Below are 70,282 nucleotides of genomic sequence, written 5' to 3' on the forward strand. Positions count from 1 at the left end.
TTTAATATTTGAACGGTTTAAATAGCTTAATATATGAAGGAGGAGAAGAGATTCAAAATATGCACGGAAGAAATAGAATAATAAGTTGATTAAAGAAGAGGATAACAATAGTTGGACTGCTGAAGCATTCCAACTAATAAAGAAGACGATAACAATTGTTGGACTGCTGAAGCATTCCAACTAATAAAGATTTGAAGAACAATAGTTGGAATGCTGAAGCATTCCAACTAATGCGAACAGAACGAAGGACGCGGCACGAATTCGTGCGAGTTGAAATATCCCAACTCTGCCAAAAAAATCGCGTGACTCATAGTTGCGTCAGCCAATCAGCGTTGAGAAGGTCCGCCCGTCACCACCGCCGTCTTGCCGTTGCTGAATCAAAATGTTGCTGCTCCGCCTGAAGTAGCGCTGGTAGCGGCCGTCATTCAGACGCTGTTGTGGGACTACGGATAATATTCTGAACCCAGACACGATGGAGTTTGATGTTCCGACGTATGTGGAATTTACACAACAAGTATAAAGCAGAACTAGTGGTTATTTCCATGGTGGAAGGCGGAAGCGGTTTCCGTTTTACGGAGATAAGCCAGATGCAGATCCTGGAGGAGTCGGTGCAATTCACCGAGCTGTGTGCGGCTACGGATGGTGTTATGAACCCAAACGCAAGGGCGTTTGATGTTCCGACATGTTTGGGACTTCCACAACAAGTATAACGCAGAAATAATGGTTATTTATTCCATAGTCTATAGCGGAAAAGATAGGTATTTTTCACGCATAGCTCTTTTTCACGGATAGAAGCGATTTCGTGTTTGGTGTGAACACCCTCTTTTCACTCGCGCAAGTAAACTGAAGCGGTAAACGCAGCGCAAAAAATCGTGTCGCGTTTGGTGTGAACACAGCATTAGTCTGTTCTTAGTCTCTGTTTAGTCTGTTCTTAGTCTCTGTTTAGTCTGTTCTTAGTCTCTGTTTAGGCTGTTCTTACTCTCTTTTTAGTCTGTTCTTAGTCTCTTCTTAGTCTCCTTTTAGGCTGTTCTTAGTCTGTTCTTAGTCTCTGTTTAGTCTGTTCTTAGTCTCTTTTTAGGCTGTTCTTAGTCTGTTCTTAGTCTCTTTTTAGTCTGTTCTTAGTCTCTTTTTATTCTGTTCTTAATCTCTTCTTAGTCTCAGGCTTATTCCACTGAACAAAAAGTATTTATAACTTCACTTTCTTGATAATTCTGCATTATTGTTTTTGTGAAAACCTCCATAGGACCCGACGAGGACGTCTGAGCTGCTGAATATCTGGCGTACCTTTTTAAGAACAAAACTTCTGCACATTGTTGAATTGTATATTTAAAAATGATTTTAAATAAAAAAGTACCTTCACAAATCTTTGAGACGGGATGGATCTGCTTCTTCCTCAAGTTCCATGAGCGGTTATCATGTCTTTACTTCTTGCTGGTATACTCACTGGTTTGTGTACTTTGTGGTGAGAGGGTGAGTGGTTTGTGTACTTAATGTATACCTCATGCTGAGAGAAATACAGACTCAACTACCTCCAGTACATACGGTAGTATTCAGACATACTACATCAGTACATACCAGTAGCGGGCCGTCAGGGCCTGCTAATGCTGTGTTCGCACTAAACGCGGCGCAAATTATTCCCGCGAGTAGATTACATGCAAAGTAAATGCACAGACGCAACAGGTTGCGAAGACGCAAAAGGTTGCGAACACAGCGAAGGACGCGCCGCGAATTCGCACAAGTTGAAATACCCCAACTCTGGCGAAAAAATGGCGTGAGTCATAGTTGCGTCACCCAATCAGCGTTGAGAAGCTCCGCCCGTCACCACCGCCATCTTGTCGTTGCTGAATCAAACTGTTGCGGCTTCCCCTGAAGTAGCGCTGGTTAGCGGCTTCATTCAGACACTGTTGTGGGACTACGAATAATATTATGAACCCAGACCCGATTGAGTTAGATGTTCCGACGTATGTGGAATTTACACAATTATAAGGCAGAACTAGTGGTTATTTCAATGGTGGATGGCGGAAGCGGTATCCGTTTTACGGAGATAAGCCAGACGCGGTTCCTGGAGGAGTCAGTGAAATTCACCGAGCTGTGTGTGGCTACGGTTATTTATTCCATGGTCGAAAGCGGAAATGAAAGTGTTTGGTGTGAACACCCTTGTTTCACTCGCGCGAGTAAACTGAAGCGGTAAACGCGGCGCGAAAAATCATGTTGCGTTTGGTGTAAACGCATCATAAGCCTTCTCTGCTGGCCTAAACAGAATCACAAAGTTTACTTTTTTATTTTTATAATTAAAAGTTATAGCTATATTTATAGTTTAATTGTTTTTCACAAATGCACTACAAGTATATTTTTTTCATCTGTGATGGCGTTGTGTTTATGTGTCTATGGTGCTGTTTTTACGTTTGTGTACGGTTGGGCTGGTCAGGTCACCATTTGTATTATTTTTTTTTTTTATCAAAGATATTAAAACTTGAACAGAAGATAAGAAACAATAAAAACTCACTGAAGCTTTGATGAGAAATATAAAAATGTGTTTTACATTATTTATAACTTTCATTGTTTGAATGATGTAAAAGTTGAACTGAACATTTTGTTCAGATTACTTTATTGTTAAAAACTGTACAGGACTTCCGGTTAGAGCATGTAGCGAGCAGACACGTGCGGAGAAGCTTCCGACTACTTTTTATATTTTACCTTTAAGACCTTCTTTGTGTTAGACTTTTTACCATATGGCAAGTTTTCAAACCTGCTCGGAAGACAACTGGATGAAAAAATGACATTGAAACAACAAGGCTCACAAACCCAGGCAACTCGTGCTATTACTTCGCTAGCTGGAAAGTTAGCGCAAGCTAAAATGGCTGCGAGCCCATCCCCAGGTGAGGAAACCCACCCAGCCCCCGAGAGCGTGGGGGAGCCCGTCACGATGCAGCAGCTGTTCTCCCTACTGGAAAACCACCGTACCGGTATGAAAGAAGACATGACGGCGCTGATACAGACTTCATCTCAGTCACTACAGGTCTCCATGGACGCGCTACGAGGGGATGTGGGTCCGTGTACGGTCCGTGTACGTTTTGTTCGTTTGTTTTTTCGTTCATTCGAATATACGGAATTACGGAAATACCATGGTTTCTTCGTTTTCTGTTTCAAACCGAAAACGGTAAAACGGAAAACCACTTCCGTTTTTTCGTTTCTGGCGTCTGAATCCAAAAACGAGAAAACGAGAAAACCAAACTCGGAATACAAGCCGGTTCTTTTCATGTCAAAATTAAAGCATCTACAAAATATTCTTATTTACAGTATTCTATGATGCAAACACGTAGAAAGGTAACGTTAGAAGAACATTAATGTTAGAAGAACATTAATTAATCAATATAAATAAATAAACCTGGACATGTTAGCAACAGTAGTGACTACAGGCAGTTTAATATGCATGTATATATTACGTACACAGCATGAATCAACTTTTTAATTAATCAATGCATTATTTAATGCAACACAGTTCGTTATATAGTTAAATCAAAGTCATTTGTATGTGTAGAGTTGTTGCTGTTAGAATCATATTTAAATTTCCACCTCATTATGCCTTTCTTGATTGAACAGCGCCTCTGAGGAGACCAGAGTGCAGGTTCACCTTTCTACCAACAGGTGGCAGTATACATGTATACATTAAGTTACATTTACTTGTGTCTTTGTTAATTAACTAGGTTATTGATACAGATGTATTTAATGATGTTTATTTCCTCTGATATTTAATGTTCATGGTTACTTTGCAGCATAGTTGTATACATCATGTATTTACTTATATTTGTGTCATTTTAGAACTAAACATTCCTACATGGAACAGCATGTTTTGCTCAAGGCAATAAATGACAATTTAAAAAAAAAAAAATCAGAGGATCGGCGGTTCATTACCCAGCTGAGTGGTCGGAAGACTAGAAGAGAGAAACGCAAGTACAGTACATTTACCATTTATCTGATTTCATGGATTCTTGCTGAGCACGGTTTAATGTTCATGAAGGAACTCAAAGGTGTCGTTTATATTACGGGTTACTCCAGGTCAAGGCAGTAGATTGTGCCATCAACATGAAGCCTGTGGGCACGTCTCTGAGCTTTCAGAACGCCTTTGTGTCCCATCAACAGTCAACAACCTCCATTCATCCAGGGTTTTTCCATGAACCTGAAGACATAGAAAGACATTCACATCTTAACTGACATCTCCAAAATAATACTAGTTTAATGTTTAGAGAGTACTCCAATGAATCGCCACCTTAACGTGGTGGAGGAGTTTGAGTGGCTCAGTGATCCTGGGAGCTATGTTGTCCGGGGCGTCAGCCCCTGTTAGGGTCTCCCAAGGCAAACAGGTCTCGGGGGAGAGCCCAGACTAAGAGCGGTTCAAAAAACCCTGATGAATAGCAGCCCACGGTCTGAAGTTACCTCGCCTGGACAAGGGAAACCGGGGCACCCTCCCGGAGCCAGACCCAGGAGGGGAGCTCGTCGGCGAGCGTCTGGTGGCCGGGCTTTCGCCCATGGGGCCCGGTCGGGCTCAGCCCGAAGAAACAACATGGAGCAGCAGTCACCCCGTGGACCCACCAGCCGCGGGGAGAATTATCGGGGTCGGGTGCTATGCAGACCGGGCGGCGGGCCAGGCAGGAGACCTGGGCGAGCCGATCGCCGGCAGCATAGACTAGCTCTAGGGACCTGGAACGTCACCTCGCTAGCGGGGAAAGAGCCGGAGCTGGTGCAGGAGGTGGAGCGGTACCAGCTAGATTTAGTTGGGCTCACCTCCACGCACAGCATGGAACCAAGCTCCTGGAGAAGGGTTGGACTTTGTCCTTTTCTGGAGTTGCCCAGGGTGAGAGGCGCCAGGCGGGAGTGGGGATACTCACGAGCCCCCGGCTGAGCGCCGCTATGTTGGAGTTTTCCACGGAGAACGAGAGGGTCGCCTCCCTGCGCCTATGGGTTACGGGGAGTAAAGCTCTGACTGTTGTTTGTGCTTATGCACCGAACAGCAGTTCAGAGTATCTGGCCTTCTTGAAGTCGGTGGAAGGGGTCCTGGAAAGGGCGCCGCCTGCCGACTCCATAGTTCTCCTGGGAGACTTCAACGCTCACGTGGGCAATGACAGAGAAACCTGACGGGGCGTGATTGGGAGGAACGGCTTGCCCGATCTGAACCCGAATGGTGTTTTGTTGTTGGACTTCTGTGCTAGCCACAGTTTGTCCAAAACGAACACCATGTTCGAGCATAAGGTGGCTCATAAGTGTACCTGGTACCAGAACACCTTAGGCTGGAGATCAATGATCGACTTTGTAGTCGTATCATCTGATCTGCGGCCGTATGTCTTGGACACTCGGGTGAAGAGAGGAGCAGAGCTGTCAACTGATCACCACCTGGTGGTGAGTTGGATCAGATGGCGGGGGAGTCGGCTAGAAAGACCTGGCAAGCTCAAACGTGTAGTGAGGGTGAACTGGGAACGTCTGGCGGAGGATCCTGTCCAGGAGGTCTTCAACTCCCACCTCTGGAAGAACTTCTCACAAATCCCGAGGGAGGCTGGGGACATGGAACCCGAGTGGACCATGTTCAAAGCCTCTATTGTGGATGCGGCTGCTCGGAGCTGTGGCCGGAAGGTCATCGGTGCCTGTCGTGGCGGCAACCCGAGAACCCGGTGGTGGACACCGGTGGTGAGGGAAGCCGTCAAACTGAAGAAGGAGGCCTTTCGAACCTGGCTGGTCTAGGGGTCTCCTAAAGCAGCTGACGGGTACCGGCAGGCCAGAAGGGCTGCAGCTGCGATGGTCGCGGATGCTAAAACTCGGGCATGGGAGGAGTTCGGGGAGGCCATGGAGAAGGACTTTCGGTTGGCCTCAAGGAAGTTCTGGCAAACCATCCGACGGCTCAGGAAGGGAAAGCAGGGGCTACCCCAGGCTGTTCTCAGCAGGGGGGGGAACTGCTGACCCAGACTGGGAACATCGTCGGGCGGTGGAAAGAGCACTTTGAGGAACTCCTAAACCCGGCCAACATGTCCCCCGGAGAGGGCGCAGCGCCGGGAAGACTTTGGGGTGGTTTCTCCCATATCCCTGGCAGAGGTCGCTAAGGTAGTCAAAAAGCTCCTTGGTGGAAAGGCGCCAGGGGTGGACAAGATCCGCCCTGAGATGCTGAAAGCGCTGGACATTGTTGGGCTGTCTTGGTTGACACGCCTTTTCAGTGTCGCATGGGGGTCGGGAACAGTGCCCATGGACTAGCAGACCGGGGTGGTGGTTCCCATCTTCAAGAAGGGGGACCGGAGAGTGTGCTCAAACTATCGTGGCATCACACTGCTCAGCCTCCCGGGAAAAGCTTATGCCAGGGTGCTGGAAAGGAGGCTCCGACCGCTTGTCGAACCTCAGATTCAAGACGAGCAGTGCGGATTCCGTCCCGGTCGTGGAACAGTGGACCAGCTCTTTACCCTTGCAAGACTACTGGAGGGGTCCTGGGAGTTTGCCCAACCAGTCTACATGTGCTTTGTGGACTTGGAGAAGGCTTTCGACCGGGTCCCTCGGGGGTTTTTGTGGGGGGTGCTGCGGGAGTATGGGGTGCCGGACCCGTTGGCATGGGCTATCCGGTCTCTGTACGCCTGCAGTAGGAGCTGTGTCCGTATCCTCGGTAGTAAGTCAGACACGTTCCCGGTGGGTGTTGGCCTCCGCCAGGGCTGCCCTTTATCACCGGTCCTGTTCGTGACCTTCATGGACAGGATATCTAGGCGCAGCCAGGGGGCGGAGAGGATCCGGTTCGGGAGTCTCGGGATCGCCTCTCTGCTGTTCGCGGATGATGTGGTCCTGTTTGCCTCCTCGGACTGTGACCTCCAGCATTCACTGGGGCGTTTTGCAGCCGAGTGTGAAGCGGCAGGGATGAGAGTTAGCACCTCCAAATCTGAGGCCATGGTGCTCTGCCGGAAACCGGTGGATTGTTCCCTCCAGGTGGGGACAAACTGCCTACCCCAAGCGAAGGAGTTCAAGTATCTCGGGGTCTTGTTCACGAGTGAGGGTAAGGTGGAGCGGGAGATCAACAGACGGATCGGTGCGGCTGCAGCAATAAAACAGGCGCTGTATCGGTCCGTCCTGGTGAAGAGGGAGCTGAGCCGGAAGGCAAAGCTCTCCATTTACTGGTCGGTCTATGTTCCAACCCTCACCTATGGTCACGAACTCTGGGTCGTGACGGAAAGAACGAGATCTCGGATACAAGCGGCCGAAATGAGCTTCCTCCGCAGGGTGGCCGGGCTTACCCTTAGAGATAGGGTAAGGAGCTCGGACATCAGGGGGGAGCTTGGAGTCGAGTTGCTGCTCCTTCGTGTCGAAAGGAGTCAGCTGAGGTGGTTCGGGCATCTAGTCAGGATGCCTCCTGGACGCCTCCCATTAGAGGTTTTCCGGGCACGCCCAACTGGTAGGAGACCCCGCTGAAGACCGAGGACACGCTGGAGGGATTATATCTCCCGGCTGGCCTTGGAACGCCTCGGGATCCCCCAGAATGAGCTGGAAAGTGTTGCGGGTGAGAGGGAAGCCTGGGTCGGCCTGCTGAACCTGCTGCCACCGCGACCCGACCCCGGATAAGCGGCTGATAATGAATGGATGGATGGATGTTTAGAGAGTCCTCGTTCAAAATCCCTAAAACAAAAAAAGGTTAAGGAGACTCTGTTGGAGCCAAAATGGGGTTTATTGTTTGAGGGAATCACTGGGTGGTAGTGGAGACATGTAGTTCCTTTATTTGGACACAGGGTGGCACATTCAGTAAAAAGAGCATATAGGTGAGTGCCAGGTGATGGGAACAGGTGTGTGTGGATGGGAAGCAAAATAGTTTTCGACCATAGTCGAGACAGCTTCTCGTGCCTTTCAGCCAAGATCAAGTGTTGTATCCTGTTTTGTGAACGCTTGTGGTGTGACTAATGTATGATGATGATGACTTTATGCCATGGTGTCACGGATTAAATGTATGGAAAAGAGACAGTGCTGGAATGGACAATGGAATTGTTTGTGGCAGAACACGCGTCAGAACTTGTTCTCCCATTCACCCCCCTAGTGGCTCGAATATTTAAATAGGTTAAGGTTTGAGCCTCTACAGACTCCATTGAAAAGGTATTTTGCAATTATACAAAATCTCTATGAAAATGTGTGGGTTGGGTAATAAAGCTAATGAACACAAAATGTGTTACATTGTCGTGTGGGGCCCACATTAACATTGCTCTGATAACAAGAACTGGACATTGACCCCCATGTTCTCATTTGTTTATTATTTTGATTGATTGTTAATTGTTTTGTTTGTTCGCCTGGCATCTGTTTGTTTATCTGCAAGGGAGGTTTGAATGATTTGAGAGGTTAATGTTGGTTACGAGGATTAAAGTTCAGGCAGGCACTTGGGTCAGCTCAGGGGTCCTTTGGTAAGAAAGCGAGGGAAAAAGCTACGCTCACGCCATTCAGTAGAGAAAAGAATAGTCTGCCGTATGTAGTGTGGAGCTGATCAGAGTGTTTTGTTGATAATCTAAGATGATATGTGTATGTATAAGAAAATGTTTGATTTATTAGTCGACTAAAATAGTCTGCAGTATTCAGTGTGTGACTGATCAGAGTGTGTTTCTGTACTTTCAGTGCTGTCAGTAAAGCAATTCTTAAAATCCATGCACGTCTGGATCTCGTGTGTCTAAGTGCGCAACAGTCGCATTACAACAATGGAGTGGAGTAAATGTGTAAATACAATGTCTTGCATGATCACATATCTGGATTATGTCGGAGGAATCCTCTGAAAGATAGTAGCATGGAGACCAAGCAGGGCAGCTGTTCTTCGGTTCTGGTTCGTATCCTACAAAAACAGACAAGAGAGATGAATGCAATACCAAAGGTATGATGCTAACTTGAGCACAGACAAGGCCTAAACACCACCGATGATGTCCATAATGCTGGATTATTCTTCATGTCTGTTAGAGAAGAATGCACAAAATTTACATTTCCACATCACGTACTGGACATTCTTGATGACATCTGTAAACAGAAAAAAATCAAATGAATTGCAAGATAGGTGAAAATGTGTGTTTCAGAAAAATCTAATAAGTGTTTCAGATAAATCTAATATTTTGATTTTATATAAATATACTCTATGCTTAAATTATCAATCTTTTACATTTCTAAATATTTAAAACAAAAACAGGGATCAAGCAATTTTGAATCAAAAATGCTCTAGTTTACAAATGAAAGTATAAAGCAAGTATTACACATCTAAGTTTCAAATACACTTCCAGTCAGTTTATTGGGTTAGCTCAAACGTAATATTCAATAGTTTACATTACACTTGGACGCTCAGTGTAACTGTGTAAAACATAGCAAAGGGGATTTTAAATTAATGTTTTTAATCTACAACAGGATAAAAATATTTCCCCAAATCCGTGTCATCATCTCTGTGCCCGTTCTGCTGTGTGGGTGCAAACATGCACCGCGTGCGCGCGCACACACACACACACACACACGTGTCAAAAGTATTCACATTCATTACTCAAGTAGAAGTATAGATACTAGGGTTTAAAAATACTTCTGTAAAAGTTGAAGTATCAACTCAAGCTTTTTACTTAAGTAAAAGTACTGGTTTAAAAACTACTTAAAAGTATAAAAGTAAAAGTAATGTAAGGGGAATGTTTTTTTTCCATTAAGAACAAACTCTTAAGCCGCGTCTCAGGGGCCTATAGTGCACTACCCCACCTCCCCCAAAACAATCATTTTTATAAAGGCCATAATTGTAACGGCCCGATAACCCAAGGACCCAAAAGCACAACTCAGGAAGGCAGAGGTACGGAATATGATTCGTTTACTTAACAGGTAACTACAGGTTACACACAGGAAATGCTGGAGAGCTAGGTTCAAAACACAAGACAATCTGGCAGGGGACAAGTGCAAGTGAGGGGACCTAAGTAGTGAAGACTAATGAGGGGATGTGCAACAGGTGAGACAGGGATGGGCCAGGTGCAAGAAATGAGGACTGACGAGGAGGGAGTGACTGATGAAGGGGGCGTGCAGCAGGATCTGAAATGACAGGACAGTTAGAATACAGACAGGCAGACCGGATGAAAATAACTTAACGAAAAGTGTGGCGCTGAACCGTGACAATAATGACTATAATGTTTTAAAATGTTATGTTGAAAAATGTGGGATGCACTAGGCTACCCGTTTCAGCTGCATATATGCCCTTTTTAAAATGATCACATTTTATTACAATGCAAATACATTAAAGTACCATATGTGTACTACTGAGCATTAACATGCGTTTCATGGAACGGAAGACATGATAACTAGTTGCCTATAAGTATTGTAATAGTGCAAAATAGGCGGCGGTGGCGGCGACTCCGACACAAACACTTAAAGCTGTGGTTCTCAAACTTTTTCTGTAAATAACATAAGTGTGATTCATCTGTGCTTTTATACATAAACAGAATAAAGAAAATTGCAATCACTTTCAAGTAAATCAGATTGCCCCATCAGACAATGTTTTGTGTAAGTTCTATCTGTGCAAAAAATAACTCATATTTAGTTACTACTAAATAGCTCATTGTGGAAAACAATAAGCTTTTATTTTTTTTTTGCCAAACAAAACAGAATGAGTGGAGATATGTGAGCTATCACGTTGTATCAGTATTAGTGGCTGCAGTGACCGGCTTTCCTCGACACATATGTTATAAACGGGGTTGTAGATTTGATACGGTCACTCTCAATTCATGCTCAATATTGATCTTAGATCTGTTTTTTTTATTTTGAGAAACGCAACAGCAGGAAAAGTCGAGCTCACGAAGCTCACGCCGTCGTGTCAAATCGCGCATGCGCAAGCGTAACCTGTTAACGGCGTACTGTAACCATTGAAAGTACAGGCATTTGTCCATGTATTTATTAATGACTTCGTTTTGTATCCGTGTACTTTATACTTTTGTAATGTGAAGCCAACAGCTCATTGTTGGTAGAAGACACGAGCACTTTGGCTCGTTTCACCCGGAGTAGGAGAGCTGCTCCGGGTTCAGAGAGCTGCTCCGGTGCGAGGAGAACTCCGGTTGCTCCTCACAGGAGAGCTGCTGTTGCATCTTCACCCTAGTAGCGTTTAAAACACAGATATATCGGTCTACTTTTCATTCGACATATTTTTCGCAGCGCTCTGTCCGCTGGTGTGTGTGCTCAGCGCTCACCTGTGTGCTCGCGCACGTATCTGTGGGCAACGAGGCGTAGAGGTTTTTTTTGTGTGTGTGGGTTTTTGAACGATGACAAGCCGGAGTGAAAACAAACCAAAATGAAATAGTAACGAGGCTATTTTTAAAATGTAGGGAGTAGAAAGTACAGATATTTGCGTGAAAATGTAAGGAGCAGAGGTGTCAAAAGTATTCACATTCATTACTCAAGTAGAAGTATAGATACTAGGGTTTCAAAATACTTCTGTAAAAGTTGAAGTATCAACGCAAGCTTTTTACTTAAGTAAAAGTGTAAAAGTACTGGTTTCAAAACTACTTAAAAGTATAAAAGTAAAAGTATTGTAAGGGGATTTTTTTTCCATTAAGGACAAACTCTTAAGCCGCGTCTCAGGGGCCTATAGTGCACTACCCCACCTCCCCCCAAAACAATCATTTTTCTAAAGGCCATAATGACTATAATGTTTTAAAATGTTGAAAAATGTGGGATGCACTAGGCTACCCGTTTCAGCTGCCCATTGAAAATGATCACATTTTATTATAATGCAAATACATTAAAGTACCATATGTGTACTACTGAGCATTAACATGCGTTTCATGGAGCGGAAGACATGATAACTAGTTGCCTATAAGTATTGTAACAGTGCAAAAAGTCAAACTTCAGTGGAATGTTATCCTCAATACTTTACGTCGATGTTTATTGGAAGAGACCTTGAGACCTTTGGACTCAATCCTGTATGTACAACAACACTACCAATAGGCTTTGTTCAGCCGCAAAAGCAGCAGGTTCTCAAAGTTCTTTGAGCCAATGCATGCTCTTCTTGGCCTGAAGATGAGCCCTGCAACACTAAACAGTCTTTCACAGGCTGCTGAGGCAGGGAGTGCCGTATTAAACTTAAGTGAAAGCTGACACACAGCTGGGAAAGACTTCAGTACATCTACTGTGTCTCCTCCTGGGCACCCCAGGTACGCATCCAACTGCTGGGTTGATTCAAGAGGGCCGGTCTTCTTCAAGGAGGAAAATAAGTCCTCTTCCTCAGATGATTGGGAGCCCTAAATGACGTGATTCTCAGCCTGACAGTCCAAGTGGCTTCTAATATAGTCAAGGCCTGTGGAATTAAAAAAAACATAATCAGGATAATTTCGACCATATGACAGTATTGTGTGTGTGTGTGTGTGTGTGTGTGTGTGTGTGTGTGTGTGTGTGTGTGTGTGTGTGTGTGTGTGTGTGTCATTAAACGTAATTTCACTGTCTCCATAGAAATTACACATACTCAGGGGAAGTTGAGAAGTGAGACACTTACCAAGTTTGAGGATAGTTTTGTCACTTGTCCAGCAGGTCTTAAATTTGGGAACTAGAATGGCTGCGGCTATTAGCTCTGGATCTGCAAGCATCTCTCCGAAGCGTTTTTGAAGGCCTGAAAGAATTGCCGTAATCAAAGGCTCACAGAACTTGGAGGCGACGTGAAGGTGCTGGAGCTTGGTCCTTAGCAGAGTTATGGTTGGGACCAACCATCCCATCTGCACACTGGTTTCTCCCTGAAGGACATCAAGTGCCTTGGCAATTGGGCTCATTGTCTTTGCATATTCTGCAAGAAATGCAAGTTCCACTGGAGTAAACCTGTACAAAGAAGAAAAGAAAAACACAACATGGAACATTTAGCCTACTTGATGTAGCACCTTTAACTGGATAATTAAAAAGGAAACATATTGTCATCTGAGACTTTTAGAAATGTAGTTGTGTTGCTACAAATCACATCCATAGTAAATTTGGGGACTGCATATTGGCATAGTGCATACATGTGTTCTACAGTACTCAAAGTATAAAACTGTAACTTAATCTATTGTTAATCACTTCATTAACTGAAAGGCAGAAAAACAAGCACTTACTTAGGTGTATCTAGTTCACTGCAGACAGCTGCAAGGGCTCCCTCGCCTTGTTCTCTTGTTATTCTCACTATTCTTTCTACGGCGGAGAAGAGTGAATTCCACCTTGTAGCAACAGGCCTTACGAGTTGGAGTTTGCAGTGCTTTTCAATTACTTCAGATGCAGTGGTTGATCTTGAGCTTTTGTTCCACAGGCTAGAGCATTTGGCAAATGTGGACCTTGCCACACGCTTGTAGAATGGGTTGACCTCTGCTTTTGAAGCGTCAACTGTGGACACTAAATTGAGGAGGTGGCAGGCGCAACGATGGTGCTTGGGTAGTTGGTATTCCAAGTAGTCATTTTCGTCCAGCAGGGCTCCGGCATCAACAAATTCAACACCCTCAACGCTTTCCTCATCTTCATCATAATCATCATTTTGGCCACCATCATCCTCTTCTCCATCACCCTCTTCTACAGGTTCAGGATTATTGTTCTCGTCAGTCTGCTCATAAACTCTGAAGGCTTTCAGGAAGTTTGATCCATTGTCAGTTGTAGTGCGAACGATTTTCTCTCTGATATTGAATTCTGTGTGAATATCATTAAGGGCACCAGCCAGGGCAGAAAAGTTATGTGACCCTTTAAGTTGCTTGCATGCCAGGGCAGCACAGGATCTCTGCATGGTCTGGGGGTTAAACCAGTGCGCAGTGACACCAATGAAACCACGACGGTGTGCCGTCCAGCAGTCTGTTGTTGTTGCTACAAACTTAATTTCACTAAGGGCAGCTTTCAGTTTTCTTTTCATTTCAACAGAGGCCTTTGTGACTTGGTTTACAACAGTATTGCGCGTCATGACATTTGTATTTGGCTGAAGATGTTGCACAAGATCAATGAAGCCCTGTTGTTGAACAATGTGTGGTGGGTGCAAGCCTTCAACAACAAATTTGAGGACTACTTTATCCACACTTGCCTGGGACACTCTTCGAGTCTCCCACAGCTTGGTCTGTTTGGAGGGTGGGTCCAAAGAACCTTCAGTGGATGACTTCCTTTTGACGGCTGATGAAGTAAGTTGCGTGTACCTCTCTAGACGAGTGGGGTGTTTCTTCTGTGGAGAAAATTAATGTACAGGTACAGATTGAGATTCATATTACTTCTCTCAAACCACAAACTCAGATTATCTAGGACTTCCGCTGTATTAAATGTCCTGCTTGAAGTTCATGAAAGAAGGTCAGACTACAAGTTAGGGAGCAGTTTCACTAGTCTATGCAATTATGTTGAGCAGACCGGAATATTTACAGCTGTTATAGGACCACAAGCAGCTCCTGGCATGACCAAAAAGTAGCATTATTGATGAGATAGTCCGACTTTAATTCATTTTAAACTGCATTTGGCTGATAGTTGGGCCTATTACCTCTTTACAAGGACCCATGGAGCCTGCCCTATACAGGCCCGCGCACTCTCATACACAGACAGGATCATGCCGATCCTTAGTACATGCTTTATCAACAAGCTGTAGACTACAGCTTTGCACAATTAACCTACAAATATTGCATATAGCAATAATATAAGTTCAGATAACCTTTGGCTAAAGTCGAATTTCAAATGTCACACAGAGCCCAACAAACGAACTTGCAACGTTGAATCACAGCCTTTTACTATCAAGAAAACCATGGCATGTCTTGGCATGTACCTATCTAGCCATAGGAAACATTGCAAATGTACCAGTAGCTAGCACGTTACTTGGTCACTACTACAACATTTAGTCAATAATCGACTATCATAACGAAAACTATAGTTTTGCGCAATTAACATAGAGATGTTACATATATAAATAATATAAGCTCAGATAACAATTGGCTAAAGTCGAATATCAAATCTCACACAGAGCCCAACACGGCGCTACCTAGTGACGTGCTAACGCTACAAAGCTATCGTCAACAAACACACGTTAGTTACGGTCTTACAAACACATAATGGAGGTCCAACACGACTAGTCATACTAAGTTTACTGTAAGAAAGTTAACGGTGATAGGGACAACAATTAATTATGCAGCGTTCAGTCATAGACACGGAAGGAAACATCCAACACGGCACTATGTAGTGATGTGCTAACGCTACGAAGCTTTCGTCAACAAACACACGTTAGTTAGAGCCCACCAAACGAACTAGCAACGTTGAAGCATAGCCTAGCTACTGCTAAGCAAGCAAACCATGGCATGTCTTGGCATGCACCTAGGCATAGCCATAGCAAACATGGCAAATGTACGTTACTAGGTTACTACAATATTTGGTCAATAATTGACTAATAATAGCAAACTTTCAGCTTACCTCAATATGCTTTTTCAAATTCGACGGCGAGTTTTTGAAAGCCATTAGCTCGTGGTACTTGGGTGCGCAGAGCTTGCAGCGCATTCTAAATGAATTGTTTTTGCACCCAACCATCTCGAAAAATTCTTCCAGGTACGGCCAAGGATGTACAAGGGTTGGCTGGTCTTGTTGGCCATCAACCTCCTCGCTGATACTTGGTTGGGAGTTCTCTGATACGGACATCTTTTTAATCGGCTTTTCTGCTGTCCTTGCCGGAGAGTGGCGTGATTTGTAATGGTTGATTTGTGTCGTCTGCAGGTGCATCGCGTAGAGAACCAATAGGGTGTCGGAATGGTATATGTTTATACTTCTCATCCAACCACAATCAAATTCACTCTATCCTGATGGCGCGATTTATCTGGCTAGGTTTTTTGTGTGTGTGTTTTTGAACGATGACAAGCCGGAATGAAAACAAACCAAAATGAAATAGTAACGAGGCTATTTTTAAAATGTAGGGAGTAGAAAGTACAGATATTTGCGTGAAAATGTAAGGAGTAGAAGTAAAAAGTCGTCTGAAAAATAAATACTCCAGTAAAGTATAGATACCCAACATTTCTACGGTAACGAAGTAACTATTTGTACTTCGTTACTTGACACCTCTGCGCACACACACACACACACACACACACACACACACACACACACACACACACACACACACACACACACACACCATGAATCAATAGCTTATAGCTTATACAATAGGTCAACCATTTGTTTTAGAAGAAGTTCATGGGTAAAACTATTAAAGGACATTGTTAAGCAAGCTAAACATTAAAGCCACAAAGTTAGCCGTTCCAGTCCATTGAAAAGCACGACCTAGTTACATAACTGTTACATTACTAACGTTACACATGCTATTAATTAGGACACATACTTAAAGTCATGATTTAAACTCACCTTCATGTGTCGAAGCGAAAAGACTCCTCAGCGCTCTGCTCAGTCCGCTCTACTTGTTGCAGGTGGAAAGTAACGGTGAATTGCTCCGCCTCGATTCACTGGAGGTTGTCAGGTTAATAGAATCCCTCCGCCGGTGGAAATAGTCCTTTATAGTTTTACCACAAAATGCCTATATTTTCATTGGAATTTAAGTTAATGACTTATCTGCAGTGTTTAACCAGTAGATTATGGCCAGGCTTCAACTTGGCCATGGTTTAAAAAAGACAGTTTACCTAAAACACAAACATGACAGCATTTGCTTTTTTAAACCCTCGTTCCCGCCATTTTCTGTCTCTTCTTTTTTTTTTTTACTGATAACTTAAAGAGCCAAGTTCAATTAACACTAACAAATCTAAAAAAGTAATTATTGTAAGTTTAACTTTTAACTTGAACAGTTAAGTTCAAATATAAAACTTGTCAGAGCTCTTTGAGTTAAAGAGAAGAAGTAAGTGGACATAACTAAACATGGCTGTGATGTTTTACAGTTCAGCAACTGATCACTTTTTTTTTTACATTATTTGAAAAGCACAGCTTATTTCAAAAATAAAACCCAGTTTTAACCTCAACTTTTTCACCTGTACATGTGGCTGAAAAGTGAGTCATCAATCAGAACACCCAGATATTTATAAGAGTCAACAACCTCTATTTCACTTCCTTTTCACCACATTTTGGCCCACATTATTTATATAAATAGTAAATAAAAGTGGACTTAATACAGATCCTTGTGGCACACCTTTACAGACGGTAGCAATATCAGAGGATAGGCCCTCATATCTGATGCACTGAGATCTATTCTCAAGGTAGCTCGTGAACCAAGCGACTGCTTGCTCTGAGAGCCCTGAGTTGAGGAGCCTCAGCCTTAAAACATCATGGTCAACTGTGTCAAATGCTTTGGACAGATCAATAAACAGTTACGCACAGTGTTGCTTCTTGTCAAGAGCAACACAAATGTAATTTAACACTTTCAGTGCAGCTGTAATAGTGCTATGTTTTTTCCTAAAGCCTGACTGGTTGGTTGATAAAATGGCATTGCTGTACAAGAACTTCTAGGAGAACAAAGGCAGATTTCCAATTAATTGGTATTTTGTTATTTTTCATTGTCACATTCAAAATATATGGACGTGGCTCTGCAACAAAATCAGCAGCCAATTTAAAAAAGTAAGGGTCTCTATACAATCAGGCCCTGAAGGTTTCCTATGATCTAGGCTAATGTTGGTCAAATGCTGTGGTCCAAATGCCATTGAGATACAAAAAGTTTGACTAAATCGTACAAGAGCACAAACCAGATGAATTGGTTACATTTACTTCTTTGCTACCATGGTGCCTGTCTTGTGACCTCAGAGTGACCTCTGGAGCTGTAGGGGTTTAATAGTGTAGGGGGATGCAGACCGTGTAGGGGGATGCAGACCGTCAGGCTGGACTTGGGTTGGGATCCAATGCAACAGATTACCAGCTCTTTAGCATGTTGGACAAACCAGCATGGCACTGTCTTATAATAATGAAGTTCCCATCCAATAACACTGGTATGCAGAAGCCTGCTTTGGGAGGGGGGCTGTTTAAAACTGTTGAAAACTGTGACTGTAATCTGAGAGGAAAAAAACATGTCCCTGTATAGAGAGACATCATCTTGAAATACAATATTAGTTTCCTAGGTCAAATTAATCAAATTTACAACAAAGGAGGAAACTAATATTGTATTTCAAGATGATGTCTCTCTGTCACTAGAGATAACCCGTCGAAACATTCCTATCTCCCACAAAAAATACATTCCAATGTCACTAAACTGCAATCTCTACTACATTTCAGGGACATGTTTTTTTCCTCTCAGATTACAGTCACAGTTTTCAACAGTTTTAAACAGCCCCCCTCCCAAAGCAGGCTTCTGCATACCAGTGTTATTGGATGGGAACTTCATTATTATAAGACAGTGCCATGCTGGTTTGTCCAACATGCTAAAGAGCTGGTAATCTGTTGCATTGGATCCCAGCCCAAGTCCAGCCTGACGGTCTGCATCCCCCTACAGCTCCAGAGGTCACTCTGAGGTCACAAGACAGGCACCATGGTAGCAAAGAAGTAAATGTAACCAATTCATCTGGTTTGTGCTCTTGTACGATTTAGTCAAACTTTTTGTATCTCAATGGCATTTGGACCACAGCATTTGACCAACATTAGCTTAGATCATAGGAAACCTTCAGGGCCTGATTGTATAGAGACCCTTACTTTTTGAAATTGGCTGCTGATTATGTTGCAGAGCCACGTCCATATATTTTTAATGTGACAATGAAAAATAACGAAATACCAATGAATTGGAAATCTGCCTTTGTTCTCCCAGGAGTTCTTGTAAAGCAATGCCATTTTATCAACCAACCAGTTAGGCTTTAGGAAAAAACATAGCACTATTACAGCTGCACTGAAAGTGGTAAATTACATTTGTGTTGCTCTTGACAAGAAGCAACACTGTGCGTCACTGTTTATTGATCTGTCCAAAGCATTCGACATCAGTTGATCATGATGTTTTAAGGCTGAGGCGCCTCAACTCAGGGCTCTCAGAGCAAGCAGTCACTTGGTTCACGAGCTACCTTGAGAATAAGTCTCAGTGCATCAGATATGAGGGTCTATATTGCTACCGTCTGTAAAGGTGTGCCACAAGGATCCGTATCAGGACCACTTTTATTTACTATTTATGTAAATAATCTGGGCCAAAATGTGCTGGACACTGACTGTCATTTCTATGCTGATGACACTGTGATATATTGCTGTGAGTCAACTCTTGTGCAGGCAATTGATCTCCTGCAAAATGCTTTTAATGTTGTTCAAGATACCCTTTTTCAACTGAAACTTGTTTTAAATACAGATAAGACTAAACTTATGTTGTTTTCAAACAGTCGGAATAGGCCACAGAATATCCCTTCGGTGGTCACTCTTGAAGGAAGTGAAATAGAGGTCGTTGACTCTTATAAATATCTGGGTATTCTGATTGATGACTCCTTCACTTTTCAGCCACATGTACAGGTGAAAAAGTTGAGAATAAAACTGGATTTTTATTTTTGAAATAAGCTGTGCTTTTCAAATAATGTAAAAAAAGAAGTGATTAGTTGCTGAACTGTAAAACATCACAGCCCTGTTTAGTTATGTCCACTTACTTCTTCTCTTTAACTCAAAGAGCTCTGACAAGTTTTAGATTTGAACTTAACTGTTCAAGTTAAAACTTAGTTAAACTTACAATAATTACTTCTTTAGATTTGCTAGTGTTAATTGAACTTGGCTCTTTAAGTCATCAGTAAAAAAAAGGAGAGACAGAAAAAGGCGGGAGTGAGGGTTTAAAAAAGCAAACGCTGTCATGTTTGTGTTTTAGGTAAACTGTCTTTTTTAAACCATGGTCAGGTTGAAGCCTGGCCATAATCTACTGGTTAAATACTGCAGATAAATCATATACTTAAATTCCAATGAAAATACAGGCATTTTGTAGTAAACAAGAAAGGACTATTTCCACCGGCGGAGGGATTCAATTAACCTGACAACCTCCAGTGAATCGAGGCGGAGCAATTCACCGTTTCTGTCCACCTGCAACAAGAAGAGCCAACTGACCAGAGGATTCTTTTCGCTTTGCTTGGGCGCATGAAGGTGAGTTTAAATTATGACTAAGTATTTTTCTTAATTAATAGCATGTGTAACGTTAGTAATGTAACACAGTTTTGTAACTAGGTCGTGCTTTTCAATGGTCTGGAAAGGCTTTAATTTAGCTAGCTTAACAATGTCCTTTAATAGTTTCACCCATAAACTTCTTCTAAAACAAATGGTTGACCTATTGTGTAAGCTATTGGTTCATGGTGTGCGTGTGTGTGTGTGTGTGTGTGTGTGTGTGTGTGTCTGCGCGCGCGCTGCGTGTTTGCGCCCACACAGCAGAACGGGCACAGAGATGATGACACGGATTTGATTTGGGGAAATAGTTTTCTCCTGTTGTAGATTAAAAACATTAATTTAAAATCCCCTTTGCTATGTTTTACACAGTTACACTGAGCGTCCAAGTGTAATGTAAACTATTGAATATTACGTTTGAGCTAACCCAATAAACTGTCTGGAAGTGTATTTGAAACTGAGATGTGTAATACTTGCTTTATACTTTCATTTGTAAACTAGAGGATTTTTGCTTCAAAATTGCTTGATCCCTGTTTTTGTTTTAAATATTTAAAAATGTAAAAGATTGATCATTTAAGCATAGAGTATATTTATATAAAATAAAAATATTAGATTTATCTGAAACACTTATTAGATTTTTGTGAAACACACATTTTCACCTATCTTGCAATTCATTTGATTTTTCTGTTTACAGATGTCATCAAGAATGTCCAGTACGTGATGTGGAAATGTAAATTTTGTGCATTCTCCTCTAACGGACATGCAGAATAATCCAGCATTGTGGACATCATCGGTGGTGTTTAGGCCTTGTCTGTGCTCAAGTTAGCATCATACCTTTTGTATTGCATTCATCTCTCTTGTCTGTTTTTGTAGGATACGAACCAGAACCGAAGAACAGCTGCCCTGCTTGGTCTCCATGCTACTATCTTCCAGAGGATTCCTCCGACATAATCCGGATGTGTGATGATGTAAAACACTGTATTTACACATTTACTCCACTCCATTGTTGTAATGCGACTGTTGCGCACTTAGACACAGGAGATCCAGGCGTGCATGGATTTTAAGAATTGCTTTACTGACAGCACTGAAAGTGCAGAAACACACTCTGATCAGCCACACACTGAATACTGCAGACTATTTTAGTCGACTAATAAATCAAACATTTTCTTATACATACACATATCATCTTAGATTATCACTCTAACAACAAAACACTCTGATCAGCTCCACACTACATACGGCAGACTATTCTAGTCTCTACTGAATGGCGTGAGCGTAGCTTTTTCCCTCGCTTTCTTACCAAAGGACCCCTGAGCTGACCCAAGTGCCTGCCTGAACTTTAATCCTCGTAACCAACATTAACCTCTCAAATCATTCAAACCTCCCGTGCAGATAAACAAACAGATGCCAGGCGAACAAACAAAACAATTAACAATCAATCAAAATAATAAACAAATGAGAACATGGGGGGGGGTCAATGTCCAGTTCTTGTTATCAGAGCAATGTTAATGTGGGCCCCACACGACAATGTAACACATTTTGTGTTCATTAGCTTTATTACCCAACCCACACATTTTCATAGAGATTTTGTATAATTGCAAAATACCTTTTCAATGGAGTCTGTAGAGGCTCAAACCTTAACCTATTTAAATATTCGAGCCACTAGGGGGATGAATAGGAGAACAAGTTCTGACGCATATTCTGCCACAAACAATTCCATTGTCCATTCCAGCACTGTCTCTTTTCCATACATTTAATCTGTGACACCATGGCATAAAGTCATCATCATCATACATTAGTCACACCACAAGCTTCCACAAGACAGGATGCAACACTTGATCTTGGCTGAAAGGCACGAGAAGCTGTCTCAACCATGGTCGAAAACTATTTCGCTTCCCATCCACACACACCTGTTCCCATCACCTGGCACTCACCTATATGCTCTTTTTACTGAATCCCCACTACCACCCAGTGATTCCCTCAAACAATAAACCCCATTTTGGCTCCAACAGAGTCTCCTTAACCTGTTTTTGTTTTAGGGATTTTGAACGAGGACTCTCTAAACATTAAACTAGTACTATTTTGGAGATGTCAGTAAAGATGTGAATGTCTTTCTATGTCTTCAGGTTCATGGAAAAACCCTGGATGAATGTAGGTTGGACTGTTGATGGGACACAAAGGCGTTCTGAAGGCTCAGAGACGTGCCCACAGGCTTCATGTTGATGGCACAATCTACTGCCTTGACCTGGAGTAACCCGTAATATAAACGGCACCTTTGAGTTCCTTCATGAACGTTAAACCAGACCTCAGCAAGAATCCATGGGCTCAGATAAATGGTAAATGTACTGTACTTGTGTTTCTCTCTTCCAGTCTTCCGACCACTCAGCTGGGGATCGAACCGCCGATCCTCTGATTAAAGGACGTCTCTGTTACCGCTGATCCACAGTCGCCCAAGATTATAATAATATAATAATAGATATAGGCAGTAAATCTCAAACACATCTCAAAGTCAACCTTGGTTGAGAAATATAAAAGGGAAAACCGTAGGCAAACTCTTCTAACGTGTAGATTGGTTGTTTTAACACGTAAAACTTTTTGCGAGGCTGTTAGAATTATGTTTAAGAAATGTTATAAAAATGAAATCTTTATTATATGGTTTTATGAAGTTCTCAGTATCCCACATTTTGCCTCTGCATAGCCACACGACCTCATCTCATCTGTCTCTAATTATATTATTCACCTTTTTTTTAAGTATCCAATTCAGTCATGCGTCTCCATTTTTTGGAGCGTTTACAATGTTCTTGTTCATATTGAAAATGTATGAACCTTTGTATTTATCTCTAATTTGTCAGAGTACAACCACACCTCCTGTCTGTCAGATTGCCTCCACTTGTATGTGTGAACAATGTTTAGGAAAACTGTGCACAGATTTCAGTTTAAATCATTTGAGTCTCTTGTCCTTCAGTGAAAAGGTCATGTTTTTTAATATATTTTCCATTTGGGTGTGTTGAGATGTACTTGTAGCGAATGTTTCAGTCTGTGTATATTTTCTTCAAATAAATCTTATATCTTTTGAACAGAAGTAAGAATTATTGGTCATTTCTTTTTTATAAAACAAGCACACTTTCAATTATCAGTCAAAATAACGTTTATATGCAAGTTGAAACAAATTTGGAATGTAAGTCCTCTTAACTTGAAATGGTAAGTTGTTTACATGGTGAAGTTATTTTAACTTGTAACCGAGTTACATAAAAGCTCAAATGTGCTTTTGTTTGATTAGCTAAGGAAAGTTTTCTTGAACTGATAATGTAAAAACATATCTTCTCATCTTGGCCCTTTGACCCCTTCTGTACCATTCAATGCAGGATTTAAGTGTGACAAATCAATCAGCGAGGTATTATATAATTATATGGGTGTTTAATAAGAATAAACCAACCGTCTCTATTTTTTAATTGTCATTTATTGCCTTGAGCAAAACATGCTGTTCCATGTAGGAATGTTTGGTTCTAAAATGACACAAATATAACAAGTAAATACATGATGTATACAACTATGCTGCAAAGTAACCATGAACATTAAATATCAGAGGAAATAAACGTCATTAAATACATCTGTATCAATAACCTAGTTAATTAACAAAGACACAAGCAAATGTAATTTAATGTATACACGTATACTGCCACCTGTTGGTAGAAAGGTGAACCTCAAGAAACGGCACAATGAGGTGGAAATATAAATATGATTCTAACATCAATAACTCTACACACACAAATGACTTTGATTAAACTATATGATGAACTGTGTTGCATTAAACAATGCATCGATTAATTGAATGCTGTGTGCGTAATATATACATGCATATTAAACTGCCTGTAGTCACTACTGTTGCTAACATATCCAGGTTTATTTATTTATATTGATTAATTAATGTTCTTCTAACATTAATGTTCTTCTAACATTACCCTTCTACGTATTTGCACCATAGAAGACAGTAAATAAGAATATTTTATACAGGCTTTTATTTTGACATGAAAAGAATCGGCTCGTATTCCGAGTTTGGTTTTCTCGTTTTCTCGTTTTTGGATTCAGACGCCAGAAACGAAAAAACGGAAGTGGTGTTTCGTTTTCCCGTTTTTGGTTTGAAACAGAAAACGAAGAAACCATGGTATTTCCGTAATTCCGTATATTCGAATGAACGAAAAAACAAACGAACAAAACGTACACGGACCCCATCTCCACCGGAGTCTTGCTGTAGCTGAATTAAACTAATGCTGGTCTGCCTGAAGTAGGGCTGGTAGCGGCCGTCATTCAGACATTGTTGTGGGACTACGGATAATATTATGAACACGAGGGCGTTTCATTTTCCGACATGTTTGGGACTTCCACAACAAGTATAAAGCAGAACTGGTGGTTATTTATTCCATAGTCGATACCAGAAAAGATCACTATTTTTCACAGAGAGAAGCGACGGCGATAAGCCACGCCCCCTTTGTCGAAGTGCGATTTGTCTTTGTCGCGTTTGGTGTGAACACCCTTGTTTCACTTGCTCGACCAAACTGAAGCGGTAAGCATCAGCTCTCTGATGTGGCGACAGCCAGGCGTTTCCCATCATGCACTGGGCCACGCAGTCGTTGGAGAGCTACTATATATATATATATATATATATATATATATATATATATATATATATATATATATATATATATATATATATTATTACTCCGCGACACGAGGTGGCGCATAGCTCCGGGATCGTCAGTTTGTAGTCCGCCAGGAAAACCATCGAAGAATAAGCCGAATAAGGAGACGGAGACGGCGATCACATGACCTTCAGCCTGAAAAAGCTTCAAGTGAGACATTACCACGTCGTCCTCAGGTGAGACCGCAGCGCGGGAGTTTGTACTTTAATGGTTTAGGGAAACGTTGAACTGAACCCGGAAGTCACAGAGGAAGCTAATGCTCGCTAACGTTAGCCGTTAGCTGATGACGTACGTCCCGAGCAGACGGACTCCGTTCATCTAAACGTCTCTTAGCGGCCGCGCGCTGCTCCACGGGCACGAGGCGGGATTTAAAGTGTTAGACCAGCGGTCCCAAACCACCGGACGCAGCCCGGTACCGGTCCTTGGTACCGGTCCGTGGTTCCCTTGGTACCCTTGTTACCGGTCCGTGGTTCCCTTGATACCGGGCTGCACAGAAAGAATGAATGAAACATCCTGTCTTTGTGAAGCAGGTTTAAGTTACGGAGTAGACTGGACTAAAGGGTTAAGTTATGGAGTAGACTGGACTAAAGGTTTAACCCTACCAAATCGGCCCCCGCGAGGCTAATGTTTGACCGCAGGATATTTCATGCTTCCGCTGCCTTCCCCCTGCAACATTTTACCATCATGCAGACAAGAGTTGGGGGCATCGGCGTGTCATATGACGCTGTGTCAAAAAAATACTAGTCATACAAAATCCTTCACTGTGATTTGTTGAATCATGTGTCCGTCGACATTTTGTAAAATAACCAACCAATGAACACCAAAGAAACTCACAAAGAACTAGCATGTAACTACACACCTGAACTCTGTAAACACACTGGCGTTTTCAGTCAAAGAAGATAGATATTATGCAACGGGCGCACTTTACTAGAGAGGAAGCTGTGGCACAGATTTTGGCGACGAGGACGACCCTGAAGGCTTCGACTCCTCTGACCAAGAGGAATATGCAGACAGAAGGGATCCATTTGAAGATGGGTAAGTATATTTAGATACTAAACTTTATGTTGCAATAGCATATTTATGCTAGCAGAGTGAGCACATTTAGCTGATCCCTTGCTGCTCGAGTCTGGCGTAATGCAGGTAGGCACGTAGTTTGTTTACATTAGCCGTTAGCACATTTAGCTCAGGCCCTGAGCATAGTCTCTGCTGGATCTCTGTCACGGGTTTTGGTGTGCAATCGTAACTTTCTTTCAGTGAACTTAGTAGTGACCAGTAGTCATTTATTTTACAGAGAGGATTCACACCTGCAGCAGTGGACAACATGCAGCTTCGCTTCAGCCACCAGAACCTAGGCTGTCGTGGAAGACTGACACTGTTTACCAGGTAGGTCACAGCTCAGCTGCACATGTACACCTGTTGAACTGTTCTAACTGTGTGAAGTTAGTATTGACTAGTAGTTATTTATTTTACAGAGGATTCACCACCACCAGCCCCTCCAGCCTGGGTCTGCTTTCTATTTCTGAAAATGTATATTGTGTAAATATATTTTTTTAATTAATAATACATATTTTTATTTGAAAACAAAAAGTTGTAATGGTCTTTTTTCATTTGCACACACCCCATGACGCTTGATCTGCAGTATGGAGTCATTTCTCAGTCCCATTTTTATAATCTTGGTGAAAGGTGGCAGACTACATTTCTACTCAAAACGATAATACAAAATTTGGTCTTAGACATTTATTTACATTTATCTACCATTTTATTCATATATTTCACTGCTTTTGTGCTTGAATAACCCAGAGATGGGACCGACTCGTATTTTTATGCACTTTATAATAGTCTTTATGCCGGTCGTATCATTTTATTACGTCATATTTATCACCCACAATGTGAAGGCCAGGCCGTGGCGCAAAAAAGGTTGTTGTTGCGCTAGACTTTTTATGGAAGAAGATTACATATGATAGTCTTTAACACCAGATTCATTCAAGAGTATCTAACACTGATGTGCGTTCTGGTTGTTCCTCAGACTCAGAACCTGAATCAGAACCATGGCGGTCCAGGTGACCGAGTCGGACCAGATCAAACAGGTACCTGCTTCTCGTTGAGACCCTGATGGAGAGATCAGTGAACGAAGAGTGAAGAGTCTGATCCTCTCAGTTTAAAGACTATCTCTCTCACTCTCAGTTTAAGGAGTTCTTGGGGACCTACAACAAGGTGACGGAGAACTGCTTCATGGACTGCGTCAAAGACTTCACCGGCAGGGAGGTGAAGCCAGAGGAGGTGAGTCTACTTCCCGTCAGCACACTTGCACTTCCTGAGTTGTCAAACGAGTGATGATTCTTCAAGACACATTTCTACGCTTCTGATGCCGCATAACCAAATACTACATTACCCATGAACCTCAGCTGCTGAAAGCTGTGTATTGTGGTCCAACAAAGCTATGATTAGCGGTTTGTGGGTGAATGCATGTTGGGAGTTGTTCAGTAAAATGTTGACATTTCCAGTCCAGCTGCTCCGAGTCGTGTCTACAAAAGTACCTGAAGATGACTCAGCGGATCTCCATGAGATTCCAGGAGTACCACATCCAGCAGAACGAGGCTCTTGCTGCCAAAGCGGGCCTGCTGGGGCCCCGCTGACCGGTCTCTGAAGCGCCGCCAAGGACCTCGGAGCATCACACTTATTGAACAATACTGTTGAAACGTCTTGTTTTGTCTCGAAATAAAATGTTTAAAAAAAACATTTAACAATTTAATGAAACCACGAGTGCTTGAGACCATCAGAGGGTCCCGAGTTCTGAACTGAATTCTTCTCTGCCCTGCCCCCCGTGAACTGGTTGATTGTCTGGGATCAGGTAGCCATTTAAAAACAGTTCATGAGCAGAGTTGTGTTCTCAGGAAGTGTTTATTTACAGCACATAAAAAACAGTTAATTATACAACAGTACAAACAGGCTGCTCTTAAAAATATTAGAAATCATTCTTTACAGGATGTAAAACCAGTCCTCAAACGCACCGCAGGGTTTATTCTGGACTCAAAGCTGGTATTTACAAAACGGGTCCCTGAAGCAGCCGTCTGTCTGAACCACCGCAGAAGATCATACTTTAATTCAATTCATTAAAAATAAATTAGGATCTAATGTCATTGTTCATATTAAGTCAAGAATTACAAAATTGACATTTAAAATGGAACTAAATCAAATTTTCTCTCAGTCTGACATCAAATGTTTCATCTTTTTCTACCAAAATAAAAGCTGATTTTATTATAAAAAAAAATAGTCACAGCAGGAAGTCAGTGACCTGACCCCCAAAAACAAGTCACTTCATCTGAAATTGGGAAACTCAGGCGGCTCAACAGACGGCTGATTTCAAACAGGAAGTCAGGGGTGGGGCCATGTGTTAGTCCCTCCCCTGTGACCTGGAGGGAGTTTATTTCCCATCATGCCCTCAGAGCTGGTGGGCGTGTCATCACCTACACTCCACGGCCACCGTCTGGGGGGGCGAGGCCGAGGACGGACTCATCCCCGCGTCCGAGGAGCCTGAGGACGTGGACGCCGTTGTGTTGGACACTGGGGAACAAAACAAGCGTGAGCAACATCTCCCAGCATATCTCCCAGCATGTCCTGCGTCTCTACCTTCTCTCTCCTTCTTCTTCAGTCTCTTCCTCCGGCGATCGATGGACGCCACCTCAGACTTCAGCGTCATGTAGTACTTTCTGATCTCCTGCAGCTTGTCCTGCAGGAAGGAGATCCGCTCAGAGCTCGACATGTTGTCCAGCTCGTCTGGGGACGATTACACAGGTTTAAGTACACGCATACAAGTACACGCATACAAGTACACACATACAAGTATAAGGGCGACTGTGGCTCAGTGTTTAGCATGCCGGTGGTTCAAGCCCCGGCTCCACTAGTCCATGTCGATGTGTCCTTGAGCAAGACACTTAACCTTGAATTGCTACCCGTTGCTGTGTCTATGGTGTATAGAGCAAAAATGTAAGTCGCTTTGGATACAAGCGTCAGCTAAATGTTATGTAGTGAACACGAGTGTACTAGTATACATGTAGACAAGCACCGGCAGGTGAGTGTACTACAGTACTTCTTTACATTACATTCTTTAGTATCACAGTACTAAAGTACTGTGCACATGAGACGTACCGAGCTGGAAGGTCCACTTGCTCCTCTGAGGAGAGAAGATGAGTTTCTCTTTCAGAGACGACAGAGACCAAGACGGACGGGAAGACTCACTGTCACTGCTGTGGCCTGGGGGGGGGGGATAGACAGAGGATACAGGGGGGAGGGCGGATACAAGGGATGATAGACGGAGGATACAAGGGAGGATAGAAGTGAGGACACAAGGGAGGCAATGAGACGGTTATTGATGAAGAAAAGGTCAGCTGATGACAATGAGAGGTGGTAGAAAGCTTCACAACCAGGAAGAAGGTGTACTCTGCTAACTCCGTCCATCACCTGCAATGACAACATCACAGCTCACCTGCTCCGTTCTTCTCCACCTTCCCAGGTGTGTTGAGTCGTTTCTGGTTACGTTTCTGTTTCTTGGCCGTTGGGCTCAAGTTACAGTCCATCAACCTCTTCTGACCTGCGGGGTCAAAGGTCACACATTACCCTCTACGATAACTAACCAATCAGAAGAGAGCATGGAGGAGTGTCCTTTAGCAGAAACTCACCACCACCCTTTACCAAAGGAGAACAAAGTCCTTCAGAAGCCACGTTTCCTCAATAACGATAATAATTAACATTATGGATGAATTTATAACATACGACATAAGGTCAGGACATAAGAGGTTAGGACATAGGAGGTCAGGCCATAGGAGGTCAGGACATACCGACAGTGTTCACACCGGCCTCACCTCGGTCCTTGGTCTCCTGCAGGGAGGTGGAAGAGGAGGCGCTGGAGCCTCCCTCCTGCTCTCCGCTCACTGCTCCAATCTCCTCCTCGCCGGCACTCTTGGGCGGGAGGAGCTCCTCGGGGCAGGAGGCGGAGCCGGGAGCGGTGATCGGCAGGAAGGGCCTAAGCTGAGGCTGGGGGAGGTGAGGGGAGGGCAGGTTTGGGAGCGGGGGCGGGGCTAGTTGCGGCTCCCTCATCATGAGGAGGAGGTGCTCCGGGGCGGTGGGCTTCTCCTTTTCATCCGGGTCATCCAGGTCCACCTCGTGGCAGACCAGTGCCTCGGGGCCGATCTGCGGCTCTAGCTCTTCATTGGGGAAGGAGCCCCGGGTCTCCGGGACTGGGGGAGGTGTCCCAGCATGCACTTCTGACTCTTCTGGGCGGGGCCAGTCCTCTGATTTCAACGCTCCCTCGCTCCTCCTTTCTGACTCTGCCTTGAGGAGAGGTGAGGAGAGTCCTTTGGGTGAAGCTCCTTCAATCTTGAAATGGGCAGGGGGCATTATGGGGAAGATGGCCTCTTCCTGCCTCCTTTCGGGGCGGCGCTTCTTGTCTACCGCTCGCTGCTCTGCTGCCTTACGTTTCAATGTGGAGTCGCTCCTCTCCTCGTCGTCCTCGTCCTCAGTGGCGGAGTCGGTGTCGGAGTCTGCGGTGGGAGACTCGGAGGGGAGGCGCTGGGTGGGGAGGCAATGGAGAACCACCATAGGCTCGTCCTGTCTCTTCAGGACGCTACGAGGAGGAGACGTCATGTGGGCGGGGCTAGTGGTGCAGAGGAGGCTTCTGGGAGGAGTTTCAGAGCATGACTCCCTGAGGAGGGTTCTGCGACCTTTGACCCTGGGAGAGTACAAAGGAGTGGACTTGCTGTCCTCCTCTGCAGTGGAGGGCTGAGGAGAGGACATCTGCTTCTCAGGAGGCGTCCTGGTGGCGTCCGGAGGAGGCATCTTAGTGGCGTCCGGGGGAGGCGTCCTGGTGGCGTCCGGGGGAGGCGTCCTGGTGGCGCCCGGGGGAGGCGTCCTGGTGGCGCCCGGGGGAGGCGTAGGAGACGTCCTGGTGGCGCCCGGGGGAGGCGTAGGAGACGTCCTGGTGGCGCCCGGGGGAGGCGTAGGAGACGTCCTGGTGGCGCCCGGGGGAGGCGTAGGAGACGTCCTGGTGGCGCCCGGGGGAGACGTTGGAGACGTCCTGGTGACGCCCGGGGGAGACGTTGGAGACGTCCTGGTGGCGCCCGGAGGAGACGTTGGAGACGTCCTGGTGGCGCCCGGAGGAGACGTTGGAGACGTCCTGGTGGCGCCCGGAGGAGACGGAGGAGACGTCCTGGTGGCGCCCGGAGGAGACGTCCTGGTGGCGCCCGGAGGAGACGTCCTGGTGGCGCCCGGAGGAGACGTCCTGGTGGCGCCCGGAGGAGACGTCCTGGTGGCGCCCGGAGGAGACGTCCTGGTGGCGCCCGGAGGAGACGTCCTGGTGGCGCCCGGAGGAGACGTCCTGGTGGAGCCCGGAGGAGACGTCCTGGTGGAGCCCGGAGGAGACGTCCTGGTGGAGCCCGGAGGAGACGTCCTGGTGGTGCCCGGAGGAGACGTCCTGGTGGCGCCCGGAGGAGACGTCCTGGTGGGGGACATCTTGGCGAGCACTTCCTGTCCAGGAAACAAGTTGTCTGTCTCTTGGACAGACGTCCACTCTTTGTCCAAGTGAACCAGCAACATGGCAGCTTCTACAGTTGGCTCCTCCCCTTGATCTGCCTCCTCCTCCTCCGATTGGATAAGAAGTTTTCCCTCAGTTTTCTCCTGTGGCATGCTGGGAGGTTGCGGTGCCGTAGCGACAGGCAGCTGACCAGCTGTTGCGACACCGTTGTCTTCGTTAGCGGCCGTTGTGACATCAGCAACCCCACTCGTCTCCTCCTCCTTTACCTCCTCTTCCTGAGAGGGCGAGCCTTTAGTCCTCCCTCGCCAGGGCGACGGCTTTTTGTCAGGCGGGTCTTCTGATTCGCTGTCCTCTGATGAGTTCCCAGAATCCTCTGCAAGGAGACAGAGCAGCAGCTTGGTTAGTTACCTCTTCCTGAAACCGTCTCTCTGACAGGAAACAGGAACTGATCTCACCGTTGGACGCTCTGTCGGAGTCGTACAAATCCGACGTCCTCCTGGTCCTCCTGCGAGGAGTGTCTGCAGAGAGGAGGACACGTCAGAGACAGACAGACAGACAAACAGACGCCAGTAGACAGAGACGGGTCTCTTACTGTCACCGTTGGCAATGTTGGTCTCCGTCCTGCGACCGTTGGACCTCCCCTCACTGCTCGGCGTCTTGGAGACGCTGCGTCCCGCTGAACCTGTTGGCGGTGTCCTGGTCTGTGGACGCCCTCGTTTGGCTCCCGGAGGCTTCGACGCCGTTGACGGAGGCCGCTCTTCGTCTTTGTCCCGCTCCGTCTCCGGCTCGTCTGTGTTCTGTTGAGGAGACAGAAGGGTCAAACGGACAGCAACAACAGAAACATAAACAGCGAAACGAAGCAACAATAACAACGTGATGTCACTTCCTGATCAGCCAACAGGAAGTGACAGAGTTTCTCAGAAGCAGGGCTGCAGTCGAATAGGCCTTTTTGGTTAGGAACCTTCCTAACTGAGTGAAATGACCCGGAAGTACCTAAGTGGCCGCCATGATAAGTGTCAGTTCAAATTCTCTAAATGCAAAGGAAAGGAGCTTCATGCTTCCTAACTTAGCTCCTTTAGCATAGGAACCACTGGACCTGCCTTTTATGAAAGGAAAGGAGATAATGCCGACCCACAATTCCTTGTGGCGGCAACATTTAAAGTAACGTATCATTTGGCCGTTCACGAGAACAAACGATCATGACCGAGAAACGCAGATCATGTAAATAACTGTTGCTATAACTTGGAAATACTTTCAATAATCTGTTAAACCGGCTGGCAAACTACGGACGCTACGTTTCTGAAAACTGCTGTAAAGTGATGAAACTGACGTATTTGATATTCTCTCTCTGGTGTTGAACTGCAGCTTCAGCCCTCATTCTTTTATTTGACTTCAGTTACAGAAGCTTTAATGAAAGAGTTAAACTGGGCGAGCTCTTGAGTCTGAGTCATGTTTCTGATCGTCATATTTTGAAACAACTATTTTGTCACATTACAATAAAACACTATCAAGTCAACACGAGTTGTGTGGTGTTTCATAAACTGTTGTCTGCATATTTTTATGATCAGAATATAATCTGCATATAAACCGTAACAACATAAAAGGATATGAGACACGCATATGTCACACATCGTTAGTGGGATTACGTATTTAATTCAGCATGTTTGAAACTGAACAAAGACAGTTTAGTAGCTTTGTACTGTGAAAAATACGTTGGTTTCACTTTCATACTCCTTCGTTCATTTCTATTCCAACCTCGTTAATAAAATAAAACTATGAACCGGGTTGTTTATGTCGTCTGCATGACGCAACACTGTAAGAATATATCGACGAAGTTTTTAAGATGATCTTTATTGTGGTCCGAGATGGACTACAACAATGTAGTTTTACCGCTGCAGACAGACTGACGTCACTACCATCTGCCTGCCGGTGAAAGTGGAGTCGGATTTGCTAAACACCGCGGTTGTCATTTCCTAACTCCTCATGAATTCTCCTTGCCATCTTTCCGTGACCCCGTGACGTTTCCACAGAGGTTAAGGAAAAGTGGTTAGGGTTAGACGTTAGGAGGTAATTATTTGACTATTCGACTGCAGCCCAGGTTACATGACCTCACAGAGCTCACCTTTACCTTCTTCCTCCGTCTCTTCTTGGTTCCCTTCTCCACGGGCCAGATGAGCCGGTCGGCCTTCACCCACTCGTCGTACCTGAGGAACAGACACCCCTGAGTGACTCTGACCTTTAAATCACCGGGTTCTGATGGAGAAAGCACTAAAACCTGACAATGACGAAAGGAAACTCATAATTTCATCCATCCTTCCATTATGACCCAGACTTCTCTCTCACCCGCAACATGTTCCAGCTCATTCTGGGGGATTCCGAGGCGTTCTCATGCCAGCTGGGAGATATAGTCTCTCCAGTGTGTCCTGGGTCTTCCCTGGGGTCTCCTACCAGTTGGACGTGCCCGGAAAACCTCTAATGGGAGGCATCCAGGAGGCATCCTGATTAGATGCCCGAACCACCTCAGCTAACTCCTTTCAACACGAAGGAGTAGCGGCTCAACTCCAAGCTCCCTCCTGATGTCTGAGCTCCTTACCCTATCTCTAAGGCTGAGCCCTTCAGAGGAAACTCCTTTTGGCCACTTGTATCAAAGACCTCGATCTTTGGGTCATGACCCAGAGTTCTTGACCATAGGTGAGGGTTGAAACGTAGACCGACCAGTAAATTGAGTTTCGCCTTCCGGCTCAGCTCCCTCTTCCCCAAACAGTCCGGTACAGCGCCTTTTTTACTGCTGCAACGATCTGCCTGTCGATCTCCTGCTCCATCTAACCCTCACTCGTGAAAAAGACCCCGAGATACTTGAACTCTTTGCTTGGGGTAGGCACTCTGTCCCCACTTGCAGGGAGCAATCCACCGGTTTCTGGCAGAGCACCATGGCCGCAGATGTGGAGGTGCTGACTCTCATCCCCACTGCAAACCACCCCAATGAATGCTGGAGGTCACGGTCCGAGGAGGCAAGCAGGACCACATCATCTGAAAACAGCAGAGAGGCGATACCGAGACCCTCGAACCTGACAGAATCCGCACTGCTCGTCTTAAATCTGAGGTTCGACAAACGGTCGGCGCCTCCTTTCCAGCACCCTGGCATAAGCTTTCTCCAGAAAGGCTGAGTAGTGTGATACCTTGATAGTTCGAGCACACTCTCCGGTCTCCCGCTCCATCTAACCCTCACTTGATGATTGGAACCACCAACCCGGTCTGCCAGTCTATGGGCACCGTTCCCGACCGCCATGCAACATTTAAAAAGGCGTGTAAGCCAAGACAGACCCTCAATGTCCAGGGCGGATCCCATCCCCCCGCCGCCTTGCCACCAAGGAGCTTTTTGACTACCTTAGTGGCCTCCGCCAGGGATATGGATGCAACCGAAGGTCCTTCCCCATGGCCTCCCTGAACTCTTCCCATGCCTGAGTTTTAACATCCGCAACCGCCACAGCCCTGCCGGTACCAGCTGCTTCAGGAGACCCCTGGGCCAGCCAGGTCTCCTCCTTGACGGCTTCCCTCACCCGCCACGACATGGATGACCATCCGACCACAGCTTCTAGCGGCCGCGTTCACAAAAGGAGGCTTTGAACATGGTCCACTCGGATTCCATGTTCTTCCGGAGGTGGGAGTTGAACTCTCCCAGACAGGATCCTCCGCCAGATGTTCCTAGTGCATCCTCACTACACGTTTGGGCTTGCCAGGTATTTCTAGCCGGCTCCCCCATCTGATCCAACTCAGCACCTGGTGGTGATCAGTTGACAGCTCTGCTCCCCTCTTCGCCCGAGTGTCCAAGACATACGTCCGCAGATCAGATGATACGATTACAAAGTCGATCAGTGTTCTGGTACCCGGAACACCTAATGCTCCAATATACACCTTATGCTCAAACCTGTGTTCGTTATGGACAAACCGTGGCTAGCACAGAAGTCCAATAACAATAATGTCACATGTTACTTATTGATCAACTTTATCAGAACCAGTCAAATCGGTGTCGTCTAAACGACTCCATTAGCACCATCCCTTTTGTAATTGGATGAGAATGTTTAGGGGGCGGAACTTTAAAAGGAACTGGTTAAACAAAGCAGGAAGTCTGTTGGTGTTGGCTAGTTGTATTAATGAGTCTCACCTGACGTTCCAGCCATAGTAGTGGACCAGGTAGAACTGTTCTCCGTTGTCCACGTCCGTCTTCTTGATGTGAGCCTCGTAGATCTTCTGAGTTTTCCCTCTGCCGTACTTCACCCGCACCTTCGTCCCCGTCACAGAGTCACCATCTTCCTCATCCTCACAGCTGACACACGCACACACTTTAAATTTCGGACAGTGGGACGTTTTCTGAACATCAGACGCTAACGTTAGCTCAGCATGTTTCTCTGATAGCTTAAGATCCAGACGTCTGATGCTAACTAAGCTAGGCTAGTTTCTGATAGCCTAACATCCAGACGTCTGATGCTAACGTTAGCTCAGCTTGTTTATATGATAGCTTGATGCTAATGCAAATACACAAATAAACTCGACCAGCAGCAACATTAAAATATATATAACATGTTATAACTTGAAGCGGCAATAATATAATTCACATAATTAAAAGAAACAACTTCTCAATGTATTTGTATATTGAAGAACATGTACCTTGTTTGATAGAAAGCTGAATTATTTCAGGCTCACCCATCTCTCCTCCTCTCCCTCTCCTCCTCGTCTTCCTCGTCGTCGTCGTCGTCCTCATCGTCGCCATCTTCCTCGTCCTCAGAGCCCTTCTCTGAGTCGTCCATTCGTCTGTTGCTGCGTCTCCTCACCTCCCTCTGCTCCTCACTGGTATCGTCTCCTTCCTTCTCCAGACCGGAGGGAGACTCTATCTCTCCCGTCAGCTGACTCCTCCTCCTCCCCTACAACAGACAGGAGAGAGACAGACAGGAGAGAGACAGACAGACAGACGGGACGGGGGGGACGGGGACGGGGACGGGGGACGGGGGGGATTAATAAAGTGAGACCAGAGTAAATATTTTATATATATTAAAATAATTTATGAAAAAGGTGTCGTCTCACCTTCGGGGATGACTGCCTCTCGTCCTCCTCACTCTCTGACTCCGCCTCATCCACCTTCTCTTCAACAGGCCCCAACTCCTCCGGCATGGAGGGCTTGTTAGGCTCCGCCCCTGCCTGCTTCTGATTAGTCAGTGTAGTGGGAGGGCGGGGCTTGTTGTGGTGGATGGTCCTGAAGGTGATGGAGGCAGAGCGGCAGTACTCCTCAAAACCATACAGGTACCTGGGGACACGCACACCGTAAACCAGGAGAGGCAAGGCAAGGCAAGTTTATTTGTATAGCACATTTCAACAACAAGGCGATTCAAAGTGCTTCACATAAAAGCTGAACGCTGCTTCTCCATGTTTAGTTCCGACTCTTGGAACAGAAAGTAGACCAGTCCCAGACGACCTGAGGGGACGGGGGGGGACACGCACAATGTAAACCAGGAGAGGGGACACGCACACTGTAAACTAGGAGTGGGGGAGAGCAGGTGAAACGGTGAAGCGGGGGAAAGCAGGTGAAAGCCGGTGAAACTGGTGAAAGCAGGGGAAGCGGGTCAAAGCTGGGGAAGGTGTGCTCTGATGCGGTACGTACTTCTTGTAGGCCGTCTTCACGTTGTAGGACGCAGCAGAGTTCAGGACGGGTATCCCCAGGTCCACGTAGACCTGCTTCCATACGGTCCCAGACTCAATCTGCAACACACAACACGGTCACAGCCAGCTGAACAGGAAGTGACTTCAGCATCATCTTCATCAAACAGAGAGGCACACATAGACAGACAGAGAGACAGACAGACAGGCAGACAGACCTCACCTTGTGGCAGCCCCCCAGGAGAAAGACCAGTCTGAAGAGCTTGAAGAGGTTCAGGTCTTTATAACCCAACACTGGAGGCTTGTTGATGGGTGTCCCTGAAGTATGTGCAGACAGACAGTTAGCACAGACCTTCAGTGTCCTCTCAGCTGGTTAATGGAGACAAACATGAACCGGCCAGTGTTTTAAACTGGTAAGCAACCAGTCCCAGGTCTCTGTACTGGTTTAACCTTCAGGTCTCACCTCGGTCCTCCATGAACTTATACAGCTGCTGCAGGAAGCTGTCTCTCTCCTCTGGATCAGGCTCCTCCTCCTCCTCTGGCTGGACAGAGAGACAGACAGGTCATCATCTGACCCTGGTCTACAGACAGGTCATCATCTGACCCTGGTCTACAGACAGGTCTACATCTGATCCTCTGACCTCCTCCATGAGTTTCTTCTTCTTCTCGTTTTCGTCCTGCTCATCACTCTCCTTCTCCTCATCGTCGCTGGAGGACGAGTCCAGGATCTGACTCATGTCCATCTTCCACATATCCGGGACCTCCCGAGTCCTCAGGAACACCTGGGCTGCGTCAAAACCTGGAGGAGAGGAGAAGAAAAAGAAGAAGAAGAAGAAGAAGAAGAAGAAGAAGAAGAAGAAGAAGAAGAAACGATAAAAGCAGTTAGAAAATGTTGGCGAAAAAGTGTGTGACAGGTGTGTTTGTGCCCTGGTGCATTGTGGGAGGTGTAGTCCCTCACCTCTCCTGCTGGAGAACTCCGACCTGGTGGCGTTGATGGGGGTGAAGGTGTGGATGTGTCTCCTGGCCACCGTGTAGCTGCAGACAGGAAGACAGGAATGACAGGCAGGAGGTGAGACAGGAGGACAGAAGACAGGCAGAAGGTGAGACAGGAGAAGAAACTCACAACTTGGAGTCGCTGAAGGATCGGAGCAGACACTGGTCCTTCTTCACCACCAGCTCATCGTTACAGCTGGGAGACAGCACCTGAGGACACACACCTGAGATCCTCACCTGGGGCCAGGCTGGGGCGCATGTGCGTGTGCGTGTGCGTGTGTGTCTCTTTACCAGAGCCAGGTACCAGTTACTGGTTTCCTCTTCACTCTCAACGCTACAGATTTTTCCCAGAAGCTCGTCATTCAGTCTCCTCCGGTCATCGTCCTCATCCTCACTGGACGAAGACGCGTTCTCCTCATCAGCCCTGAGACAGACAGAGAGAGAGAGCGACAGACAGACAGTTTTAGTTTCATGTCCCAGAGACAGTAAATACAGACGATACGATCACATGGCTCTGATCATGTGACTCACACAGCCTGAGACGAACGCCGTCCTCCGCGGTTTGATTTCTTGCCAATGACCGGCGTGCCGAAGTGTTCGGGGTTGGTGAGCGGCAGCTGGTCTAGCGTCTGAGGAGACATGAAAGGTGAGGACTGCCAGCCTGACTGCCTGTCTCCTTACAGTTGCTGCTTGCTTTCGCCTGTTTGCATTTTTTCTGCTAATACCTTCTGATATTCTTGTTTTTTTTCTGTGGACCTTGTCATAAAGATACCACTTTACCATAGACCCAAAATCCTGGACAAGGATCAGGATGACGACTACCGGGACTGTGATATTGTGAAACAACAGTCTGAAGTACACTTTATCAATTATATGTACTGACCATCCAGTACAGCCTGTCTGCCTGCCTGTCTTCCTGCCTGTCATCCAGTACAGCCTGTCTGCGACTTACCTCACTCTCTGCAAAATGTCTCTCTCCCTTCAGACACAGAGACGTCCGACGAAGAGTCTTCTCATCTCCATCGTCAAACACTGAAAACACACACACTAGTGTTGGTAACTAGTAGCTGTTAGTATTGCTAGCAGTGTACTGTACAGAGTTTCATGGATGGATCTGTTAGCATGTTTAGCCTTGTTAGCTCGTACAGTTCTTCTGCATGAAGTTAAACTGACAGCAGATTGGTCAGACAGCCAAGAGAAGTTGTGACATCACAGGACATCAGCTCATTGAGCGAAACCTTTTCTCAGTATCATCACTCCTGTCAACCGATCACAACGTCTGACCTGAGATCAGTGGTTCCAGCACCAGAAGCTCCACCCACTCGTCCTGTCGATCGGTCACCTCCATGGAGAGGTCATGTAACTCAACACCTCCATGTTCCTCACATGGTCCTCCTGTTGGGGGACCAAAGGACTGAGGTCCAGAGACTCACCCACGGTGTAGAGGCTGGCGTCCGTCAGCTTGCTGATGACGGCCTCGCTGGACAGACCCTCGTTGGTCTTCACCTCCACCCTGGAGCCCACCTGGAGGACACAGACCGTCAGATCTCACCACACCTTCAGCTGAAGCCTCAAAAGAGACCCTCATCCGGCTCACCCTCAGCGCTCCTTTGACCTGGTCATCCTGCACCACCTGGGACGTACTTTCCCCTTTCAGGTTCACCTGAGGACACATCAAGAAGGTAAGGCATGAGGAGACCTGAACCCTGAGGAGACCTGAACCATGAGGAGACCTGAACCCGGAAGCCATCCATCAGCCTGAGCTTCACTGGATGAGGTTGTAGGTTTAGAGCTGCGCTTCACTGGATGAGGTTTGTAGGTTTAGAGCTGATTGGCTCTTTTATTTGACAGCAAACAACATGTGTAGTAGAACATTATTATTTTATGCGTCGTTAAGAATAAAGAATCCTTTATTAATTATTCTCTTCTTTAACCTTAATTAAGGAGCAGTGAGCAGCCGTGAGACGCCTGGGGACCAACTGGGGGTTCAGGGTCTTCTCAAGGACACGACCACACGCTGACTATAGGGAGACTGGGGATCGAACCGTAAACCTTGTGGTTTCAGAACGACCCCCATGACCCACAGTTATAATACACAACGCTGGATTGTTGACTATTAGTCTGATGTTCAATCGGAAGACACATCTTGTGTGGTTGATAATAATACTTATTTATATAATACATCAAAACAAGCAGCAAAGTATTTCACATAAAAAGAACAGAGGCTGCAGACACATTTTTATAAATATATATTTACAAACAAGTGGGTGACAGTGGCTCAGTGGTTAGCATGCCCGTCTTTCAATCAGAGGATCGGTGCTCCGCTAGAGCAAAAATGTAAGCCGCTTTGGATAAAAGCTAAATGAAATGTAATGTAACAAACACATGAATGAATCTGAACGAGGTCAGTAAACTACAAGTAGCCTACAGATCCAACAGGAAGTGACTGTTCTGTGACTTCCTGTAGATTATTTGAAAGCAGCTGAACAATCGTCTGCTTTACAGGAGAGAAGCTCCTCTGGAAAGCACCTACGGTCCTCACGTAGCGGCTAGTGTTAGCTAGTTAGCTCACTGGTTACAGAAACTAAGCGACAGGAAGTACATCTGACAGAAATCTCTTGGTTAGGTTCACGTTTGTCGGCAGACAAACTAGCCAATCACAGCGCAGCAGCCCTGGACTTCCTGTTCCTGAGGGTCTTACCTTCACCTTCACCATGCGCTTCACCGTCTTGATCTTGGCCTCACAGAAGGCTCCTCTGTATTTGGCACTGACATCCGTCCCCACGCTCAGATAGGGAGGTTCGTCTGCTGCCTGGGAGACACGGAGCAGAGCGTCAGGACCCACATCAGGACATGAGGACACACACTAACCGTGTCACACCAGCTGGGTTAGTGTTACTAGCTAACCTCGTCCTCTCGTCCCCTTATCCTCTCCTCATCCTCTCGTCCTCACTTCCTTCCTCATTTGAATCATTTCTATATTTCAGACTGTTGCATCTCAGTCACAAACCGGCTGCTGGTTTCAGGACTCGTCTTACAGGTCTCACGCGTCCAGACCCAGACCAGACCCAAACTAAGATGGCAATCAGACCAATGACAGGTTTCATTGACAGCTGCCATCTTTGTTTGGGTGATGACCGGTCCTGGTCACATGACCTTTTCTCTACAGGAAAGACTCATTATTAGTGGAGAAAGTAAACAGAGGGGAGTCTGAGCTGGGCCGAAGCCAGTAGAGGATCATCAGAAACCAGTTAAGAGGTCTGGACAGAAGCCAGTAGAGGATCATCCGAAACCAGTTTAGAGGTCTCACCTTCATCTCTCCGGCTACTTGAGGGAGTCCAGCTCGGAAGGTTGTGGGTCTCTGAAAGACACAAACAGGACTTGTGGTTAATGACAGACGGGGACAGACCGGGTGTCAGACTGTCTGTGCCTCTTCCCGCTCCGCTGCTCGTCGCCATCGCAGCCTGCTAGCTGCTAACTTCACCCCCACAAGCACAACGGCTGCTAGCTACCAGCTGCTGGGGCCACAGAGACCCGGAACCGACCCGGTACATACCCGGCAGAGACCTGGCACAGACAAGGTCGAGTCCAGGACCCCGTCCCGGCCGAACCTGGTCCTAACGGGACCGAGCGGCTCGTGTCTCCAGAGCTACACTAAGCTAATGGAGCGTTAGCTCCCGAGCTAGTCGGGTCCTGTCCCCCGGACCAGCGGGGACATTCGATCCGTTTCCGGGATAAACTAAGTTTCTAGCCGGAACGGGTGCCATTGGACGGAGAGCAGAGTATTATTTATTTAATAGCGGCTCCACAAAGGCGAGGAGGTCCACATTTCTTCACATAAAGACAAGCTGCCGTTCGGCTCGCGGCTCACCGGAAACCTCCCGGTGGCTCCGGTGACGTGCACGCGGTGCAGTGTCCCCGGTGCTCCGGGGGTTCTGCCCGGTCCTCGGGCTAGTTCTGGTCCGAGCAGACGGTTCTGATACTCACCTTCTCGCCGCTTCTCCTCTTGAGACGCGAACAACAAGCTGTTGAGTCCCGAGCTCTGTTTCCCGCCACGCGATTGGCTGCGCGGACGGCGGCGGCCGCAGACCAATCGGATTGGTCAAGCGATCCCTCGATTCTGATAGGCCGGACTTCTCCTGACGTCGCCATTAGTCGATTCGAACGAGGCGCCACGAGGAAAATGACGGCATCCGCTTGACAGCCGTCTAATCGGAGGCGAGTTCAAGAGAAAAAACGACACCAGAGTTTGTGATTGGCTGAGCGCGTTTTGTGCCCAGAAACGACGCGTCGCTATTGGCTAAGCGGGAGTCCTCGTCTACGCGGACACGGCAGGAAGCCCCGCCTCGATACGTGCTGAGGCTCTGCGCACCAAACTGCGTTCACAAACCTCCAGAGCGAATGAAACCTCGTTCAGCGCCATGATTCTGACCGTGGATGAACATACCTCATACACTGAGCACATAAGGACAAGTTACGATACGTCTGCTCTCAAAGCGTCCATTAAAGTACTAAAACCATAACGCCGGCTTGCCTGCTCGTTCCAATGCAAACGCGACATGGCCGGAGTAACCGGAAACAGGTCAGATAGTGAACTGAACACAAGTTAGATTCATAAACGCTCTTCTTGCAGCCGAAGTGAAGAGGGGCTCGTGAGCATTTGTGAAACGTCCCACTTTGTGTTGTGTCACGTCTATAACGCGCCCGTGGCCGCTGGTAACCTTAAATACACACTTTCTTTAATGGGGTTCGACGATGCGGTTTCCATCCGAGACAGCGTCCCATTGAACCATCTCCTCTGCGGCTGCTCCTGCACTCAGCCAGGGGGGCAGCTGTGCTGCATCCCGGGATACGGGCGTTAGATTCGGGGACAGTCTGCGCTGTGGCGCCGTTAGGAAAGAGCCGCAGCGGGCGGGCGGGCTCAGGACGTGTTACGTAAATTACGTAACCGGAAGAGATGGACGCGAAGCGGCAAAGCCTTATGGCACGTTCCTGTGTGGAGGTTATCTCTACACATTCAGACTAATCATTATTATTAATAACACAATCATTATGAATGCTGCTCACTTCTGTTCAGTCAACTGAAACAGTACATTTTAATCACGTGTTTAGTTTAGTCTCAATTAGTAATGTGTCCTTTCGTGTCGAAGCTTTGATGCACGTGTCGAGTAATCCAGGTAGATTTTGGTGAAGCGCGTACCGAGGCTTTTGTCGATGACGTATGTGGTGGTGTTCGAAGCCTCGCGAGCCGGTCGTACCACGTGACTGATTCAGAAAATGGTTCGTGGGTTTGTCGTGCGATTTGAAATATAAGGGGCAGTGAAGCTCAATGGATTTCCCTCCTTCCTCTCTGTACCCAGCTTCATCTGTGCCTGTGAAAGGGTATTTTATAAAGCAGGCGAAATAGTCTCAAAAAGCCCAGCACTGTGGAAAAGTTCTTATTTTTACTTTACAATTTCAAAAATTCGACACATCAACATGGACTAAACGAGCAGAGGCTCGAAACACTGATCCTCTGACTGAAAGTCAGATATTCTAACCACTGACCCACAGTCACATCACAACCCTCTCCCAAATTTGTTTCGAGTTTTGATTTTGACCGCGCCATTATATCATAAAGATAGACACAATATTAATAAGTTAATAATTGATGTATTGGGCGAACCAATTGGATGGAAAGCTTCAATGCTTCAGGAAGCTTCATCTCGCCAACACTAGTCTCAATCACACCACCAGGTTCCATCAGATGCCAGTGGCGGGCCTGCTAAGCGTTCTCTGCTGGCCTAAACAGAATCAAAGTTTAAATTTAAATATTTTGTTTCTATTTCTTATTTTTTTTTATAATTAAAAGTTATAACTATTTTATAATTGGATTGTTTTTCACAAATACACTCCATGTATTTTCCCTATTTGCTAATTTTCTCATTGCCCAGCTCCTGTGTTGCTCTGTTGTCTGCCTTTCTTCTTACAGGTCACTCCCCTGCACACTTCATATTTAAACACTCATGCCACTTAACATACACTTTAACATAAACACTTGTCACTTTAACGTATAGCAACGTTATGTTTGTCTGAGCACTTTATCTTCTACTTGATTTAATACCCATTGCACTGTTGTTGTCATTGATTGTTGAGTGTCTCGTCTAATGTATGAATGAATGAATGAATATATACTTTATTAATCCCCAAGGGGAAATTTCGTGTCAAGTAGCAGCCGTTTACACAGAAAATAAGATAAGATCTAAAAACAACAGGGATGAAAGATATATAAGATATATATAATAATAATACTAATAAAAATAAAGTAAAGATAAAAATAACAATAAAATAGCTGGATGAAAGAAGAAGAGAGTATTAATTTAGGAATTAAATTAAACAGTAGAAGTGCAAGAGTGCAAGTATGTATGTGCATATTAAGTGTGTGAGGTGTAAATAAAATAACAAACATAATATAACAGCAACAACAAACAATAGGAGAGGGAAAAATGCAAATAATGTATGTAATATAATATGTTAAGCGTAGATAACATAAACATGTACAGTGGTTAATCCACAGAGAATCTGGAAAGCGGTGACTTGTTGTAAAGTCATATTGCCGTCGGCAGGAATGTTCTCCTGTAACGGTCCTTGGTGCAGCGGAGCGTGAGGAATCTCTTGGAGAAAGTGCTCCACTGACCCTGCAGCGGATGGTAGAGAGGGTGGTCCGGGTTGTCCAATATGGACAAGTTTCTTCAGCGCCTTCCTCTCCACCACTTGCTCCAGAAACTCCTGCTTGCAGTCAATGATGGAGCCGGCCTTCTTAACTAGCTTCTTAAGTCTGTTGGTGTCACCGGCTCCAATGCTGCTCCCCCAGCAGACAATAGAGAAGTACAGGGTGCTGGCCACAACCGACTGGTAGAACATCTCCAGCATCTTGCTGCACACATTGACGGATCGAAGCTTCCTCAGGAAAAAGAGTCGACTCATCCCCTTCTTGTAGACAGCATTGATGTTGGCCTTCCAGTTCAGTCGGCTGTCGATGGAAATACCCAGGTACCTGTACTCCTCCACTATGTCCACGTCCTCTCCCAGAACACTCAGAGGTATAGGCGCTGTCGTCTTCCACCTGAAGTCGACCACCATCTCTCTGGTTTTGGCCACAATCAGAAGCAGGTGATTCTCACCGGCCCACTCCACAAAGTCACTCACCACTGCCCTGTACTCCTCCTCCCGTCCATCCCTAATACACCCGATTACTGCAGAGTCATCCGAGAACTTCTGCAGATGGCATGACTCCGTGTTGTACTGAAAGTCAGTGGTGTACAGGGTGAACAGGAAGGGAGACAGAACAGTTCCCTGTGGGGCTCCCACATCACTGACCACCGTCCCAGACAGCACACGGCCCATTCTGACAAACTGTGGTCTGCCTGTGAGGTAGTCAGTGATCCAGGAGATGGTGGACGAGTCTTCCCCCACCACCCACAGCTTCTCACTCAGTAGCAGTGGTTGGATGGTGGTAAATGCACTGGAGAAGTCAAAGAAAGTGACTCTCACAGAGACACCGGTTCCATCCAGGTGTGACTGAGCATGTTGCAGCAGGTAGATGATGGCGTCGTCCACTCCCACATGGGGCTGGTAAGCAAATTGTAGAGGGCCCAGCGACAATTTCACCTGCGGTCGGAGGTGGGCCAAGACAAGCCTCTCCAGCACCTTCATGGGAGGTGAGGGCTACCGGTCGGTAGTCATTGAGGATGCACCTTCCGCCTAGAAGAATTCCTCGTTTGTGTAAACATTCCTGGCAAATAAACGGTTTCTGATTCTCTTAAGCCTTCACAGCCTTCAGCCTGCTGTGTGGCACGGCGCCGCTGCTTGTTACGGGTCTTTTCATCCAATCACATTTCACCTCTGTTTCTCTATGCAACCGATAACTGGTTAAACTATATGGAGAGGCCTGCTAGCATTATGAAACGTGTGTTTGGCCACAGAGCCCGTGTGACCATTAACGTGCGCTGTGATTGGTCACAAGGAACTCCTTGGGGACCACCAAAATCTCATCAACACCACAAATGAATATGGTCAGTTGAGCAATGTGTGTAGTAATGTCAGTCCTCCAATCCATTCTGACTGTTGGCTCAATGGATAGCATGCCCGTCTCGCGGCGCCGGTTTGCCGGTTAGAAAGCAGGCGTACTTCCAAAACCACGGTCCGCCACTGATCAGATCACCAAGTTCCATCAGGTCACGAGGTTCCACAAGGTCACCAGATTCCACTAGGTGAGATGTTTTATCGTCGTCCTTTAAAGAGAACCAACTGTTTTAACACTTCATCCTGACCATGTTACTGATAAACTGAAGTGTTCCTTTGTTGCCTAATGTTTGTGATACAAAGTATAAAGTACATGTACCTGATATTTAGTAGAGTATAATGTACAAAGCACATGTACTACAGTGAATGTACTCGTACTACAGTGATGGTAGTGGACTCATGACAGAAACAAAGTTTCTTGATTATTTTTATTTTCAAAGTTGAAATTCATCAAAACAAAAACATGGAGTTCAAGAACTATAAAACAAAAACGTGATGAAGAGTTCACATGTTGTCTTCATCAGAGTCATCCTCCTCCTCCAGAGAGTCCTGGAACCACAACAACAATGTCAACAACAGCTGACTGCGTGTAGTAGTGTGTACTGCGTGTAGTAGTGTGTACTGTCTGTACTGTGTCAGGGTTCATACACATTTTAACCAATGGATTTCCATGACTTTATAGCAAATTTCCATGACCAAACATTTTGTGAAACCTTGTTGTATACATGAAAAAGTGAGAAAATGTAGCATTTAAACGAACAATGAGAATTCCAAAGCATACCTTATTAAATGACACAAATGAATGAGACAATAATTTGATTAAAAAAATAAACATTTATATAGATGCCTGGTTATATTTTGAGCGTCTTTCTTTTAAAAGCATATTAATTATTTCAACTCAGTGTAAATGAACGACATTGACATTTGTTTCAAGGACTTTTCCAGGCCTGTGTAGTAGTAGGGGGTACTAGTGTGTGTGTGTACTGTGTGTGTACTTGTGTGTAGTAGTGTGTACTTGTGTGTAGTAGTGTGTAGTATTGTGTACCGTGTGTACTAGTCTTTACCGTGTGTACTAGTCTGTACCGTGTGTACTAGTCTGTACCGTGTGTAGTACTGTGATTAGTGTGTACTTTGTGTATTAGTGTGTACAGTGTGTACTTTGTGTATTAGTGTGTACTGTGTGTAGTAGTAGTGTGTACTGTGTGTAGTAGTGAGTCTCACCTTTGCATACTTCTCAGCTTCTTCTCTCACGTCTTTAGGAATCAGTTCGTGTCGTCCGTTCGTCACTAAGGAAACAAACAAACAGGTGAGCAGAGACAGACAGGTGAGCTCAGGGATTGATCAGACAGACAGAGCTCAGCCCGATGAGCAAAACCCATCTGATTCTCACCACCCTGCTGCCAAACAGAAAGTGGCTCCTGTATTGATCAGCAAACAGGAAGTGGCTCCTGTATTGATCAGCAAACAGGAAGTGGCTCCTGTATTGATCAGCAAACAGGAAGTGGCTCCTGTATTGATCAGCAAACAGGAAGTGGCTCCTGTATTGATCAGCAAACAGGAAGTGGCTCCAGCAAAGCCCTGATTGGTGGACAGGTACCTTCTCCCACCCAGCTGAGCTCCAACTCGAAGGCCTTGTCCTTCACCTCGTCGTGGACGATGTAGATTCTGAAGGCAGAGACACACCTTTACCATGAGTACTAGCACACATAGAGCACTAGTACACAGAAGAGCACTAGTAAGAATAGACAGAAGAGGACCTGCGTCCTCATTGGCTGGTTTAGTCCCCGACATCACTTCCTGTGCTCTGTGTTACTGTCACTTTAAATCTCTTCCTCTAGCAGTGACATCATTGTCTGACCTAGTCATTCAGGATCAATAAAGTTGAGTTTGGACGGCGACTCACATTTTGGCGACTTCTTTGACGAGCTCCCTGCAGGACATGTCCTTCATCTGGGAAGAACACAGCGATCAATACAGAGGAGTGATTGATCCATGATCAAATGATCAGAGGAGTGATTGATCCACAGACCGGGGCCCTATTTCTCGTACCTGGCTTACTGAGTTAGCGGGCTAATTTTCAGGATAAGATGACGTAGGTCTGGCTTTTTGGTTCTTCGAAGCCAGCTTAGATAAATCACCATAGCAACACAGACAAAAATGTAAACCTGCTCCCGCGCAGGCTTACTGAAATTCACTGGATAAACTGGCCACTCCCACCGGACAAAAAAAAGGCAGCGCCCTTCGTCATTGATGAAGGAGCGATATTAGTTTTATAGGGAGAGAGTTCTTCCAGATCGCCAAGATCCGTTCTCAAATCATGACTTCCTGTACAAGTGCCATCGATTCTGCTGACAAGGAATCACTTATTTACGAGAGCTTCTCGAGCCGCGGACATTGATCACTACAGGCGCAGCCGATTGCCCGTCTCACAGATATAGACCATCAGCCGCTGCATGGCGTGCTGTTCTTAAGTTTATTTAGCTCTTAAGTAACTTATGGATGTGTTGAAAGCACTCATAATTATATGACAGTGTTATTAGTACACCATGCATATCATTATTGTAGAACATGATTAAGGTGGACTCATGATGAGAATACAGAGAATCACAAACAATTTCTTTTCACTGCTTCATTTGATTGAATTTCTGACTATGAATAATACATACATACATACATACTGATCCGCCCATACACATATTCAAACTCCTAGTTATATGGTAATCTACACATACATAGTACATGATTCATACGCACATATATCCTCATAAGTATATATTTAGCCGTATACTACTTTTAAATAAATATAATCTGATTGAGTTGGGTGTTGAACTTGTCTGATATATTTGCAACGCTTGTGTAGGGCTGGGCGGTATGGCCAAAAATTCATATCACGGTATTTTGTAAGATTCTGGCGATTTCACGGTATTTCCCTCCCCAAATAAACACATTAATTTATTGACGCAGAAAAGGACGTTATTCACTGCCACTCGCTCGCAACTGGCCAGCAGCTGTTTTGATTGGAACATAGGGAGCTAAACTCGAGGGATTAAGGACCCAGGGGAGTCCTTTGACACTAGTGGCGCATGCGCGGACGCAACAACTATTGTCATTCTTCGGCAGGCAGCAACATTTAATGTTGCAGTCACAGATACGTGTAAAGCGGTCTGAGCTACTTACGTCTCAGGGATAGAAGTTGACTCAAGGTGTGCAAGAAATTACATCGCCAAAATGCATGATGGGTAAAGCCCGCCCACTTTGCTGCGCAGGAAAAACATCTTCCTGCACAAGAAAAGTCTTCCTGTGTGGGCAGTGTCATTTTGATTGATCCACTGATCAGATCTAACCTGCTTCATAAAAACTCACCTGTAGCTTCTCGATCTCCGTCTTGGCGGCTTGTTTGGCTTTCCCGATGGCACACCCCCAGTAGCCCTGAAACACAGTAATGTTACTGGGCCTGGTGTGTGTGTGTGTGTGTGTGTGTGTGTGTGTGTGTGTGTGTGTGTGTGTGTGTGTGTCTAAAACCAATTCAAATCCTTCATAAGCAGGCTCTTAAAATACTTGATAAAAAGCCCAGGAGTTATCACCACTGTGCAATTCTAAGTAGACACAGTCTCCTGAGCTGGGATAACATCACTAAATTCTTCTATATGTGTCTTGTTTTTAAAGTTCTTCATGATATGGCTCCTCCCCCACTTGGTGAATTTATCAAACGAAACACGAAGAGTGGTAGACAAACTGGATATGTGGAGAGAGGTGACTGCATCATTCCCTTTAGGAAAAGTTCCTTTAGCCCGTTTACATTCTCAGTAAAAGCAGGACACCTCTGGAATGCCCTGCCTCTGCATATACGCACTATTAGAACATATCCCTCCTTTAAACACGGCCTGAAGAACGGGCTTATTAGCAATCAGGTGTGTGAGCATGAATCGTGACTCTCTCCTCAATGATTGTATGTACAAAATGTGTGTATGTTTATTGATCTTTATGATGAGGCCTATTTATATATTTGATCGTAACCTGTATGTTTATTGCTTTTTATGATGTTTTTGTTATTACCATTTTTTTCCTTTAGTGATGGCTTGTTATATCTGGCCACAGGGACTACGGTTGAAATTTAGCCTAAGCTAAGACTGACACATTTACCCCTGGGTTGGTTGATGTGTATGGTCCTTGTTCAAATAAATAAATGAAAGTGTGCGTGTGTGTGTTGACTCACATGTGAGATGCCTGATGGGTCGACCATGTAGAGCTGAGGACCGTCGTCTTTGTCATATGAGCCGAGGATGAAGCTGTGGAGAGATGACATCATCATCATCATCATCACCACCACCTTCATCGTCAACGTGTCCCTGAACGCACCATCAGACTCACCTGCAGCCGAAGGGCCTCACGGCGCTGTAGAGCGTGTAGGCGTGCACGTACATGGCCACCCGGTCCGACAGATGCTGCGCAACAGGAAACACACCGTTCGCTTAGCATCACTCCCTGTTTAGCTTAGCATCAGTCCATGCACACACCCTCACAGCAGACTCACCTTCAGTGGGATGTCGTGTCCGTAGCTGGACCTGAAGCTAGAGGCTTCGTCTCTCGCTACCTCAGACAGAGAGCGAGCGTCAGCCAGAAGCCCGGCCACCGCCTGGGGGAGGAGCCAGAGACACAGGTAGACAGGCGTGTATGCGAGTGTCTGTGTGTGTGTGTGCGTGTTTGTCTAGTTACCATGCCCACGTGTCTGTCGATGTTGAAGATGCGTTTGTTGGAGCCCTGCTCGTAGAGTTTGGACAGGACGAGCTTCTCCACCCCGAAGACAACACCATCTCTACAGCGGATAGCTATAGCCGTGCTACACACACACAGACAGTCAGTCAGTCAGTCAGTCAGTCAGTGGTGCGTTCAGGTGACACTGTAGGAAGCAGCCTGCTGATCTATCCTCACCTGCTGTTCTCCACCGCCTTCATGGCGTACTCCACCTGGAACACACGGCCGTCCGGCGAGAAGGTGGAGGCCGACAGGTCGTACTGTGGGACGGATAGATACATTTTAAATACAGTTTACAGTTTAAATACCTGAATAACATTCATTTACAGCTCAGAATAATTATCAGACTGATCTCGTTTCTTTTGGTTCGGGTCCACGCACCGGGTTAGTTCCGGGACGTGGACTCCAAGTGTCCCGGAAACCTGAAACAGGAGCGAGCTCCTTAAATGTGTTGCTTTCAGAACGGGCTTCTGCAGCTAATCACCTGAGCTAACAGCATCCACTCTGTTCACGCGACAACACTTATTATTTTCCTAAAATGACGACGTGATGACGTCATGTTAGTTATGATAGTTTTGAAATACTCAACCAACTCAAGTTACATTTAATTTTAACTTGTAAAGTCCCTTTAGCTCCAGCTAGCTTTAGCTGTGACTCAGCAGGCTAACACGCTAGTTAGCACGTTAGCTCGTTACTAATAATACCGGGGGTTTCCGGGATAAAGGCGGGTTCTCGGCGGCGCACCGGGTCCAGTCGCCGGGCTCAATACCCATAAACACTCACCCCGGTACCGATGGAGCTCATTGTAATTCAGCGTGAGGGTCCGTGAACAGCTTTCAATTCACTGCTCCTGCGCTTCTCACGGTCACACGCTTCCGGTTACACCCTCCACAATAAAAGTACATGATCACACACGCACCTCCGGTTTCCCCCTCCACAATAAAAGCCTGAGTGAAGACGACTGAGGAACTGACATTTAGTTTAGAGGTACTTGTTCTTCACTTGAGTATTTCTATTAATAATGGACGTATTATTATAGAGCTTATATTATTATATAAATTATTTCATTATTATATATCTTATTTTATTATTATACAAATTATCAGAATCAGAAACCATTTAATTGCCATGTATGTTTACACATACAAGGAATTTGTCCTGGCGGAAGATGCATGACATTTAACATTTAACAATAAAAATGTAACGATTAACATAAAACAGAGTGTAATAAAAAGGGAGCATGAATATTTACAATTGGGTCTACTGAGTATTTACAATTAGAACTACGGAATATACAAATTTAAGTTAAAATTAAATTAGTACACGGAATGAAGTGATTATGTAAAAGTGACAAGTGTAAAGTAAAACGGCAAGTGTATTAAAATGAGGTGTGGAGGGATGTGCAGGGGAGTGAACGGTAGGAAATTGTCTGGGGGTGACAGTCAGAGTCAGGTAGGAAATTGTCTGATGTTATAGTTCTTATTATATACCTTATTTTATTGTTATAGATCTTATTATACATATTCTAGATTTATAAAGTCATTAAAATGAGCTGCAACATGAAAGTGCTGAATGCATCAATAATAAATATACAAGAATATAAATATTCTGCAGAATGAGCTTTACTTTATATTATTAGTCTGTCTGGTGGGGAGAATGCAGGTAGACCACCAGTGTGCGGACCTCCAGTGTGGTGACACACAGCGTGTAGACCTCCAGTGGGGTGACATAGTGTGTGTGTAGACCTCCAGTGGGGTGACACCCTGTGTGTGCTGAGCTACCTTTACACGTCGGTTTCTGATGACTGCGGCCGACTGACAGCTGATCACATCTAATCACAGCTGTGAATAGATGTCAGTCGGCTTTAACAGCTGGAGAGACTTATAATGGAGTTTGTGTCTGTACACATCAGTGTAACGGAGTTGTTTTCTGGTCCGGACAGTTTTTTGCGAACATTCCAATAAAAATGCACTTAAAATATTGACAATAAATGATCGTATACTGTTTTCAGTTGATTTAATGGTGTTAAACTACTACTTATATTAATAAAGATATCAGTGTCAGAGTGGAGATGTTTTCTCTGTAGTCTGTTACCCGTTAAACAAACTGCATTGAGTATTTTTATACTGTGTTCTGTGTCCTGCTTATACGCGCAAGATCGATTTCTACCGGCGGAATGAATCTTATTTATTAATTATTTACACCAGTTTTTTTTTGTATTCGAATTGTGACATCATTATAAAATAACCCACAGTATGATTAGGGTTTCTTTTCAACACTGGAATTCTTTTTTTAGGCTCAACTTTTTTACAACACGTAATGAAGAGAAACTATATTTATATTATGGGTTATTTTATAATGATTTCACAATCAGAATTTCAAAACACACCGACGTAAATAAGATGCAGACGACATAAACAACCCGGTTCATAGTATTACTTTATTAACGAGGTTGGAATAGAAATGAACAAAGGAATATGAAAGTGAAACCAAGGTAGTACAAAGCTACTAAACTGTCTTTGTTCAGTTTCAAACATGCTAAATTAAATACGTTATCCCACTAACGATGTGTGTCATATGTGTGTCTCATATCCCTGTATATTGTTATGGTTTATATGCAGATTATAATCTGATCATAAGAATATGCAGACAACAGTTTAAAGAACACCACACAACTCGTGTTGACTTGATAGTGTTGTAATGTGACAAAATAGTTGATTAAAAAGATGATAATCAGAAACATGACTCAGACTCAAGAGGTTATCTAGTTTAACTCTTCGATTAAAGCTTTCAAATGTCTTATATTCATGTGTTCATGACGTTCATTTACGCTGCATTTGAAATAATGAATATGCTTTTAAAAGAAAGACGCTCAAATTATAAGCAGGCATACGCTGAGTACAGTGGCTTGCAAAAGTATTTATACCCCTTGAACGTTTCCACATTTTGTCACATTACACGCCACAAACATAAATATATTTTATTGGAATTTTATGTGAAAGACCAACACAAAGTGTCACACAATTGTGAAGTACAAAGAAAATTATACATGTTTAAAAAAAAAAAAGAATTCAGCCCCCGTGAGTCAATACTTTGTGGAACCGCCTTTTGCTGCAATTACAGCTGCAAGTCTTTTGGGGTATGTCTCTACCAGCATTGCACATCTAGAGACTGAGATTTTTGCCCATTCTTCTTTGCAAAACACTGCACTTTAAAGTTTTTTATTTGTGAAAACAAATTATATATATTTATGTTTGTGGCGTGTAATGTGACAAAATGTGGAAACGTTCAAGGGGTATGAATACTTTTGCAAGCCACCTTATATCTATAAAGGACAGGTTACAAAGAATAATAGTGAGTAGTAACAGTTAACAAATAGCGTAATGTTAAGACACACTTACAAAGTAAGAGAGACACGCTATTAAGGCCCGTCTCCTCGCCCTCCTCTGCCGTATCTTGACTCTTCTTTCCTTGATTTCCCTCCTGATTTGGGCAGCCTCCTCTTCAGCTTCATGGTAAAAGTGACCGATAACAACCGCAAACCGGATTAGATCCATTATATATATATATATATATATATATATATATATATATATATATATTATATATATATATATATATATAAACGTATGTTTAACAATGCTACTAATATAACTTTCTGCCGCTCTTCTCTTCTTAGTTAATAATACCCGACAACGACAACCTTCTCCACAACCCTTTTTTCGCCACTGGCTGTTTATATACGCAGGTGTACGTGTGTGTGTGTGAAAAAAAGACCAGCCGACGTGATGACGTGTCACGACGTGGTGGCCTCATCACGACATGGTGGCCTCATACCGACGTGGTGACGTCATCAAGTCCGCTGCTGTTCCAATTGAAGAAAGACCGTCTGCATCCTCCCGTCCTTGGGAGTCTGGACTCCCAAAGACGGGAGGACGCTCCCAAGTCCAAGGCCGTTTCTCAATACCCAAGTACACAAGTACGGACTTGTGAACTTTTGGAGTCTGGACTTGGGAGTCCAGACACTCAAAGGACGGTCTTTCTGCAATTGGAACAGCAGCTGACTTGATGACGTCACCACCTCAGCTGTTGTTGTCATGGTTACTCTGATTCTTCATTGTAAAGTATTTTTACAGTCAAACAAAATATGACAACCCTGCTCTTTTTGTACTGGTTTCACAGACATACACATATCATTGTATATATGTATATATATATATATATATATATATATATATATATTTTGTGTGTATATATATATTATTGTGTTTATATATATATATATATATATATATATATATATATATATATATATATATATATATATATATATTTATATATATATACACACACACAGATACACATCTCATTGTATATATATTGTGTTTATAAATATGTATTATATATATATATATATATATACACACATATAATTGCAAACAATTCGGTCAAAAGTAATAAGACACCGCTGTAGTTCAAAGTACAAGTTAAATTAAAGCTGCGAGCAGCTGTGACTGGGCCCTCGCTTCAAGCACGTCGGGGTAAGCCGAAGGGTCGCCGGCTCGTCCGTCCGAGAACGTTCGCCTGCAGGCGCATGTTCGAGGCCGGGAGAGTCGGCGACCCGGCCCAGTCACAGCTTTAATTTAGAGGGAGAGATATAGATATATATATATATATATATATATATATATATATATATATATATATATATATATATATATATATATATATATATATACATACATACACACACACACACACACATACATATATATACACATATATTATATACATATATATCAAGGGTGTCAAAGCTTTTTTCACCGAGGGCCACAAACAGAAAAATATATGGAAGTCTGGGCTACTCAGGTGAGGTATATGGCCAAATTAATCAAATGAGGTCAATTATGCATGCATATATATATGCATATATATATATATGCATATGCATATATATGCATACATATATATATATATATATGCATATGCATATATATGCATACATATATATATATATATATATATATATATATATATATATATATATATATATATATATATATATATATATATATCTCAGTAGCGGGTTTTAGACCAAGGCCTTCAATGACGTGTGTCCACATCAGGTGCGGACTAGGGAAGAAGGGGGAAAAAGTGTCCCGGGAGTTCCTGTCTGACCCTTGCGTGTATTGAACACGGCGCGATGCCCACTACACGGCGCGTTCATCCAGACTGTCATGTGTGGACAGCAGACGCTCACTCTGCTATACGGCCGATTTCTTTGCACTATTACGGGCATGGAGGTCACACGGTGTGGACCGACCGCGGAGCTATTTTCACCGTATAAGCACCAAGCCCCCCGCGCCTATTCTGGAAAAGAAAAAAAAAGTAAAAGTAGTGAAGAAGGAGTTTTTTTTCTTTCTTTTTTCAGCGGACGTTTCTGAGTCGGGGACAGCTCACGCAGCGCCTCTGACCCGGGATTTCCCCCGCAACAAGAAGCACACTTCGTTACAAAACAATATATGATTACAAAAAAACAGCACATAACACAACGCCACCGCAGATGAAACACAAAAAACAACTCACCGGATGCTGTTTACTTAAAGACAAAGTCCATCCGCCTGTCCTTATTAACAACAAGTTCAGCAACGCGGTTGTACGGTTTACGGAGCTTCAGTTCCAGCAACAGGCGCCATGGACCGGTGAGGACAGCCGAGCCTCCCGACCGCACCCCGGAAACCTCCACGCATTCTAGGGCAGAACATATCCGCTCGACAGCAGCAGTCGACGCCTCAAATCCTCCACCAAGTCCGCTAATCTTCCACCGAGCGCCAAAACACGCAAAAAAAACAACACATCACAACTTCTCTAGCTTCAGCCTGAACCGTTGCAGCTCCCACTGAGCTCCGCCCTGTTGACACACTGGCCAATCACAGCGCATGTTGATGGTAACGCAGGCCCTGCACGTCAAATAATCCGCCCAGTTTGTCAAACTAACGATCTGATTGGCTGAAGTCCATGACAATCAACCACAACGCCCACTCCCCGTGTACTTTAATCTGCAAAGGCCTGTTTAAACTGCCTTGCTGGCCTGGAGACACAGGAGAGAAAACATCTGATTGGATGAAATGTTTTCCTTCTAACCAGCTGCAGTCTGATAGCTGAAGACTGCAGGCTGAGCAACAGAGCTGTACAATGAGAAAATAATCTGATAGGGAAAAATTATTATAATACATGTAGTGTATTTGTGAAAAACAATGAAACTATAAAATAGCTATAACTTTGTGATTCTGTTTAGGCCAGCAGAGAAGGCTTAGAAGGCCCTGACGGCCCACCACTGAGGACAAAAATGAAATTGGCCGACTTCTGGTACGGTTTAGAGCATGGTCCCAAGAGAGTTATTGTTAAGTGTATATGTGGTACACACGCCTATCAAATATTGTATATCTATGTTGAACGTACTGCGAGGGCTGCTTTGTTGAATTTAGTTGAATTTACCCCTACAAAGTTAATGGGTCCTTTTCTTTTGAACACAAAGAGATACAAACAAGCTTTTGATGTATTGTGATGAAATTGAACCTTTAATGATCCACAGAGAATTTCTTAAAAATCGAAGCCAGCGTTTAGAAAGATTTGAGGAAAAAATTGTTTTTATCAAAATTCAAAATGGTGGAAATTCTAAGTAGGCGGACTTTAGTGCGACCATGTACTTTTTTGAAGAGCAGACACAACCGGACATGTGTGCCAAATTTCAGGTCAATTGGTGATAGGGGGCAAAAACTGTGGGCTTTCACAACTCACAGATTGTCAAAAAAAACACGTTTTTTTAGGGGGCGCTATCTGACTTCCTGTACGGTTTAGAGCATGGTCCCAAGAGAGTTATTTCTAAGTTTACATGTGTTACATATTCCTAGCAAGTTTCATACATGTAGGTCATTAATTGAATATTTGTAGGGGGCGCTATAGAGCCGAAGTTCCAGTTTTGAGTCATTCAAGTCATATCAGGCAACTACATCTTTGCCTTTAAATGTGTGTGCCAAGTTTAGTTACGTTTCGAGCATGCTTAGTCCCTCAAAAGTACCTTCGTTGTTGACCGCGAAGGATGGGGCGCCACGGCAACAGCGTTACACAAAAAATCAAAAGCTTTAGGCGCTGACATCATGAAAGTCTTATGTTTGTCTAGAAGTAATTGGAAGTTGATCTGATTGACCGACTAAGAGAAGCAAGCCAAAGTATAGAAATATTTACTTCATGTTGCCATTAGGTGGCGCTATGACTCTAATTAAAAATTAGACTGCACATGTCTTCAGGCCTGGAGGCTGATCAAACATGTGAAACCTGGAAAGGATCTTATCATGTGGAGTCGAGTTACATCGGTTTAGTCGGTCATGGCGAAGGATCGAACTTCTGCGATGGACCGACGCTACGGCGTTCAACGGATCCTTACAATCTTCAAGGTGATGCATTACCAATGTCTTAAGTCTCTTCCGACGCATTATGAGAGGGATCTGAATAATCTGTGAGGAGCACGGTGTACAAGTAGAAAACATGTAACTTCCTGTTGCCTTTAGGTGGCGCTATGACTAGGATTAAAATTGATCATATGGATGTCTTCAGGGTCAAGAGGTCATGACATATGAGAAATATGGAGTGGATTCCATCATGTACGGCCGAGTTAAAACAACTTCCATTTTCATGGAAAATGGTGTCTCTTTGCCGCTGCTCTGCGCTCACATAGTTCAATATTTTGAAAATCCTGAAATAACTTTTCCCTGCAAAGGTCTCAACATCATATTGCCCGAATGTGAAATCAATCGTGTGTAATCTCTAGGAGGAGTTTGTCAGATTACAACGCCTGAAAACAAGGAAAATGCCAAAATTGATCGGTTCACTGCAGCGCCCTCTAGTGTTTGAATATTATGAAACAATTTGGGTACGTTAAGGGACACGATGTTGACATATGCTACAAAGTTTGTGAAGATAGGTCAAGTAATTAGGAAGTTATGTGTATTGACATATTGAGCCACGCCCCTAAGAGGTTAATTGGTTAATAACGTCTGAACGCAATGAGATATCAACACGGTTGACAATACCGTTTGATTACATTGAGCCAATGATGATTCACAGAAAATTCCGTAAGAAACGGACCCAGCGTTTAGGAGGAATGGGCAAAAATGTGTTTTTTACAAAATTCAAAATGGCGGAAAATCTAATTAGGCGCATTTTAATTTCACGGATGAGTTTTTTGTAGAGCAGTCCCACCCGGACATGTGTGTAAAATTTCAAGTCAATCGGCCATAGTTGGCAAAAAGTGTAGCCTTTCTGCCTAAAGGGGGCGCTATAGAGACATTTTCTCAGACTTTTGGTCGACACCCAAATTATATTAAAATTTTCGCCGAGTCTGATGGGTGTGCAAAGTTTGAAGAATGTAGGTTTATCCCTAGCACCTCTTTTCCCTGCGCATAGGTCGGGAATAATAATACTTAGCATTTCAATAGGTCCTCGATCTGACTACGTCAGTACTCGGGCCCTAATTAAAATCTTAAGTTATAAACCTTAACCTTTCCCTCAGTCAAACTGATTTAATGTGACTGTGAATAAATAATAATGATTGCTTGTTAAATCCTCGAAACAGAATTATATCTCATGTTTAATCGATACGGAGACATCGGAGCCAGCGGATTATTTCAAAAAGTCCAGCCGAGATCAGGCTGCTCTCGGCGGGCAGCAGAGCGCTGACGGCCCGGTGCTGCCGGGCTCACGGTCCCCCGAGCAGGACCTCAACTCGTCGGCGTATCTTTTTAAGTAGGCCGATTCTTGAGAAAACGACCACAGATTTGATGCTTAAACAACTAACTTCTCGCCTGAAAACATCCTAAAATTACATTTTGTGACTCAACAACGGTAGAATTCAGAGAATGTCAACTTTCAGTTATGAGTTTTCTCATCCATCATTGTTCCCCGTTTGCTGGCCAAAAATGCATTCTGGGATATTGGCTCTCTCAAGTACGCTCAAGTCTGCTCTGATGCATCCCCGGTAAAATGGGCTGATCAAGTCACATAAGGGCATTTTCACCGTTCTTGGCGAGAAGCGGACTTTTGAATTAGAACAGTACTTGGGCCGCGACTGATGACGTTTCACGAGTCAACGAGAACACACAGAGAAGAACGCATATTGAGAAACGGCCCAAGTCCCAAACTCCCAAGTCCAAACTCCAAAAATTCACAAGTCTGTTCTTGGCGTACTTGGTATTGAGAAACGGCCATAGACATGAGACGTCGGGCCAATCCCAATCTCCACCCTTACGGAGTCACGGACTTTGAGTCGCGCTCCCGTGAAGTCCTTGAGGGTTTAGGGGTGTCCCATTGTCACATCGTAGAATGCTTGAGGGCTCTCTGCCAGACATTTTGAGCCCTTTATGATCCCTTTCCGTAAGTCAGCATTAGATACTGACTTTGCCTAAGGGAATTACCCACAAATCATTGCAATGTGACTTTAAACACGCAGTTCCCAATGGAAGCATGAAGACGTAAAAAAAAAAGAAAGAAAAGGTAAACAAAGAGACGCGTGGGCGTTCAGCCCTATAATATAATATAATACATTTACACTACAACATTACGGATTAAACATAAAAATACATGAAATCATAGGAATGCAAGCAGAAAATATATATAATAATATTATTTTTACATTCATTAAATATTTTGTTTTGACAAAAACGAGTAAATAGATAATTTAAAATAGGCTTGTTCAAGATGAGCCAGTTCTGCGCAGAATCAATCGCCGTTGATCGGCGCAATGCATGCCGGTTAGATTTGTGTCCGACTTGCTCCCGACTTGCTCTGCCTTCATGCACACGTGGTCAACGATACTCTCACGAGATCAAGTCGCCGTCGATTTCAGAGTCAGCCGCCACAGTTGCTTTCCAACGACTGCGTGGCCCAGTGCATGATGGGAAACGCCTGTCGCCACATCAGAGAGCTGATTGGCTCTTAGATCTGACAGCAAACACCACGTGTTGTAGAAAATCCTTATTTTATGTGTAGTTGGAATACTTAACACTGGATTATTGAATATTAGTCTCATGTTCAACTAAAAACATTTATTGTGTGGTTGTTAATACAAAATCGTATTTATACAACACACATCAAAACTACTAGTAATGTATTTCACAGGGAGACATCAAAAGACCAAAGGATGCAGAAACACACACATTTCTACATAAATATATATTTACAAACACATGAATGAATCCAAACGTGATCTGTAAACAACAAGTAGACAAAAGTTCGGAACTAACAGGAAGTCATTTTTTTCTGTGACTTCCTGTGTATACTTTGAAGGCAGCTGAAAACTGTCCGACTTGATCGCAGTTTGTTGTTAACGCCTCCTGCTGCGGCCGCCTGCTCTCGTCTGGATTCCAGGCGAGGCGCAGCTCTAACGAACGAGCCTATTGACTTCTCATCTCGTGAGGAAGATGTTCAAATCAGTGAATAAAATGTATAAAATAAATACACAATTGTACACAATATTTGTTTATGTAGTCACGTGATGTTGCAGCAAAGTGCTGTCCCATTCATATTCAGACCAGTCCAAGCCCTCACAGACTCTCACACTCAACCACTTAGCAGCTGACTTCAGTAAATCCCTGAGGGTTCAGGGTTTAGGGTGGAGATTGGGATTTCCTTTTAAGCGTCACGTGCAGCGACGTCGATTTCTGATGACTGCAGCCGACTCAGTCGCTTTAACAGCTGACAGAGTTTTGTCCGGACAGTTTTTAGCGAACATTCCAATAAAAATGCACTTAATGATAAAAATGATCGTATGTTTTCAGTTGATTTAATGGTGTTAAACTACTATAGTAGTATACGATTAATTAAGTATACTTATATAGTAATATAAGTATACTTACATTAATAAAGACACAGTTATGATGAGTGTCAGAGTGGAGATGTTTTCTCTGTCGTCTGTTCCCCGTTTAATAAACTGCATTGAGTATTTATATACTGTGTTCTGTGTCCTGCTTACGCGCAGGAACGATTTCTACCGGCGGAATGTGTCTTATTTATTTATTATTTACGTCGCTATGTTTTGAAATTCTGATTGTGACATAAAATAACCCACAATATAAATATGTTTTCTCTTCATTACGTGTTGTAAAGTGTTTCCTCTCTCCAGCTTTCTCTGATTTTAATTACATACATAAAAGTTATTGAGGGAAACAGATCAAAACTCTGTTGGTCCTTTTGTTGTTCAGACCTAAAATGAACATGTTTTAACCAGATGGTGAATACGAAAACAGATATAAAATATAACTTGAGTTTAATCTGTAATCGTCTCTAGTATGAAAATCCAGTGATCAGTCCGCTCAGCTGCAGCATCCAATCACATAACAGATGAACAGTGAGGGGGGCGTGTCCAGCGTTAAACACTTCCTGGAAGCCAGCTCTCGAGGCTCCTCGATCATGGCTCCTCCGAGCAGAATAAGAACTTTGGAACGGCCGTCAAGATGCCAGCGCAGAACCACTTTCGGTTCAATCGAAGAAACAACAATTTAGAGACTTGGGATGTACCCTCAGTCTCATGTTGGGGAAACCTTCAGCCAATCAGGATCCTAGAGGTCTGCCTCGCCCTTCCAAGCCCTCGTCCAATCAGAAGCGTCGACAAAGAGTAGTGTAAGAAATGTGTCAGTAAGGTTTTATTCCGTGTCAGTAGGACCTGCAGATCTACAGACCTCACTACTCTCGCTCCTCTTGGGTCAGAAATGGAGGCTTCGTCTCTGAGTGAAAAACATTTTTTACTGTTAAAAGAGAAACACTAGAACTTTAACAGCCAATCACACGGAGCGCCATGGCAACAAACAGTTGATTGAGAGGAAAAGAACACCTGAGGTCAGTGATGAAGCTGAGCGTTCATTAGCTCACCAGTACAAACATCAACAAGGCTTCTTGATTTAGTGACATCACCCGTTAATGACAACGAGCCGACACCTCACCAGTCCCGAGTCTGGTTTTTACTTCTGAACGTCATGAACACGAACCTTCATCTTCAAGAACCCAGAGCAGAGGACCGGTTCCACAGAGTTATGACATAATGACATGAGATAACGAGTCATTAGATATTGAGATAACAACTCATGAGTTATTATCTCATGAGATAACTCATGAGATAATTCCTTATTAAGTGATCATTATGAACATAAGTTAGCCGTTTTGCTTCTCGCTTCAATAAACTAGCTGAAGACTTTTAGAAGAGCGGTTGGTACGACGAGACAATCAGACCACAAAGGTCACCGGGGTTTTAACTAAAAACTGAATGAACGGAAAATAACTTTACAATGAAAACTTTCAGGCGCTCATGTTAGGGCCGATACCAGATCCATACCTGATCCCAGTGTCTGTGCTGGTATTGATCATCATGTTTCTTTCCTCATATCATTTCTCCTGAAAATAAATGAGTGAGTTTTATTTTGAAATTCTTGATCTTTGAACTTGAATTATTTGTTTGTTATCGACACTGATAAATCAAGATACTCTACTGGGACCAGTATCCCCACAGTAGAACCGTTAGACTGGGACCAGTATCCCCACAGTAGAACTTTTAGACTGGCATCCGTATTAGACTGGGACCAGTATCACCACAGTAGAACTTTTAGACTGGGAGGGATTTGTTTAATTTGGATAAAAACATTAAACATTTGTTTATTCTGTGATAAAGTTTTAAGTTAGTGTCACTCAAGAAGAAAAGAGGCTGATCCCATTAGTCCTGCTGGACCAGTAGAGCCTGGACAGGTCCTTCAGGTCTGATAATGGACCAGTAGGACCAGTACAGGTCCTTCAGGTCTGATAATTGACCAGTACAGGTGCTCCAGGTCTGATAATGGACCAGGAGGACCGTTACTACTAGAGAGGGACGGAGAGGACTGGGAAGAGGATGAAGATGATGAAGAGGACGTGTCTGGTTGGTGATGAAGGCGACAGACTTCCTGTCTCTGGTCCACAGTTCTCAGTGTCATTCGTCCACCCAGACTACGCCCACAGTGGGTGTCCAGTTGATGTGGGTGGGGCTGTACAAAAAGGGCAAGTACAGTTGGTGGTGGGAGGGGCCGAACACTTAAGTGTTACCTTTCAGGACACCCAGACAACTCTGCAGCAGCTGGAGGTTACCCTGCAGGTGAGAGGGGCGAGGTCAGACAAGCAGGTGTAGAGAGACGGGTGTACAGACAGACAGACGGACACAGGTGAACAAAGAGACTGGTGAACAGACAGACAGGTACCTTGGCGTGTTTCAGCTCCAGCTCTGCAAGCTCCACCAGGTTCTTCCTGAAAGCTGCAACTCGTCTCGTTTTGAAGTCGATGAGCTCTGTAAACACATAGAATCTGTTGATACTAGACCGGGACCACAGGGACCGGGAGTACAGGGATCAAGGATCAGGAGTACAGGGATCAAGGATCAGGAGTACAAGGACCAGGAGTACAGTGATTGGTGAGGACTGTTGGACCTCCTCCTGTCTGGAACCGAACTACCAACCGTGACGTGTTTCGTTGTCGCTGTAAAGTGAAAGCAGTCTTCAGGTGTAAAACCTGGACTGGACTCACCTTGCTTGGCGGACTCTGAGATCTTCTCAAACTTGTGGCAGCAGAGCTGCTGGCTGGTCTCGGCCTGTAGGACGTCTCTGTTTTTGGCTCGAGCTTTATCCAGAGCCTTGTTAGCGTTTTCATAGTCCACCAGTGCCCGGCTCCTCCGGTACAGCAAGTCCTGCAGCCACAGCACAATATGTTGCTGAACGTGGTTTTAACATCGGTTCAGGACTGAGTGGGGGGACACGATACATAAAAACTACAGGGACCAGCTTCTCTAAGAGATTACTGATGAAACTATACATTTGTGTTTTTAAAGAAGCTAAATGTCGAGCTAACTGTTGTGCTAACTGTCGGGCTAACCATAAGGTTAACGGTCAGGCTAACTGTCGAGCCAACTGTAAGGCTAACTGGCGCCGTAAACTCGTTGCCCACGTTGGGTCAAGTTGGACACAGATCTACCCAGCATGCATTGCAAGTGCCTCAGACGAGCCTGACCTTGGCAGCCTGTGACTCTCTCAGGTAATACTTCAGCAGGTCGGCCAGCTTCAGGTCTTCATCTGCTGCAACTCGAGCTTCAATCTTCTGTAAAACAGCAACATAAACTGTCACAACTCTGATATATAGTGAACACAACAACACAGCTATGGAGGCTTTTCTGCATCAGATACTTGTCATGTGAACCGACAACAAACATACCCTCGTCTTCTCAAACAGCTCCGACACTTTCAGGAAGAACCTGAAACGGGTGAAACGGGAAGCGATCAACAGCAGGAAGTGGAAATGAAACACTGAAAGGAAACCCTGCAGGCAGATGTTGGTTCGTACTTGCAAAGGTCTGTGGAGTCCTGCGTTCCCAACGTGTAAAGAGACGAGGCAATTCTGTTGATGTCGTCTGCAGTGTCTGAACACAAATACCTGACTTTTAGTCCCATAATGCACCTGAGCAGAGTCACCCGTTACCTTGCCCTGTCATTTAAGGAGCTGGATTCTTACTTTTGTGCGAGCGGATCATTCTGTCAGATTTGGCCGAAGCGTCTTTCACTCGGTTGTGATATTCCAAAAGAAACGTCTTCTCGTGCTCGAAGAAGTCGTCCACGTCCTGAAAAACAGGAAATATCCGTGAACTACTGAGCTCAGGTAGAAGCTCTGAACTACGTGAACCACTGAGCTCAGGGATGAGCTCTGAACATCACCTTGACTCCGGCAACCAGGACGCCGTCGGCCGACTTCACCACGTTCTTAAAGAAATCCTCCAGCTTCTCCTTCTTGTTCTTCCCTCGGACACTCAGCTGTCAGAAGGCAGAGGTCACACATCATCATGCACACATACACAACATATTTATTCCTTTCACGTTTGTTAGAATTGATCTTTTCTCGTGTGGAGTATCACTAGGCTCTTACTTAGAGCCTCCTGTTGTATCTATCTCAGATTTAGTTTCTTTGTTATTTTTTAATGTGCATTGACATTATTTTTTGTCTGCATCCATATAACTGCTGTCACATATATCATTCATACATACATAAAGATCAGAGTTCATAGAAGCTTCAAGATCTGAAGACATTTGTGTGGAAGAATGAACCAAAATCACACCTGAGCAATGTATGAGACTAGTTTCTCATACAGGATGTGTGTGCGTGTATAATATATATATATATATATATATATATATATATATATATATATATATATATATATATATATATATATAATATATATATTATATATATATATATATATATATATATATATATATATATATATATATATATATATATATATATATATATATATATATATATATATATATATATATAAATAAATAACACACACACAGCGTCTTGAACCAACAAAGGCATTTAGTATTAAATACATGTCAGTCAGCGTGTTAAATACTTTTTCCCTGTGTCATTTCCCATTTTTACAGGTTACTTAATTTCTGAACGTATTTGTTTGGTTTGCTTTGTATGTCTGATCACTTGGGTTGTTACCAACATCTGGTGAACAAGTGTAAACATTTATAAAAATGGACACATTCAAGGTTTAGTTTATGAAGTTAAATAAAACAATTAGACTTGTTAGACTTCTAAGAAACCCGGAGCAGGGTTAGACCTCTCAGCTCAGGACTGTGTCGTCAGGTGACTCACGTCCTGGTTGTACTCCAGGAAGACGTGGAAGTTGAGGTCTTTCCTGAGGACAGGATGAGCCGCCACACGACACAGGAACACCTCGTGCATGGCGACGGTCTTCTTGAAGATAGCCAGGTACTCTCTGAAAACAGAGCGTCAGCTTTCACCACCAGCTGATGAAGAAATACACAACACTGTGCAAACATGCACGCACAGGTAGGCAGGTGGTCAGGCGGGTAGGCAGGTCGTCGAGTAGGTCGTCAGGCGGGTCGGCGGGTCGGCGGGTCGTCAGGCGGGTCGTCAGGTCGTCAGGCGGGTCGTCAGGTCAGCAGGTCGTCAGGCGGGTCAGCAGGTCGTCAGGCGGGTCAGCAGGTCGTCAGACGGGTCAGCAGGTCGTCAGACGGGTCAGCAGGTTGTGACTCACGCCTCCAGTTCCTGCTTCATCTTGGTGAACTCCTCCTTGGTCATGGATCCTTCCCCCTCCCCCAGCTTCTGCAGCTTCTCTCTGGAGGCATCAAAGTCTGGTCTGGGAGGGGCTGGGGGGATCTACACAACAACAACACAGTTGCTTTACGTTTCATTCGACTGGTGCTCTCGGTATCGTTTCGTCTTGTAACACTGATATCTAATGCCCAGGATACAAGGTTCTAGGGAAGAAGAAGAAAGCATCCTTCATGAACTGGTCTCTGCGTCACCCATCCTTAGTGTTAAGGAGCAATGGGCTGCCATGAGGCGCCCGGGACCAGCTGGGGGTTCAGAGTCCTGCTAAAGGACACATGGGGAGGCCTTGTGGGTTCAGAGGTAGCCCTATCCATGAGCTACAGCCGTTCCAGAGGTTCCAGGATTAAATAAGCGCGGCTACGAGCAGCAGATGAAGGCTAGCGGACCGGTAAATGCGAGGCGGTTCTTACGATGTATCCGGCGTACTCTTCGTTCTCCACGAACGAGTCGTGCAGCCAGATGAACTCCTCGTGCTGCCGGACCACCGAGAACTCGTTCTGCTTGAAGTTGGGCAGCGTGCTCTGTGGGAACAGGAAGTGAAGCATCAAACCCGTCCGTCCAGCTGTCAAAAGGTCAACGATCGTTTCTCTTGTTTCATTTGAGTGGAGGAACAAACGCTGAGCGAGTTTCAGCGAGTCCGTTCTGGCCCCCGAGGACCTGGTCCCAGGATCTAATCCAGACTGAAGGTCCTCACTAAGAGGCTGGAGGACAGAAACTCACTGACCTTGGTGTGCACGGTGAACTTGACCTTGTCCCTCTCACTCAGAGCGTCAGAGATGTCCACCTGCAGCGTGGCGTCCGTCTGCAGGTCAACGTTCACCGCCCGCGGCTGCAGAGGAGGCAGAGACCACATGTCCCATAATGCACCACACCCACAGTGACCCACGATACCAAGAACCCGACAGTATTTCAGCATTGTCATGACCTCTGAAGATCGTGCTAGCTGAGTGCTAGTTATGAGCGTTAGCTGAGTGTTAGCTCAGCTCGCTAACACTAGCACATTGACGAACATGTTTGTAGTTCTTCTGGAGACCAACAGCCTGAATGAACTCATTTTTTGAAGGTAACCTGGTTCTTCACATTTCATTCATTGATCAACAATGAGAACAGACTCAACACATTTTACTGGGACCCGGACTGGTTCCAACGAGGTCTCCCTCTGTTATGGTCACGAGACGTGAACTGAAGCGAATTAACCAATGAGCATCAGAGAGCGTGTCATGTGACAGCCTGATGGCTAACTAGCACAGCAGCACCTTTTAGCTCACTTGGCCCGGGAAGCTAACGGCCTGTAGCCTGGTCAGGGCTCGGACCCTCGGCCGGCTGGACCGGTTGAGAGGCTGCGAGCCCGGAGCCCGTTGGCATGCGCGGCTAATCACCGGAGTTATGGGTGGTTAGCTTCGCCCAGACAGAGAAACAGACAGACAGGCAGGCAGGCAGGCAGGCAGACAGACAGACAGACAGACAGACAGGTAACGCAGACAGGTAGCACTCACCCCCCGGTCCTCCTCGGACAGGAAATCGGGTCCGTCGTCCAGCCCTTCCTGCTGCGGGAGAGAGAAGCACAGCCGTTAGTTCACCGACACACAGACCGGCGGCCCAGCGGCCCGGTACCGAGCCGGGGCGCGAGAGAGAGAAAAGACATGAACCCACCATCATGGCTGCGAACGGGTGGAGACAGGAAGTGACATCACGAAGGCGAGGCCGACGTCACGAATCAAATAAACAACCTTTATTATAACTTTCTATTCTGGTTTGCTTCATTTTACTTTTTATACTTTACTTTATTTAATTATATCTTATTGTTTTGTTTTATTGTATTATATCGTATTGTTTGTTTTATTTAATTCTATCTTATTGTTTTGTTTTATTTAATTATATCTTATTGTTTTATTTGGTTGAATTCGATCTTATTGTTTTGTTTTATTATATTCTATTTTGTTTTATTTAATTATATTCTATTTTGTTTTTTTATTTAATATATTATATTGTTTCACTTAATTATATATTGTTTGATTTAATTATATTGTATTGTTTTGTTTTATTTCATTATATTATATTGTTTGTTTGATTTAATTATATTGTTTTATTTCATTATATTATATATATTCTATTGTCTTGTTTTATTTGCTTGGCCCAGTGCATGATGGGAAACGCCTGGCTCTCGCCACATCAGAGAGCTGATTGGCTCTTAGATCTGACAGCAAACACCACGTGTTGTAGAAAATTCTTATTTTTTGTGTAGTTGTAATACTTAACGCTGGATTATTGACTATTAGTCTCATGTTTGATCTAAAAACATTTATTGTGTGGTTGTTAATACAAAATCGTATTTATACAACACACATCAAAACTACTAGTAATGTATTTCACAGGCAGACATCAAAAGACCAAAGGATGCAGCTACACACACATTTCTACATAAATATATATTTATAAACACATAATAAATCCAAACGTGATCTGTAAACTACAAGTAAACAAAAGTTCGGAATTAACAGGAAGTACTTTTTTCTGTGACTTCCTGCGTATACACAGCTGACAACTGTCCGACTTGATCTCAGTTTTTTGTCAACGCCTCTTGCTGCGGCCGCCTGCTCTCGTCTGGATTCCAGGCGAGGCGCAGCTCTAACGAACGAGCCTAATGCCGATCCACAATTAATTTGGCAACATTTGAAGTGATGTATCATTCGGCCGTTCACGAGAACAAACGATCATGAAGACAAACGCAGATCATGTAAATAACCGTTACTATAAGTTGGAAATACTTTCAACAATCTGTTAAACTGGCTGGCAAACCATTAACGTTACGTTGCTGAAAATTGCTATAAAGTGATGAAACTGACGTATTTGATATTCTCTCGTGTTGAACTGCAGCTTCAGCCCTCATTCTTTTATTTTATTTGACTTCAGCTACAGAAGCTTTAATGAAGGAGTTAAACTGGACGAGCTCTTCAGCCCGAGTCATGTTTCTGATGATCATCTTTTTAATCAACTATTTTGTTACATTAAAATAAAACACTATCAAGTCAACACAAGTTGTGTGGTGTTGTCTGCATATTTTTATTATCAGATTATAATCTGCATATGAACCATAACAACATAAAGGGATATGAGACGCACATCATTAGTGTGAGAACGTATTTAATTCAGCATGTTTGAAACTGAACAAAGACAGTTTAGTAGCTTTGCACTCTAAAAAAAATACCTTGGTTTCACTTTCATACTCCTTCGTTAATGTCTATTCCAACCTCGTTGGTAAAGTAATACTATGAACCGGGTTGTTTAAATCGTCTGCATGACGTAACACTGTAAGAAGCCTGACGAAGTATTTAAGATGCGCTTTATTGTAGACAGAACATTGTAGTTTCACCGCTGCCTTCAC

The 70,282-nt window shown here is 44.5% G+C and overlaps 4 protein-coding genes across 5 annotated transcripts; 1 reads left to right on the forward strand and 3 right to left on the reverse strand.

The window, feature by feature from the left end:
- The first annotated feature begins 24,762 nt into the window (after positions 1 to 24,762).
- Positions 24,763 to 27,415, forward strand: timm9 (translocase of inner mitochondrial membrane 9 homolog). 2 transcript variants are annotated; one of them, XM_079216491.1, is made up of 5 exons: positions 24,926 to 25,727; positions 25,984 to 26,075; positions 26,719 to 26,779; positions 26,877 to 26,972; positions 27,197 to 27,415. In XM_079216491.1, exons 3-5 carry the CDS (start codon positions 26,741 to 26,743, stop codon positions 27,326 to 27,328), a joined length of 267 nt encoding a protein of 88 aa, XP_079072617.1. In that variant the 5' UTR covers positions 24,926 to 25,727; positions 25,984 to 26,075; positions 26,719 to 26,740; the 3' UTR covers positions 27,329 to 27,415. The 2 variants fall into 2 exon arrangements, with proteins under 2 accessions (XP_079072616.1, XP_079072617.1); XM_079216490.1 differs by lacking the exons at positions 24,926 to 25,727; positions 25,984 to 26,075 and adding an exon at positions 24,763 to 24,868.
- Positions 27,416 to 27,580: 165 nt separating this feature from the next.
- On the reverse strand, positions 27,581 to 41,199 carry arid4a (AT-rich interactive domain 4A). The gene is made up of 24 exons (XM_079222805.1): positions 41,177 to 41,199; positions 40,568 to 40,678; positions 39,464 to 39,529; positions 39,300 to 39,390; positions 38,819 to 38,898; positions 38,398 to 38,495; positions 38,158 to 38,290; positions 37,997 to 38,076; positions 37,832 to 37,908; positions 37,515 to 37,672; positions 37,337 to 37,415; positions 37,097 to 37,191; positions 36,878 to 36,975; positions 36,304 to 36,523; positions 35,926 to 36,143; positions 35,387 to 35,548; positions 33,344 to 33,425; positions 31,814 to 32,018; positions 31,677 to 31,739; positions 29,555 to 31,594; positions 29,179 to 29,283; positions 28,842 to 28,946; positions 28,323 to 28,469; positions 27,581 to 28,256 (listed from the first exon to the last, which is right to left on the reverse strand). Exons 1-24 carry the CDS (start codon positions 41,180 to 41,182, stop codon positions 28,156 to 28,158), a joined length of 4,620 nt encoding a protein of 1,539 aa, XP_079078931.1. The 5' UTR covers positions 41,183 to 41,199; the 3' UTR covers positions 27,581 to 28,155.
- A 5,140-nt stretch (positions 41,200 to 46,339) lies between these two features.
- Positions 46,340 to 51,568, reverse strand: psma3 (proteasome 20S subunit alpha 3). Its single transcript, XM_079214539.1, has 11 exons — positions 51,469 to 51,568; positions 50,863 to 50,945; positions 50,647 to 50,770; positions 50,465 to 50,566; positions 50,302 to 50,375; positions 50,147 to 50,219; positions 49,294 to 49,359; positions 47,834 to 47,880; positions 47,528 to 47,595; positions 47,152 to 47,216; positions 46,340 to 46,479 (listed from the first exon to the last, which is right to left on the reverse strand). The coding sequence occupies exons 1-11, from the start codon at positions 51,487 to 51,489 to the stop codon at positions 46,435 to 46,437; spliced, it is 768 nt and encodes a 255-aa protein (XP_079070665.1). The 5' UTR covers positions 51,490 to 51,568; the 3' UTR covers positions 46,340 to 46,434.
- A 10,896-nt stretch (positions 51,569 to 62,464) lies between these two features.
- On the reverse strand, positions 62,465 to 68,555 carry snx6 (sorting nexin 6). Its single transcript, XM_079227020.1, has 14 exons — positions 68,551 to 68,555; positions 68,394 to 68,444; positions 67,622 to 67,726; positions 67,308 to 67,418; positions 66,821 to 66,942; positions 66,415 to 66,538; positions 65,463 to 65,558; positions 65,263 to 65,368; positions 65,095 to 65,170; positions 64,966 to 65,005; positions 64,765 to 64,851; positions 64,285 to 64,444; positions 63,963 to 64,048; positions 62,465 to 63,853 (listed from the first exon to the last, which is right to left on the reverse strand). The coding sequence occupies exons 1-14, from the start codon at positions 68,551 to 68,553 to the stop codon at positions 63,800 to 63,802; spliced, it is 1,221 nt and encodes a 406-aa protein (XP_079083146.1). The 5' UTR covers positions 68,554 to 68,555; the 3' UTR covers positions 62,465 to 63,799.
- Positions 68,556 to 70,282: the final 1,727 nt, after the last annotated feature.

The sequence above is a fragment of the Taurulus bubalis genome (genome assembly GCF_910589615.1).
Source record: "Taurulus bubalis genome assembly, chromosome: 1".
NCBI classification, from domain to species: Eukaryota; Metazoa; Chordata; class Actinopteri; order Perciformes; family Cottidae; genus Taurulus; species Taurulus bubalis.

Excerpts from the sequence above, each read along its gene's own strand:
- timm9 (XM_079216490.1), top strand. The coding sequence starts at position 26,741 with ATGGCGGTCCAGGTGACCGAGTCGGACCAGATCAAACAG. Across the intron at positions 26,780-26,876 it reads AGTCGGACCAGATCAAACAG|TTTAAGGAGTTCTTGGGGAC; the intron begins GTACCTGCTTCT and ends TCTCACTCTCAG. Across the intron at positions 26,973-27,196 it reads GGGAGGTGAAGCCAGAGGAG|TCCAGCTGCTCCGAGTCGTG; the intron begins GTGAGTCTACTT and ends TGACATTTCCAG.
- psma3 (XM_079214539.1), bottom strand. The coding sequence starts at position 51,489 with ATGAGCTCCATCGGTACCGGG. Across the intron at positions 50,220-50,301 it reads GTGAGGCCCTTCGGCTGCAG|CTTCATCCTCGGCTCATATG; the intron begins GTGAGTCTGATG and ends ATCTCTCCACAG. Across the intron at positions 47,596-47,833 it reads GTCAAAGAAGTCGCCAAAAT|AATCTACATCGTCCACGACG; the intron begins GTGAGTCGCCGT and ends CTCTGCCTTCAG.
- snx6 (XM_079227020.1), bottom strand. Across the intron at positions 65,369-65,462 it reads TCCTGGTTGCCGGAGTCAAG|GACGTGGACGACTTCTTCGA; the intron begins GTGATGTTCAGA and ends CCTGTTTTTCAG. Across the intron at positions 65,006-65,094 it reads GACTCCACAGACCTTTGCAA|GTTCTTCCTGAAAGTGTCGG; the intron begins GTACGAACCAAC and ends CACCCGTTTCAG.
- arid4a (XM_079222805.1), bottom strand. Across the intron at positions 28,470-28,841 it reads CAAGTGGACCTTCCAGCTCG|ACGAGCTGGACAACATGTCG; the intron begins GTACGTCTCATG and ends AATCGTCCCCAG. Across the intron at positions 28,257-28,322 it reads GAAGAAGAAGGAGAGAGAAG|TGTCCAACACAACGGCGTCC; the intron begins GTAGAGACGCAG and ends TTTGTTCCCCAG.